This window comes from Pinus tabuliformis, chromosome 6 (genome assembly GCF_031772625.1).
Source record: "Pinus tabuliformis cultivar Carrire ecotype Pingquan chromosome 6, CPIR1, whole genome shotgun sequence".
In the NCBI taxonomy this organism is placed as follows: Eukaryota; Viridiplantae; Streptophyta; class Pinopsida; order Pinales; family Pinaceae; genus Pinus; species Pinus tabuliformis.
In genome coordinates, this window is record NC_142292.1 from 58796362 (window position 1) to 58868450 (window position 72089).

Genomic DNA, 72089 nt, shown 5'->3' on the forward strand with positions numbered 1-72089 from the left:
GTTGTTTTCAGATATGAACGACTAGAAGAACAAAGAGCTGGAGAAACACGACGAAGACTTCATCAAACGTTGGACTGAAGGTAGGTCTTCATAACACCAACTTTCTAAGGAAATTTTCTTTGGTATTGTCTGTGCAGTGACTAGACCCACTCTAGGGCTAGAGGGGTTGCCTTTTTCTACAGAGGGAAATTACCTGTGTCACAAGTTGGCGACTCCACTAGGGACTTGTCTTTTGTCTTTTGTGTTGATTGGCTTTGTTGGTTTATTGTCTTCCTTACTATTTGGGTAGCATACTTCATTCTGGAAGCATACAATAAATCGTTGCAGAGTGCTTGGTTAGGGAAGTGCGACGACTTGTTGTCGACACATGTTGCTAGTGTTTTACTTGCGACAATTCCTGTAAGTTTCAAATTTTGATGTTTGTTTGGTTGATAGGCCAGTGTTTTTTGTCCTCGGAGCTTGTTTTTCTCCTCTTTGTTGTGTCAAAAGTGTTGGTTGTCAAGATTTTTTATTTCGATTTGCAAGTCTTTTCAAATCCTCTCTCTTGAACCGTGTGACCTAAATACCCTAGGGTTTCTCCACTGCTTGGTTTGCTTGGGTCACTCATTCATTGAGATCTTTAGAATCTGCTTGGTAAAATCTCTCTCGTTGTTTGAGGCTTCTTCTATTTTGTTGTTTGTCATCCTCTTGATTGGTGTGTTTGTTTGGTCACTGAACTTCCTTGTCTTGTTCGTTCGGTGCCTTTCTTTCGCTTGGCATAAATCGCTTTGCTTCCCACTCAATGAGATAGTTTTCTAGTTTTGTAAAAAGGATTGTTTCTTTAGTGTTGAGTCTTTGATTCATTTGTGCATGTAGTTACTTATCATTTATTCAAGAAAATCAAAAAGTGCATTCATCTTGTGTTAAGATTTGAAATACGTTATTTGCATTAGTAGATTCTTGAGATTAAGACCTTGAAAAGCAAAAAATGTGTTTCTCATTCTTTCTCGTTCGAATTGCTTGCAAGTTTGAGTAGATGGTAGAAGTGTTCCTTTTTCTTTGATTGGTTTGCTTGTTTTCCATTCAGCTATTATGCATTGAACCTCTTACTCTTCCTTAGCTAGTTTTTCATCCAACAGAAATGGTCTCTTTACTCATTTAGGTTTCATTCTAGGAGTGTTAAAGATACATTCAATAGGGTTTTAAAATTGAGACTTAATTCAAGATTAACTGTTAAAATTTATTGAATGAACTTAAAAATGCATTGGAACCTAATGCTTGCATATCTAGAGGTCTAGGCTAGAGACGTGTTCTGGCGTCGTTAAACCTAGTTCCTATTGTTCTCACTAAGTTTGGGTGATTCCTCCTTTTGTGATACAATAGATGCTAGTACAGATTTGTGCTCCCCGTAGTGTCACGTATATATTGGGAGACCCCACTAGGTTATCATCCTATAATCTATAGGAAGCCGAGTCTACCTCCTTATGAGTCGTAACGCACTGAACATAGCATTCAGGAAGATCGACTATCGTACGGGAAGTCCTTGGTCATTTCTCTTTCAGTTTATTACCAAGGTGTATATGCAGTTTTATGATTTGTCTAGTAAACCTCTTGCCTAGAATTCCATAACAGTCACTTTCATTCCTTTTCGACTCTTTAAAAGTAAAAGGATCATCCGAGCACTTGTCCTTTCAAGCTCATTTCCAATCGAAAGCGATAGAGTCACCTTTCATTTCTCGACTCTTAAAACTTGAAAAGGCAAAGTTTTGTTTCAATGTTCCAAAATTAACTTCCCACAAAACATTCCTGGTGACAATTGATTTCTTTAGTGATTCTTTAGAGTCGATTCCAATGGCAACATTTCTGGAGTCTACCAGTCAATGGTTCCCCTTAGAAGGGAACCTTGGTCCTTTTCCTTCCTTCGGAAATGTTGGTGCTCCTTATATGGCGACATTGTCCCTCCCTGGGTTAACCATTGGTTTACCTGTCTGGTTATTCTCGACCTCAGTAATCCCGAGTGTCTCGACTCCAGTCCCGTTGTCGCCTTCATTTGAATAACGCCATGATGATTATAAGGTTAACCCCTCACCTTCTTCCCTTGTTTCTTCACCTTCCTCTTCTACTTCGCCTGGTGAAAGTTTCAAATCTAGTAACCATTAGGCTAAGAAGAAGAAGAAGAAGAAGAAGTCAGCTAAGTGAGGGGCCGACCGTTCGAATGTTACTCCAAATGCTACCCCTATTGGAAAACCTTCTAATCCTCTGCGGAAGGTCAAATTCCCTTGAAATTTGTGTAAGGGTGATCATCCCCTCCGAGACTGCCCTAGCATTCCCAGAGTCTTGGAGGTATGGTCTCAAAATTTGGATCAACCATCCTCATCAACCTTTGGAGATCATGTCGATGCTACGCTCTTAGCTAGCGATGGTAAGAAGAAATGGAAGATTAGGTTCCCCTGTAGGTTATGTGAAGGAGAACATCTTCTTCACCTTTGTCCTCTTATGGATACAACCTCTAAAGTTTTGGAAAACCTTACGGACTCTCACCCCCAACTTCCTGTTGGTTATCATAGGCTTTCTTCTGACCCTCCCCTGGTTGGTAAAGAGATTGACTTAGATTCATCTCTTACCTACCCTGATCTTCCCGAACCTGACTCTCTAGTGCTTGTTCTCGACCAACCATTGGTCGAAGAGAGTGTCGACTTGGTTTCACAGCCAGTTTCCCACTCTGTTCCGGAAGTGCATAATGATCATACTACTCATGTTCTTCTCATCTCTTTAGATTCTTATGAATAAAAGGATGGCCCTCCTGTCCTGGCTGCTCAATAGAGTCTTTCTTCTATTCTTACAGTGCATGGGGGCAATCATACGATACCCCCACCAAGTAGTTCGATCGTTTCCTTTGATTGGAGTCACTTGACTACTTTCCGCCTCCCATCCTATGTGCCTTTCCAAATAATTGTACATGCCTCTAATATGGCAGTACCTGGCACTCTATTGGATGAAGGTGCATCTGTTAGCCTCATGTCTTCCACTACTTGGCAAGCTTTGGGCTCCCCACAGCTTGTGCCTGTCACCTAGAATCTGTTGGCTTTCAATGGAGGAACCAGTCAACCCTTAGGGATCCTTCCGAAATTTCCTATTACTTTGGGAGGAAAAACTATCTATATAGATGTGATGGTCGTCCAAGATGCATTAGATTTCAATATTCTCCTTGGATGCAACTATATTTATGTCATGGGAGCTCGTGTTTCTTCACTTTTCTGTGTGGTTTGTTTCCGCATGACGGAAGAATTGTGACACTTGATCAATTGTCGTTCATTAGTCACCAGATACCTCCTTTGCAACCATTGTCTCCTATTGGCTCTTGTTTGCAAGCAGTACCTTCCCCGCCACATTTCAATTATGTGGCTACCCATTCTGCCTCTGCATCTATTGATAATCATGCAGATGGTCTCATACATCATGTACTAGGGGCATTGGAACCCGATCTATCATTGGTACCCAATGACATGTATTCCTCCCGGAGCATGGTTCTTCCGTCTAGTGAAGACCTCTTGGGAGCCATGTTCTCATATGGCCCATGAACAGTTTCAAGGAGTAGAGTTCCTTGTCTTGTGTCGAGCTTGTTAAAAAATGAAACAAGGGTTATGAGGAGAGTTCCTTTTTCTTGTGTCAACCTCGTTAAAAAATGAAACAAGAGACAGAGCATAGTTCCTTGTCTTGTGTCAAGCTCGTTAAAAAATGAAACAAGGGTTACGAGGATAGTTTTTTCATGTGTCAACCTCGTTAAAAAAATGAAACCACATATTTGAGGATAGTTCTTTTCCTATGTCAACCTATTTAAAAAATGAAATAACTCCCTGTTCCAAATCGAGTCTTTGATTAAGATCTCATAAAATCCTAGTCGAGTCTTCCAAGATCTCGAAAGTGAACCTTCATCTCGTCCACCTAATTGAATGAAATGAAGCTTGGGGGGCATGTACCTAGATTTGAGTCATTATGCTGGGGGGGCATGTACCTCGATTTGAGTCATTAAGCTGGGGGAGCATGCACCACCTCATCTTATGCATGAGTCTTTCGTGCATTGTTGTGTAAGCGTTTTCCACTTATTATGTCCTTTTTTTCTTCTTATGCAGATGTATGTCGCACCTTATGTCGGTTTCACTGATGGTGCATGTCGCTATTCCGTCAGAAATCCTCAAATTTTAAGGTTGTATTAGATAAACATTTGCGAAATTTATGAAAGTAAATTATTAAAGACATAATAAGTCATATAGCAAACAAAAACATAGGTATATATATATATATATATGTATATGTATATGTATATGTATATGTATATGTATATGTATATGTATATGTATATGTATATGTATATGTATATGTATATGTATATGTATATGTATATGTATGTATGTATGTATGTATGTATGTATATCAGTGTTGTACATCACAATGCTCAAAAAATATGTGTTCGATTACATCATAAGACAACATGTCTTTCAAAAATGGCAGAAATTAAACCTAGTAGTCTAATCTACGTGGTGCTCTTTGTAGCACACGACTGCCTAGACTACACGTCTAAGGAGTCGGTGAATCCTGCCTGACACCCCTGCTATATGTCGTTGGTACTGTCGAGGGACATCCTCGAATCTCGCGTAGTCTTGGATTCCCTTCGTCAATCCCTCAAGGTCTCAAGCGATCTCATCCTCTACGTCTCCACCAGGAGTAGGAATCTCAAACTCCTGCTCAACTCTCCAAGCAATCGGAGACAAGCCTGCAGGCCTTTCCAGCCCAAAATTTGCCAGATTGAAACATAGTGATTAGAACATATATAAAAATGATAAAAAAAATTACAAAATATTTAAAATTAATATTTGTTACCTTTGTGGTCTCAGTGTTCCCCAAGGGGAAGTACTAACTCTGGATCGCCTCTGAAATCTAGTCTAGAGTATGCCCAGTCCTCGACGACAACCAGCTAGTGGTCCAACCATTGGAAAAACTCAGGTATCCAGGACATATGTTGACCCCCGCCTCCTCTGGGCATCAGCAGTGCACACCAAGTCATCCGTGGTTCCTGCGGATTCAACCATGCTACAACTGCTCCTTGTCTCTGAAAGATAGGAAGGCACTCAAGGATAAATGATATCACGATGGATCCATACTCAAACTATTTTACATCCCCTCATCGGCACTTTGTTCATTATCATTTCATGTTATCAAACACGGCCTCGGCCGAGTTGAAGACAGTGGGATCCATGCAGTTAGCATCCAGCCGAAGTTGGGTTTTGGTGGCCTCATGAGGGGCATGTGAGCCAGTTGCTCTAGTAATGGTCGAGAGAAAGACAAGTCTCTAATAGTAGAAATCTTGAGCTTTCTGCCCTTGTCTGACTTCTCTGCCTTTAGACACATTCTTCCCATCATCATGTCCATAGTTTCTCCAGTGATCCGAGTTCCGGTCATATAGGGCCTTCCCCCCTCCGCGACAAACCTATCAAGAAATAGATGTCTGATGCCTCAATCTCCAACTCTTGCCCTTGAATAATGAACTTAGCCTCATTCAGATCCCACGCTCCAATCAGATATTGGAGTAAGTCTGGTTGTGCCCTCAGACTAGGCACCATGAAAAATTTTAGTAGACCACAGTTCCGGAGCACGTCCAAACAATCTTGGTCTCCCATGGCTAGTTCATCATCACCAGTATTATCTCGTTCTTTCCACTCAATCACCATTTTTCTTCTTGCACACATGCATCAAGTATTATAAATACTTTGCTTGCATTTAATATCCAAAGAAATGGCTTCAATTTTGAAGAATTGGCGCTCAACACACCTGTTTTTCAAACAGGTGCGCTGAGCCAAAATCACCCATTGAGAAAAATCGGGATCTTCGCGACTTTTCCATGTACAGTTGCGAAGACCCTGTTTTCTCCCCGTGGAAGATTTTGGGTCGTCGCGGTCCCAAGTTGGCGACTCGCGACGACTGCCACGCATATGCCAGACCTAAAACCTTCCTTGGAGGTGGCTCAAACCATCCAAAACGACATATTATCTATGAAAAAAATGCAGGAAAATGACTAAAGCTTAACTGGACTGGACAAATTTGCTGACAGGCTGTTGATCTTTCTCCAGTCAACCATTGGAATTTCGAATGCACGAGGGTAAAATTTTCGCTCTAAGGTAAAATGGTAAAAAGTAATTTGTTTTTTACCAAAAGACTCTTTTATAAGCCTTTTTGGTCAAATTAGGGTTTATAAATTAGGTTTTTTGACTATTTCGCATTTTGTATATCAAATATGGATCTTACGCTTGTTTTTGTGCAGCAATAGGTTTCGCAAACCCTGGTGACTACCCTGCGAGTTATATTTTATACTTTTTCGAACTCGGTAAAAACATGAAAAAGTCCCTCTTGGAGTCATCTTTAAGCTCTTTTCTGACTCTCGAAACGTGAAAAGATCATCGAGCTCTTGTCACTTTGAACTCGTTAAAGGCTGCGAAGCGTCATCTACCCAATATACGTTTACCCCTTTTTCGGGCTGGGATAGATTATTTACGAAAAAGGTATACGTTGATCTTTCATGGTCAATAAGTTCCCTTGGATATTATTTTCTACCTTTTCGGGTTTGAGGGACAAATTAACAAAAAGGGACCTTTGGAGTTTTCTTTTCTGTGTCTTTTTCAAACTCTCTAAACATGAAAAAGACTCCGAGTTTTACCTATGTTGGACTCGTTAAACCCTGACGACATTGAACTTGTCACCATGACAAGATCGAGCTTTTCCTTCCTAGGGCTCGTTAAAACTCACTAGGTCAGATTTGTCCGAAGGATGAACTTACATTACAAGCATATGATATCCCCTTCAAGCTTGTGTTTCAAAAATAATTGGGGTACCTGCCAGAAATGGTGGGGGAAATTTTGGAAACATTATGTTGATTACATTAGTTATTACAGTAGCTTGTCACTCTTGGACATCGACACTCTTTCTACTTTGTGTCGGGTTAGGATATCCTCACTTTATCATCAGCCTTCTGGGTTTTGGGTTATTCATTTTTCCTCATTCCATCTAATCCCTGTTGCATCGTCATGACCTTTGATCCCTTGATACCAAAATGCCGCCAAATTCCATAGTCGTGTCGCTAATATGTCCAAGAGCTTAATCCTTCTGTAGTTTGTAGCCTTACACACCTTCCTCAGATTCTCTGTCTCATTCACAATCATCTTGTTCCTCTGTCTCGCGTCGATGATGTGGGAAACATTATGGCCCTCATTCGACCAGTCGCTTCCTATCGACTTCAGCTCATTATCTAGGAAGTTGACCTAGGGACTCCTTTTCAGTACCTTGGAGCTTGCATGCCTCAATGGCAAGTTTTTTGCATTCGACGACAAGCTTGCATCATTGGTCTTTGATCGGGTGATTTCACAAGTGTTCGACTCCATATCATTTTTTCACACTTTGTGGATTGTACTAGCAGTACCTTGAGAACCATTGACATTACTAGTGGTCTCTCTCGCGCTTGTTAATGGTTCACATCATTGGCCGGTAATCAAGTGATTTTCTAGTGTGCTCGACTTCAACACATCTATTCGCATATTAGAAATTGTATAGTGGTCAGGTTGGGATTCAAGACCTTGGGCTCAGATTACACAAGTCCAGGTTGTGTGGATTGATTTATACATGACTCTTTTGATTGGATGGCTGCGACCATACCTGAGTCTTTTTTATGGTCTTTCTGATTGGATGGTTGCGTCCATACCACAGACCATTTATGTTTATCTTCTGGATGGCTGCGCCCATGCCTTATGCATATGTATTTCCTTTCACTATGTACTCATGTATCAGAGATATCAATTGTACTTGTGTCTGCAAGTTCTCCGCAAGGACGTTCTGTTTCGGTTATGGATTCGTAAAGCATTTCACCCCTCCCACTCTCTCGGCCTTCATGCTTTAGGGGGCATCTGTTACACAGTAATTTGTCACTGACTCTACATTCCCTGATCCCAGATACTGTCAGTCCATGTTACTAACATCTGTACTGTGTCATGTTGCCAATTATGTGTCATTACCTTCCTTGCAATCTCAGGAAGAGTGTCTCATTTCATCACCCCTGAAGAAGACCCTTTTTACCTAAGTTTCTAGATCGTCGCGAGTCAGAAATTATCCCCCTGGCGAAGATGGTCAAGTTAACACTAGCCCTAGCCAAGTCTTCGCTCTGTCCCTATGTTTCACCCGTGACGAGCCAAATTTGGCAAGTTTTCAACAACTCGTCGAAGTTTCTAGATGAAATTTCTTCATGGGCGGTCCTAGGGCTGGTTGTTGGGTCAATTGAGCTCACCTTTCTCCTCTGGGATAGTTGTTCCACCTTTTGTGCAACCTCCCTAAGATTAATCTCTTCCTTCCTTCTCTTATGGGACCTCTCCCTCCTATAAATATCTCCCCATGAATAACATCAACTAGCTTGGATGTAACTGGATGATAGCTAGATGTGATTTGATAGTTTCAAGTTTCTAAGAGAGGAGTAGAGGTAGAGAGTGTTATTGGAGTGTGGAAGTAGCCTCATTTGTACTTTGATTTGAGAGAGTAAAGTTGGCTTGAGAGCTTTCTAGTATCAACCCTTTTGGACAGAAGAGAGAGTCATATGTTCCCTTGGGAGACGGTTCACAAGTAAATTCTTACGGAGACATACCAACAGGACCCTTCAAGGAGGCTTACGACATCAAGGCTCGGTTGTAAGTTTTACTTTGATTTATATTAATACAAATCAATAACTTGTTTCCTATATCATGCGTTAAATTATATGTCAATAGCTTGAGGTTCCTTGACTCTTCAAGTAGATTGTTTGGTTGTTTTCTATTTGCGTTTGTGGTGTTTCTCTACATGTTGTTTTTAGGTATGAACGACTAGAAGAACAAAGAGCTGGAGCAACATGACGAGGACTTCATCGAACATCGGATTGAAGGTAGGTCTTCATAACACCAACTTTCTAAGGAAATTTGCTTTGGTATTGTCTGTGCAGTGACTAGACCCACTCTAGGGCTAGAGGGGTTGCCTCTGTCTGCAGAGGGAACTTACCTATGTCACAGGGGTTATGACACGCACGCCACAAATCTAGGAAAAGTGACACTTAGTAGTAGGTTTCTAAAATGAGCATTGCATGTAACCTCCAACTTCCAAACATAGATCCCTAAATCAAGGGTGCCTTTACATGTTGCCTTGGGAAAAGCAGTCCATGCATGCAAATCAATTTTGCTGGGTTCCAGGGGGAACCAGTCAACCTGAAGGCACATGCATCAATATGTGAGCTTGGGATGAAACTTTGCACTATTTCTGGGCTAAGCAGAGATGGCAGTCCTAGATGGATTGCGCAATTTCTGGGAGGAAGAGGTAATTGTCTCCCAAGATTGCACAATTTCTGGGCTGAGCAGCTGTCGTAGGTCAGACCTCGCAATTTTCTCAAGGAAGCTTGTTTGACTACATTACGCAATTTCTGAGCCCACGGGCTGGCTGGATAGATTTTCACAATTTCCACTAGCTGCTGGGCTAGCTGTCCTAGAGGGATTATGCAATTTATGGGAGAAATAGGAGACTAATGCCCAAAATTGTGCAATTTATGGGCTAAGTAGTTGTCCTGAGATGAGTTGCGCAAATTTTGAGAGGAAGACTGACATGAATAATTGCGCAATTCTGGAACCTAATTGGGTGTCCAGCTGGGTTTTCACAATTTCTCAAGGGAAGGTTGGTTCCCCTCCAGAATTGTGCAATTCCCAGAGGTAGCTTCTCAACCAGCAAATGAAACTAAGTCCAGAAATCATCCTGTGGAGGAGGTGGAACAAACTTGCATGCACAAGTTGATAAGACTCTATGAAATAGTTGAAGCTAATGTGCTTGATAGTGCAAGACATGCTGCTGAGGATGGTTGGTAAGGAGGCTCCAAAACGAAGCTAAGGAAAAATTTTGGAGGGTGGTTGTAGCCACTACAACACTTGGCGACACACTAGTAGAACTCCAACTCTCTGAATGGACCTTGTTCGTGAAAAGAAAGTCTAACACCTCCGGAAGTATTGTTCAGTTCTCTGTTCATCTTGGTTTCCACACTTTCTTGATTGTAAGATGTAGGAACTGCCAAGCCCTTGGTCGATCGACACACATTCCAAGCCAAGCCAAAACAGTTGTTTTGATTGGGAATGAGGGGTATATTGGTGCACAAGCCTTATGGTTGTCAGAGTTTTAGTTTCATCTTTGGTATTTCTCCACTGCCAGCAGGCTTGGACAGTACCCCAGTGGAGTCACGCAAGAACACAAGCATCGCTCCACTACTAGCGAGCCTGGTCAATAGCTCGGCAAAGTTGCTTATATCACCTCTCTGCATAGGAAACCTTTCTCTTCTTTCGCCTTCTTCATTTTTCATTTTTTTCAAATTTTTCCACATTTTCATTTTTTTCATAATTGTGCATAGCACTTATTCATTTCAGAGGCGGAAGAGGGATCTTGACTTATTGAGAGCTGAAGAGGTTGTCCTTCATAGAAGTATTTTATATATATACCTTTGACATGATTGTTAAGTTTTCCCCATCACCTTAATCTACTTGACTGATTTGACAAGGATTAACCCAAAAACAACTTACTAGAGTAGTTGATACTAGTTAGCATGCAAGTGTTATGTTTTCACCAAGCTTCACTTCGAAGAGTATGTGTTTTCCATTCATGTATCATGGACTAAAGACAACAATTTCTTACATAATAGAGCGAACAATAGATAACCAAATGTTGATAGTTATACAAGTCCTCTTGCACTTAACCCAACTTGTTTCAAGAGTCGCACATGGTCCATGCGAAACTAACCTATGAACAAAAGCAAGAAGACAAACCAAAAGCAAAGCAAAGAAGAATAAAATGTGTAAGAAAGGTGAATGAGCAAATAAACATACAAAGAACGAAGCAAACATGCATGCAAGCAAACGACTCAAAAGCACACACTAATCCTACTCCTAAGCTAACAATGCATGGGTCATCTCACGTGAAGTGATACTTCCAACACAGCCACCGGCGCATTGGTTGACCCATGTTGGTGAAGGCATGGTTCGCAAACAACACAGCTGTGTGAACCAGTAGATGTGAAAGAAAAAACAATGAAGACAGACACACTCCAAGCTTACAAGCGTCCATAGAACAAAAATGAGTGAAAGCGCATGACATGCACTCTATGGACATGTCATGGGGTTGTGTTACACTGCATGCAAATGATGATTGTATGCATTCCCTTAACCCTGACATGCAAGAAAACGTGAGAAGGATAGACCACTTATGTTGCACAAGTGTTCTTTCTGTGTAAGATTCCTCCAATGCATGAGTGATGTGATTGTGTAGTTCGAGTGAAGAAAGTGAAATTTGAGTGTTAGATTGATCTTCAATGCATACATATGAGTGATGAGGAGCCTTGCATGTTTGAACAATTCTTGATCATAAGTAAAACCAACCTGAGGATAGAAAGGGCCTGTCATAACCATCATCTCGGGCTGAAGTGCCTCTATAGTCTGCAGGGTTTTGACTTCGTTGACAGATGGATCATCGTAGACCAGTGGCTTAGACGGATTAACAACGAGTGAATCAACATTGTGATCAGATGATGAGGTAAAGAGATACAGACAACCAAGATCAGAAAACTCAGGATGTTGGTCGACATCCTCATGATTTGATGAATTGCACAAAGGGGTAGACGAAAAGAAAGAATGTTCATCCTCTGCATTTCCACAAAAGATAGATGAAAACTCAAGTGGATGTTCAAAGAATTATTGGTCCTCTCTGTTGTCAGATGATGGATTGAAATCTGGTGTGTCCTATGAATGATTAACAATGGGTGCTTCCGTAGGTGAAGATACACATGAAAAATCCTGGATGGCAGGATCACCAAGGAGGTGAGGAAAAAACATAGGAGGTACGGATAGATAGGGATGGTCCTCTGCTGCCAGTGGATGTTCAATCTCCCATTCAAACTCTTCATGAATGCCAGTGCAAGTTGGTTGTGCAACACCAATTCTGTCGATAGATCGATCCTCGTTCAAAATAGGTGTAAAGTCTGGAACAGAAGAACACAAGACGGTGCAATCCGGAGGATGATCAGAATACGAGGACGGAGGTTGAGGTACGAAATACATGTGACAACCCATGGGATTCCCAACCAAGTCTGCACAAAAATCAGAAGAATCAATGCCAGGAGGATGTGTTGGTTCAACAAATGTGTGTGTATGTTGTCCCACATCACTTTGCGTGGTGGAGTTATTTGATGAGGGGACGATGGGTAGTCACTTGTGACAGCGACCGTGCTCGTCTGTGATTATGTGGCTCCATCACCAAAGTATGCTGAGCGAGGCTTAAGCTTGAACTTCTTCTTGGGATTGACAAATTTGATAAGACAATATTCGTATCTGTCAATGAGATACTAGAATTTCATCTGGATTTTCAGAGCTTGAAACTACAAAACATGGAAGCGCTGCCAAAAATCATCAAGCGATTCTTGCGGAGCCTTCCATTGCTCTAACAATTTTTTGTCAAGAGGTTCTGGATCAAAATGATGGAAAGTAGATTCAATGAGATCACAAAACTGTTCAAGTGAGTGCATGCTACCATCCAGTAGGCTAAAGCACCACCGTAGTGGGGATACATGAAGCGTGTATGCAAGCAATAGAATAACCTCTTCTCCATAGAACTCATATGCATTCTCAAGGAATGCATAGAAGTCTTCTAAGTACTCAGGCTAGGCCACTTCACCTTCACCATCATACGTGAATTTGGTCAAGAGATCAAAAACCCCTCGTGATGTTGAAAGGTTCGGCATGCAAAAAACATCGTGGACGGGTGTGTAATAGAATCCATGATGGATGTGCAAAGCTTCAAAATAGGATGACAGGACATAGCTTGTCATCTGGCCCTCCTTCTAGCGCCAAAATGTTGACGGTGCTAGACCCACCAACATGTTAGGGGATCTCCCTGGTAAGAAGTCCCAACTAGACCTTAGACCATTTGGTGTAGGAATCCCAGCAGTGGGTCGTACAGTATCGCCTTGACCACAGTTTCACATAGAGGCCAAACCGAAGAGGCCAAACTTGTTAGAAAAGAAGAACATAAAGGAGCAGTGCTACACTATGGGAAGCTATGAAGATTAATACATAAAGTGGACCATGTTGTGGCAAGGAAGGGACCAAGATGTGTCAGAGCTTACCAATATTTTCCATACCCTTCGCACAAAGTTGGGTATCAAGGATTCAGAGTAGCATTTGGTACTCAAATACCATGGCTACCTGCACAAGTACATCCAGGAAGAAATAGAATTCCTGAACATCCCCTCGCTCGGCACGGCATACCGATATGCCGTCAAGGTCAAGCAAAAGTTTAAACAGAAGAAGCAAGACTTTGGATCTGTGAATCTGAAGCAATGGAAAGGTGCCCCAAAACTATAAAACAAAGGAAAAAGCCAAGGTAGGGTGGCCCAAGACAACCCACCAAAGCTACAAGCAAAGAACAGCATCATGGAGCTGAAAAAGGACACAAGAAAGTGGTGTGAGTTCCATAAGAGCTCCACTCACAACACAAGTGAGTGTCGGGCCAAGCAGTCATTAGTGGCCGAGCTAAAGGTTTTAGAATCATATACATGTTCCAACTCTGAGTCAAAACCTAACAAGGGGAATCACAAAGGGAAGCAGATTATGAATGCGGAGCCCAACGGCATAGTTTCCACCACGAAGATCTAGAGGAGGAGGAGGAGCGTCTCTTACACTCCCAGATGTGGGTAAAGGGCTCCCTGCTACAATTCATTGTCGACAGCGGTAGGATAAAGAACCTCATTTCGACAAAGGTCGCGAAGTGGCTGGGCTTACCAACCATAGCACATCCACAACTGTACACCATCAAGTGGCTTCACCAAGGATGGGATCTTCGCGTCAGCCAACAGTGTTGCCTTCCATACAACATCAAGCCCTTCACAGATGAGGTATTGTGTGACATTGCTCCCCTTGAAGTTTGTGATGTATTATTAGGACAACCATACTTATGGAAGCGACATGCTATGTATGAATCAAGGCCCTGTGTTGTTATTGTTACTTTGGGAAATAAGTTTTACAGGATACCAGAGGTAGCACCGCCTTCGCCATCTCTTTGGTTACTGCAAAACAATGCAGTAAGCTCATTTCCAAAACCGGGAAACTTGTTTTCCTAATGATACGCCCTCAAGGAAAGAAGAAGACAGTGGCCACGACCTCCAGACAGGGCCCCTCCGCACGACAACTACAGATGGACAAGGTCATGGAGGAGTACGAGGACATCTTCACCTCCCCCGCAAGGGTTCCTCTGCATTGTCAGGTCAAGCACTCCATTGATCAGAGCCCAGGTGCGTCGCTGCCCAATGGACCAATCTATCGGCGCTCCATTCTAGAGAACGATGAAATCAAGAGGCAGATCCAGGAGTTGTTGAAGAAAGGTCACATCCATCCGAGTTCATTGCCCTGTGGGAGCTCGATCGTGTTGGTACAGAAGAAGGATGGGACTTGGAGACTCTGTATTGACTACCAAGCGCTAAACAAGATCATTGTCTGTAATAGTACCCGATCCCACGAATTGATGACCTCCTGGACCAGCTGAAGGGGGGAAAATATTTCAGCAAGATCGATTTGAAGTCAGGATATCACCAGGTACCAATCGAACACTCTGATGTGTGGAAGACTACCTTTAAAGCCAAGGAGGGCCTTTTCGAATGGTTGGTTATGCCTTTCGGATTGACGAATGCTCCTGCAACCTTCATGAGGCTAATGGATGACATCTTGCGGCCATTCACAAACTCATTTGTAGTGGTATACTTGGATGACATCCTGATCTTCAGCCAGAGTTGGGAAGAGCACCTCCACCGCATCCAACAGGTTCTCCAAACACTACGACAACACAAGTTATGTGCCAATTTGGAGAAATGCACTTTTGGCATGACCCAGGTTCAGTATCTAGGATACATTATTGATGAACAGGGGGTGCATGTGGATCTAGCCAAGATCCAAGTCATTTGGGATTGGCCATCTCCAACCACTCTGATAGAGATCCGCAGCTTTCTAGGTCTTTCCAACTTCTACCGCAGGTTCATGTTGGGATTTTCTCATATCACTTGTCCCTTGAGTCAATTCACCAAGGGAGGAGTGAAAGAAAAATTATTTCGGTCTGAATCTCAATAGAAGGAATTCACAAAGTTGAAAGATCACCTCTGCACGGCACCAGTGCTCACATTACCAGACTTTCAACAACCATTTGAGGTCGAGACAGATGCCTCTGACAATGCTATTGGGGCAGTCCTTACTCAACAGGGGAATCCAATGGCATATCACAGTGAGACACTTTCAGACACAGTCCAGAAGTATCCCACTTATAACAAAGAGACGTATTCCATTGTGCAGGCTTGCTGACAATGGAAGAATTACATTTTGGGGAAGGAAACGGTCATCCACACAAACCACCGACCCCTGCAATTCATATAGACCCAAGGGAAATTGCAGAATGATCGCCATCAGAAGTGGTCCACATACCTGCAACAATTCCATTTGAATATAAAGTATAAGAAGGGCAACACCAATAATGTTGCAGATTTCCTCAATCGACCACCGATCATGGCGTTAACCACCATGCTCAACTCTTGTGGGCATGAGACTTCTGATTGGCCACTTCTCTACAAAAGTGACCCAGAAATTCAGCCACACATACCGACACTCTTTCAGGGTCAGCATGTTCCAAGTTTTCACCTCCAGGATGCCCTGTTATGCCACCTGGGTCACCTTTGTGTTCCTTCAAGCGAGCATTCCAAGATGATTTGGGAAGCACACTACAATCGGGCTGTTGGGAATTTTGGGGTCGAGAAAATGGTGGCAATACTGCAGAAGTATTTCTATTGGCTGAATCTTCAACAGGATGTCGGGAAGTACATCAGATCATGCACTGCCTGCACCATTGCCAAACTGACCATCAAGAAGCAAGGGCTCTATACCCCGCTGCCTACCCCTATTCGACCTTGGGAATCCATCTCCATGGATTACATGTCAGGCCTTCCTTCCACTAAGCATGGAAACGAATGTGTTTTTGTGGTCATCGACAGGTTCTCGAAGATGGCCATTATGACAGCCTGCAAGAAGAATATCACAGCAGTAGCCACTACTCAACTCTTCTTTGAACGAGTATGGGTACACTTTGGGATCCCACAGTCTATCATCTCAGATCGAGATAGTAGGTTCCTCAATACATTTTGGTCCAGTCTCTGGTCGATGTTGGACACCAAACTCACTAAGTCCACAGCCTTCCATCCTCAAACTGATGGCCACACAGAGGTTGTCAACATGATGATCGTACACATTCTGCGCATGTACAACTCAAAGAATCCACGCACATGGGATGAGAGCCTCCCCTATGTTCAACATAGCTACAACTGAGCTCTCCACAGCTCGATTGGCCACAGCCCTTTTCAAGTGGGTTTGGGATTCTAGCCACTATGTCCCATTGATGTGGCCATGCCATTTATAGCTACTCACGAAGATTCGGCTCATGTCCAGTCCGAAACAGATAAGGCAAATAGTTTCATTGAACACATCCAACATACTTGCTAGTAGGTCCATGATATTCTGGAGAAATCAAATTCCAAGTACAAGCAGCGATATGATCAACATCGGGTTCCACACAATTTTCAGGTGGGCGACAAAGTTTGATTGCATTTGCAAAAGGAACGCCTTATCGGAGCCTATCGGAAACTCAGACCACTCCAATATGGTCCTTACACCATTACCAAGGCTATGGGAGACAATGCATTTGAGCTCAGCATTCCCCCATTCCTTGGCTTGCATCCAGTGTTCAATTTGGACCTCCTTCAGTCATACTTTCCACCATTACTAGACACATCCGACATTGCAGAACTGCTCACACCCACAGAGTTAAATCCAGATTGCATGGAACAAGGTGTAACTAATTGGATCGTGAACACATAGATCAAGCACACTCACCAGCAAAATATCCAACTGTATCAAGTTGTCAAAGCAGGCCAACTCTTTCACCAGGACAAGTGGCTCACCAGGGACCAAGTTCAGCAGAAGTTTCCCCACCTCATGGAGGAACTCAACACAATGGGGACCATTACTTCCTAAGGGGGGAGGAATGATCCAGGTGGATATTGGTGGCCACTTGTCAAGTTGACTTGGACCCCCACTATTGTTTCTTTCAGCTTTTCAGTTTCCTTAATTGTAGCACAGTTTACTATTTTTAGCAGTTTTTCAGGTCCTGAACTTCCAGAGCTGTTTTGATGCCCTAAACGACATTTTTTTGGAAAACTTGGAGCAGCATGGGTTCATGGACCGATGCTGCTCTTCCCAAAGTTGTAGTTCTCATATAGATATTTTTGATGATATATTGTGGGCGTCAAATGGAGATCGTATGCCAAAGTTACAACCCCGGGAAGTTGATGTACCAATTTACCCAAACGGGGCCCACAGTTTGGCATTCTAGGGTTAGGTTTTTGAATGTTTGGGGTTTTCCATTGTTTCTCAAAAATAAATTGGCCTTCAAGCCTCATTGTAACACAGTTCATAGGCATGTAGCCGACACATCTCTTCTCAGAGATAAGCTACCAACACCCTAGCTGGTTTATTTCCATTGTTGTTTGTAAGCATATTTCAGTGTTTAACATTAATGAAATGAAGTATTATTTCTGTTGCATCTTTGTGTTTATGGTTATCTTTGTAATTTTTTGCGTTCCTATTGAAATCCAGATTAGTGGTGTCAAAGCGGTCTGCATTTTCTTTGTTTTTCTTTGCATGTCCCCAACGAGGTTGGGATATGAGTTAGGGCTTGAACCGGTCGAAACTTTGCAAGACGAGCCTCGTAAATCCAGATGGCCTCCCATGGTGGATGAAAAGAAAGATGAGGGGGCAGGAGATCCTATCAAATTATTGCTCAAAGAAACCCTCGAGTGACAAAGGAACGCGATGATGGACAGCTTTTCCCAAATCCTTCAGCGGCTACCCAAGGGTGACGCATCGACTTCCAACAGCTACTCTGGAAACGCCATACCATTGAAGGTACAAGTTAATTTTGAAATCCCCATATTCGAGGGTCAAATAGATGCAGATGCCATCGATAAATGGTTAAATCTACCAGAGGGTTATTTTTCTGTTCATGTTTTTTCTAGTCGGGAAAAGATTATTTTCACACTTCTAAAAGCACCCCCCACGTCAAGGACTCATGGGAAACCTACTGCGAGCAGAAGGATGAAAGTACAGGCTCACTATTTTTAGCCGCACCCACTTGGGATTCATTCCAAGATGCGATCAAGGAGCAGTATTACCCTGTGGGAAGCTATGAGGATCAATACATAAAGTGGAACACGCTGTAGCAGGGAAGGGACCAAGACGTGCTGGAGTTTACCAATATTTTCCATACCCGTCGCACAAAGTTGGGTATCAAGGATTCGAAGTAGCATTTGGTATTCAAATACATCTAGGAAGAAATAGAATTCCTGAACATCCCCTCGCTTGGCACAACATACCGATATGCCGTCGAGGTCAAGCAAAAGTTTAAATAGAAAAAGCGAGTCTTTGGATATGTGAATCCAAAGCAAGGGACAAAGCCAAGGTGGGGTGGTCCAAGACAACCCGCCAAAGCTGCAAGCAAATAACAACACTGTGAAGCCGAAAAAGGACAAGGGAAATTGGTGTGAGTTCCATAAGATCTCCACTCACAACACAAGTGAGTGTCAGGCCAAGCAGTCACTAGTGGTCGAGCTAAGGGTTTCAACATCAGATGCATGTTCCAACTCTGAGTCAGAACCCGATAAGGGGAATAACAAAGGGAAGCAGATTATCGATGTGGAGCCCAACACCATCGTTGCCACCATGAAGATCCAGAAGGAGGAACTCGAAGATTGAGAGGAGGAGGAGAGTCTCTTCCAGTCCCAGATGTCGACAGTGGGAGCCAAAAGAACCTCATTTTGACAAAGGTCTTGAAGCGGTTGGGCTTACCGGCCACAGCACATCCACAACCGTACACCATCAGGTGGCTTCACCAAGGACGAGATCTTCGCGTGAGCCAGCAATGTCGCCTTCCATACAACATCAAGCCCTTCACGGATGAGGTATTGTGTGACATTGCTCCCCTTGAAGTTTTTGATGTATTATTAGGACAACCATACTTGTTGAAGCAACAAGCTATATATGAATCAAGGCCCCGTGCTGTTATTGTTACTTTGGGAAATAAGTTGTACAGGATACCGGAGGTAGCACTGCCTACCGCGATCTCTTTGGTTACTGCAAAACAATGCAGTAAGCTCATATCCAAAACCAGGAAATTTGTTTTCCTGATGATACACCATCAAGGAAAGAAGAATTCAGTGGCCATGACCTCCAGACAGGGCCCCTCCGCAAGACAACTATAGATGGACAAGATAGTGGAGGAGTACAAGGACATCTTCACCTCCCCCGCAGGGGTTCCTCTGCACTGTCAGGTCAAGCACTCCATCGATCTGACCCCAGGTGCGTCGCTACCCAATGGACCAATCTATTAGTGCTCTGTTATGGAGAATAATGAAATCAAGAGGCAGATCCAGGAGATGCTGGATAAAGGTCACATCCATCCGAGTTCATCGCCCTGTGGGAGCCCGATTGTGTTGGTACAGAAGAAGGATGGGACTTGGAGACTCTATATTGACTACCGGGCACTGAACAAGATCATTGTCCATAATAGGTACCCGATCACATGGATTGATGACCTCCTCGACCAACTGAAGGGGGAAAAATATTTCAGCAAGATCAATTTGAAGTCAGGATATCACTAGGTACCAATCGAACCCTCTCACGTGTGGAAGACTACCTTCAAAGCCAAGGAGGGCCTTTTCGAATGGTTGGTTATGCCTTTCAGATTAACAAATGCTCCTGCAACCTTCATGAGACTAATTGATGACTTCTTGTTGCCATTCACCAACTCATTTGTAGTGGTATACTTGGACGACATCTTGATCTTCGGCCAAAGTTTGGAAGAGCACCTCCACCACATCCGACAGGTTCTCCAAACACTGCGGCAACACAAGTTATGTGCCAATTTGGAGAAATGCACTTTTGGCATGACCCAGGATCAGTATCTAGGATACATTATTGATGAACTGGGGGTGCCTGTGGATCCAGCCAAGATACAAGTCTTTCGGGATTGGCCATCTCCAACCACTCTGACAAAGCTCCGCAGCTTTCTAGGTCTTGCCAACTTCCACCACATGTTTGTGTTGGGATTTTCTCATATCACTTAGCCCTTTAGTCAAGTCACCAAGGGAAGAGCAAAAGAAAAATTCCTTTGGTATGAATCTCAATAGAAGGAATTCATAGAGTTGAAAGATCAACTCTGCACAGCACCAGTGCTCGCATTACCAGACTTGCAACAACCATTTGAGGTCAAGACAGATGCCTCTAACTATGCTATTGGGGCAGTCCTTACTCAACATAGGCATCCAGTGGCATATCACAATGAGACACTTTCAGACACAGTACGGAAGTATCCCACTTATGACAAAGAGATGTATTCCATTTTTCAGGCTTGCTTACAATGGAAGCATTACATTTTGGGGAAGGAAACGGTCATCCACAAAGACCACCGACCTGTGCAGTTCATACAGACCCAAGGGAAATTGTAGAATGATCGCCATCAGAAGTGGTCCACATACCTGCAACAATTCCATTTGAATATCAAGTATAAGAAGGGCAGCACCAATAATGTTGTAGATTGCCTCAGCCGACCACCAATCATGGCGTTAACCACCGTGCTCAACTCTTGTGGGCACGAGACTTCTGATTGGCCACTTCTCTACAAAAGTGACCTAGAATTCGGCCACACATAATAGACACTCTTGGAGGGTCGGCATGTTCCAGATTTTCACCTTCAGGATGCTGTGTTATGCCACCTAGGTCACCGTTTTGTTCCTTCAAGTGAGCGTGCCAAGATGATTTGGGAAGCACACTACAGTCAAGCTGTTGGACATTTCAGGGTCAAGAAAATGGTGGCAGTACTGCAGAAGTATTTCTATTGGCCGAATCTTCGACAGGATGTCAGGAAGTACATCAGATCATGCACTACGTGCGCCATTGCCAAACTAACCATCAAGAAGAAAGGGCTCTATACCCCGCTGCCTACCCCTTGTCAACCTTGGGAATCCATCTCCATGGAATACATGTCAAGCCTTCCTTTGACTAAGCATGGAAATGACTGTGTTTTTTTGGTCGTCGACAGGTTCTCGAAGATGGCCATTATGGTTGCCAACATGAAGAATATCACAGCAGAAGCCACTACTAAACCCTTCTTTCAATGAGTGTGGGTACACTTTGGGATTCCACAGTCTATCATCTCAAATCAGGACAGAAGGTTCCTCACTACATTTTGGTCTAGTCTCTGGTCGATGCTGGACACCAAACTCACTAAGTCCACAGCCTTCCATCCTCAAACTGATGGCCATACAGAGGTTGTCAACAAGATGATCGTACACATTCTGCGCATGTACAACTCAAAGCATCCACGCACATGGGACGAGAGCCTCCCCTATGTTCAACACAGCTACAACGGAGCTCTCCACAGCTCGACTGGCCACAGCCCTTTCCAGGTGGGCTTGGGATTCCAGCCACTATGTCCCATTGATGTGGCCATGCCATTTGTAGCTACTCGCGCAGATTTGGCTAATGTCCAGTCTGAAACAGATAAGACAAACAGCTTCATTGAGCACATCCAACATATTCGCCAGCAGGTCCATGACATTCTGGAGAAATCAAATGCCAAGTACAAGTAGCGACATGATCAACATTAGGTGCCACACAAGTTTCAAGTGGATGATAAAGTCTGGTTGCATTTGCAAAAGGAACGCCTTACCAGAGCCTATCGGAAACTCAGACCACTCTGATATGGTCCTTACACCATTACCAAGGCTATGGGAGACAATGAATTTGAGCTCAACATTCCCCATTCCTTGGGCTGCATCCAGTGTTTAATGTGGACCGCCTTCGACCATACTTTCCACCATTACTAGACACATCTGACATTGTAGAATAGCTCACACCCACAGAGTTAAAACCAGATTGCATGGAACAAGCTGCAACTGATCAGATCATGGACACACAGATCAAGCACACTCGCCAGCAGAATATCCAACTGTATCGACTTGTCAAAGCAAGCCAACTCCTTCACCAGGGACCAAGTTTAGCAGTAGTTTCCTCATCTCATGGAGGAACTCAACGCAATGGGGACCATTGCTTCCTAAGGGGGGAGGAATGATCTAGGTGGATATTGTTGGCCACCTTCCAAGTCCACTTAGACCCCCACCATTGTTTCTTTCAATTTTTCGGTTTCCTTAATTGTAGCACGGTTTACTATTTTTAGCAGTTTTTCGGGTCCTGAACTTTCGGGGCCGTTTTGAGGCCCTAAGCGACATTTTTTGGAAAAACTAGGAGAAACATCGGTCCATGGACCGATGTTGCTCTTCCAAAAGTTGTAGTTGTGGGATAGATCATTCTAACGAGATATTGTGTGCATCAAACGGAGATCGTATGCCAAATTTACGACCTCGAGAAGTTGATGTGCCAATTTACCCAGACGAGGCCCACAGTTTGGCGTTTCATCTTCTAGGGTTATGCTTTTAGATGTTTAGGGTTTTCCATTATTTCTCAACAATAAATTTGCCTTCAAGCCTCATTGTAAAAAAATTTAGAGGCATGTAGCCAACACATCTCTTCTCAGATATAAGCTACCATCGCCCTAGCTAGTTTATTTATGTTGTTGTTTGTAAGCATATTTCATTATTTTACATTAATGAAATGAAGTATGATTTATGCTGCATCTCTGTGTTTATGGTTATCTCTATAATTTGTTGCGTTCTTGTTTAAATCCGGATAGTGGTATCAGAGCAGTCTGCATTTTCTTTGTTTTTCTTTGCATGTCCTCAACGAGGTCGGGATATAAGGAGTTAGGGCTTGAACTGGTCAAACCTTTGTAAGACCAACCTCACAAATCCCGATGGCCTCCCATGGCAGATAAAAGAAAGACAAGGGAGCAGGAGATCCTATCAAAATCTTGCTCAAAGAAACCCTCGAGTGACAAAGGAACACGATGATGGACAGCTTTGCCCAGATCCTTCAGCGGCTACCCAGGGGTGACGCATCGGCTTCTAACAGCTACTCTGGAAACGCCACACCGTTTAAGGTACAAGTTAATTTTGAAATCACCATATTCGAGGGTTAGATAGACGCAGATGTCGTCGATTAATGGTTAAATCTGCTAGAGGGTTATTTTTTTTGTTCATTATTTTTCCAATCAGGAAAAGATTATTTTCGCTCTTCTCAAAACAGCCCCCCACGTCAAGGACTGGTGGGAAACCTACTGTGAGTAGAAGGATGAAAGTATAGGCTCACTATTTTTAGCCGCACATACTTGGGATTCATTTCGGGATGCCATCAAGGAGCAGTACTATCCTGTGGGAAGCTATGAGTATCAATACATAAAGTGGACCACCCTACAGCAGGGAAGGGACCAAGACGTGTCAGAGTTCACCAATATTTTCGATAACCTTCGGTATCAAGGATTCGGAGCAGCATTTGGTACTCGAACACTGCTGCTGCCTGCACAAGTACATGCAGGAAGAAATAGAATTCCTGAACATCCCCTCGCTTGGTACGGCATACCGATATGTTGTCAAGGTCGAGCAAAAGTTTAAATAGAAGAAGAGAGACTTTGGATCTGCGAATCCGAAGCAAGCGAAAGGTGCCCCCAAACCACAGAACAAATGACAAAGCCAAGGTGGGGCGTCCCAAGACAACCCGCAAAAGCTACAAGTAAAGAACAGTGTCGTGAAGCCGAAAAAGGACACAAGAAAGTGGTGTGAGTTCCATAAGAGCTCCACTCACAACACAAGTGAGTGTCGGGCCAAGCAGTCACTAGTGGCTGAGCTAAAGGTTTCAAAATCAGATGCATGTTCTGACTCTGATTCAAAACCCGACAAGGGGAATGACAAAGGGAAGCAGATTATCGATTTGGAGCCCAATGCCACCATTGCCACCACGAAGATCCAAAAGGAGGAACCCAAAGGTCCAGAGGAGGAGGAATGTCTCTTCCACTCCCATATCTGGGTAAAGGGATCCCCGCTACAGTTCATTGTCGATAGCAGGAGCCAAAAGAACCTCATTTCGACAGAGGTCGTGAAGTGGCTAGGCTTACTAACCACAGCACATCCACAACTGTACACCATCGAGTGGCTTCACCAAGGAGGGGATCTTTGTGTGAGCCAGCAGTGTCACCTTCCATACAACATCAAGCCCTTCACGGATGAGGTATTGTGTGACATTACTCCCCTTGAAGTTTGTGACGTATTATTAGGACAACCATACTTGTTGAAGCAACATGCTATGTATGAACCAAGGCCCCGTGTTGTTATTGTTACTTTGGGAAATAAGTTGTACACGATACCGGAGGTAGCACCGCCTACCACCATCTCTTTGGTTACTGCAAAACAATGTATTAAGCTCATTTCCAAAACCGGGAAACTTGTTTTCCTGATGATACGCCCTCAAGGAAAGAAGAATATGGTGGCCACAACCTCTAAATAGGGCCCCTCCACATGACAACTACAGATGGAAAAGTTCATGGAGGAGTACGAGGACATCTTCACCTCCCCTGCAGGGGTTCCTCTGCACTGTCAGGTCAAGCACTCCATCGATCTGACCCCAGGTGCACCGCTGCCTAATGTACCAATCTATCGGCACTTCGTTTTGGAGAACAATGAAATCAAGAGGCAGATCTAGGAGCTGCTGTAGAAAGGTCACATCCATCTGAGTTCATTGCCCTGTGGGAGCCCGATCATGTTGGTACAAAAGAAGGATGGGACTTGGAGTCTCTGTAATTACTATCGGGCACTAAACAAGATCACTGTCCATAATAGGTACCCGATCCCATGGATTAATGACCTCCTGGACCAATTGATGGGGGCGAAATATTTCAGCAAGATCAATTTGAAGTCAGGATATCACCAGGTACCAATCAAACCCTTCGATGTGTGGAAGATTGCCTTTGAAGCCAAGGAGGGCCTTTTCGAATGGTTGGTTATGACTTTCGGATTAATGAATGCTCCTGCAACCTTCATGAGGCTAATGGATGAAATCTTGCGGCCATTCACCAACTCATTTGTAGTGGTATACTTGGATGACATCCTGATCTTCAGCCAAACTTGGGAAGAGCACCTCCCCCACATCCAACAAGTTCTCCAAACACTATAGCAACACAAGTTATGTGCCAATTTGGAGAAATGCACTTTTGGCATGACCCAGGTTCAGTATCTGGGATACATTATTGATGAACAGGGGGTGCGTGTGGATCCAGCCAAGATCCAAGTTATTCAGGATTGGCTACCTCCAACCACTCTGACAGAGCTCTGTAGCTTTCTAGGTCTTTCCAACTTCTACCGCAGGTTCGTGTTGGGATTTTCTCATATCACTTGGCCCTTGAGTTAAGTCACCAAGGGAGGAGTTAAGTGTCTCTGACTATGTTATTGGGGCAATCCTTACTCAACATGGGCATCTAGTGGCATACCACAATGAGACACTTTCAGACACAGTCTGGAAGTATCCCACTTATGACAAAGAGATGTATTCCATTGTGTAGGCTTGCCTAAAATGGAAGCATTACATTTTGTTGAAGGAAAAGTTCTTCCACACAGACCACCAACCTCTGTAGTTCATACCGACCCAAGGGAAATTGCAGAATGGTCGCCATCAGAAGTGGTCCATATACCTGCAACAGCTCCATTTGAATATCAAGTATAAGAAGGGCAGCACCAATAATGTTGCAGATTGCCTCAGTCAACCACCGTTCATGGAGTTAACCACCATGCTCAACTCTTGTGGACACGAGACTTCTGATTGGCCACTTCTCAAAAAAAGTGACCCAGAATTTGGCAACACATACCAGACACTCTTGGAGGGTCAAAATGTTCCAGGTTTTCACCTCCAGGATTCCCTGTTATGCCAACTGGGTCATCTTTGTGTTCCTTCAAGCGAGAGTGCCAAGATGATTTGGGAAGCACACTACGGTCAGGCTGTTGAGCATTTCAGGGTCGAGAAAATGGTGGCAGTACAGCAGAAGTATTTCTATTGGCCAAATATTCAACAGTATGTCGGGAAGTACATCAGATCATGCACTGTCTGCGCCATTGCCAAACCGACCATCAAGAAGCAAGGGTTCTATACCCCGCTGCCTACCCCTAGTCGACCTTGGGAATCCATCTCCATGGATTACATGTTAAGCTTTCCTTCCACTAAGGGTGGAAACAACTGTGTTTTTGTGGTTGTCGGTAGGTTCTCGAAGATGGCCATTATGGTGGCCTGCAAGAAGAATATCACAGTAAAAGCCACTACTAAACTCTTCTTTGAACGAGTGTGGGTACACTTTGGGATCCCATAGTCTATCATCTCAAATCAGGATAGTAGGTTCCTCAGTACATTTTGGTCTAGTCTTTGGTCGATGCTGGACACTGAACTCACTAATTCCACAACCCTCCATCCTCAAACTGATGGCCAGATAGAGGTTGTCAACAGGATGATCGTACACACACTGTGCATGTAAAACTAAAATCATCCACGCACATGGGACGAGAGCCTCCCATATGTTCAACACAGCTACAATCGGGCTCTCCACAGCTCGATTTGCCACATCTCTTTTCAGGTGGGCTTGGGATTCTAGCCACTGGGTCCCATTGATGTGGCCATGCCATTTGTAGCTACTCATGCAGATTCAACTCATGTCCAGTCCGAAACAGATAAGGCAAACAGCTTCATTAAGCACATCCAACATATTCGCCAACAGGTCCATGACATTCTAGAGAAATCAAATGCCAAGTACAAGTAGTGACATGATCAACATCGAGTGCCACACAAGTTCCAAGTGGGCAACAAAGTCTGCTTGCATGTGCAAAAGGAACACCTTACCGGAGCCTATCGGAAACTCAGACCACTCTGATATGGTCCTTACACCATTACCAAGGTTGTGGGAGACAATGCATTTGAGTTCAAAATTCCCCCATTCGTTGGCCTGCATCCATTGTTCAATGTGGACCGCCTTCGGCCATACTTTCCACCATTACTAGACACATCCGACATTGCAGGACAGCTCACACCCACAGAGTTAAATCCAAATTGCATGGAACAAGTTGCAACTGATCGGATCATGGACACACAAATCAAGCACAGTCGCTAGCATAATATCCAACTGTATCGAGTTGTCGAAGCAGGCCAACTCCTTCACCAAGGCAAGTGGCTCACCAGGGACCAAGTTCATCAGAAGTTTCCTCATCTCATGGAGGAACTCAACGCAATGGGGACCATTGCTTCCTAAGGGGGGAGGAATGATCCAGGTGGATATTGGTGGCCACCTTCCAAGTCCACTTAGACACCCACCATTGTTTCTTTCAGCTTTTTAGTTTCCTTAATTGTAGCACAGTTTACTATTTTTAGCAGTTTTTCGGGTCCTAAACTTTCGGAGTCGTTTTGAGGCCTTAAACGACGTTTTTTGGGAAAATTGGGAGCAACATGGGACCATGGATTGAACTATCTCTTCCCAAAGTTGTATTTCTTGGATATATCTTTCTAACAAGATATTTTGCGCATCAAACGGAGATCGTATGCCAAAGTTACGACTCCAGGAAGTTGATGTACCAATTTACCCAAACAGGGCCCACAGTTTGGCATTCTAGGGTTAGGTTTTTGGATGTATAGGGTTTTCCATTGTTTCTCAACAATAAATAAGCCTTCAAACCTCATTGTAACACAGTTCAGAGGCATGTAGCTGACACATATCTTCTCAAAGATAAGCTACCATTGCCCTAATTGGTTTATTTCCATTGTTGTTTGTAAGCATATTTCAGTATTTTACATTAATGAAATGAAGTATTATTTCCGTTGCATCTCTGTGTTTATGGTTATCTCTATAATTTGTTGCGTTCCTATTTAAATCCGGATCAGTGGTATCAGATCGGTCTGCATTTTCTCTGTATTTCTTTGCATGTCCCCAACGAGGTCGGGATATAATGAGTTAGACCTTGAACTGGTCGAACCTTTGCAAGACCAGCCTCTCAAATCCTGACGGGCTCCCATGGCGGATGAAAAGAAAGATGAGGGGGCAGGAGATCCTATCAAAGTCTTGCTCGGTAAAGCCCTCGAGTGACAAAGGAACGTGATATGGGCAGCTTTGCCCAGATCCTTCAGGTGCTACCCAGGGGCAAAGCATCGGCTTCCAACAGTTACTCTAGAAATGCCACACCATTTAAGGTACAAGTTAATTTTGAAATCCCCGTGTTCGAGGGTCAGATAGACTCATATTCTGTCGATAAATGGTTAAATCTTCTAGAGGGTTATTTTTTTGTTCATGATTTTTCCAGTGGGGAAAATATTATTTTCACTCTTCTCAAAGCAGCCCCCCACGTCAAGGACTGGTGGGAAACCTACTGCGAGTAGAAGGACGAAACCATAGGCTCACTATTTTTGGCCACACCCACTTGGGATTCATTCTAGGATGCCATCAAGGAGTAGTACTGCCCTGTGGGAAGCTATGAGGATCAATACATAAAGTGGACCACGCTGCGGCAGGGAAGGGACCAGGACGTGCTAGAGTTTACCAATATTTTCCATACCCTTCGCACAAAGTTGGGTATCAAGGATTTAGAGTAGCATTTGGTACTCAAATATCGCGGCTGCCTGCACAAGTACATCCAGGAAGAAATAGAATTCCTTAACATCTCCTCGCTCAGTACGGCATACCGATATGCCGTCAAGGTTGAGCAAAAGTTTAAACAGAAGAAGCGAGACTAAAGCAAGGGAAAGGTGCCCTCAAACCGCAAAACAAAGGACAAAGCCAAGGTGGGGTGGCCCAAGACAACCCGCCAAAGCTGCAAGAAAAGAACATTTCCATGAAGCCGAAAAAGGACACAGGAAAGTGGTGTGAGTTCCATATGAGCTCCACTCACAACACAAGTGAGTGTCGGGCCAAGCAGTCACTAGTGGCTGAGCTAAAGGTTTCAGAATCATATGCATGTTCTGACTCTGAGTCAGAACCCAACAAGGGGAATGACAAAGGGAATCAGATTATCGATGTAGAGCCCAATGCCACCGTTGCCACCACGAAGATCTAGAAGGAGGAACCCGAAGATCTAGAGGAGGAGGAGCAATTCTTCCACTCCCAGACATGGGTAAAGGGCTCCACGCTACAGTTCATTTTCGATAGCGGGAGCCAAAAGAACCTCATTTCGATAGAGGTCTTGAAGCGGCTGGGCTTACCAACCATAGCACATCCACAAACGTACACCATCGGGTGGCTTCACAAAGGACGGTATCTTCGCATGAGCCAGCAGTGTCACCTTCCATACAACATCAAGCCCTTCACGGATGAGGTATTTTGTGACATTGCTCCCCTTGAAGTTTCTAATGTATTATTAGGACAACCATACTTATGGAAGCGACATGATGTATATGAATCAAGGCCCCGTGTTGTTATTGTTGCTTTGGGAAATAAGTTGTACAGGATACTAGAGGTAGCACCACCTACCAACATCTCTTTGGTTACTATAAAACAATGTAGTAAGCTCATTTCCAAAACTGGGAAATTTGTTTTCCTGGTGATATTCCCTCAAGGAAAGAAGAAGATAGTGGCCACGACCTCTAGACAGGGCCCCTTCGCACGACAACTACAGATGGGCAAGGTCATGGAGCAGTACGAGTACATCTTCACCTCCCCCATAGGGGTTCCTCTGCATTTTCAGGTCAAGCACTCTATTGATTTGACCCCAGGTGCACCGCTACCCAATGGACCAATCTATCGACACTCTGTTCTGGAGAACGATGAAATCAAGAGGTAGATCTAGGAGCTGCTGTAGAAAGGTCACATCCATCCAAGTTCATCGCCCTGTGGGAGCCTGATCGTGTTGGTACAGAAAAAGGATGGGACTTGGAGACTCTGTATTGACTACCGAGCACTAAACAAGATCACTATCCATAATAGGTACCCGCTCCCACGGATTGATGACCTCCTGGACCAACTGAAGGGGACAAAATATTTCAGCAAGATCGATTTGAATTCAGGATATCACCAAGTACCAATCAAACCCTCCGATGTGTGGAAGACTTCCTTCAAAGCCAAGGAGTGCCTTTTCAAATGGTCGATTATGCCTTTCAGATTAACGAATGCTCCTGCAACCTTCATGAGGCTAATGGATGACATCTTACGGCCATTCACCAACTCATTTGTAGTGGTATACTTGGATGACATCATGATTTTCAGCTAGACTTGGGAAGAGCACCTCCACCACATCTGATAGGTTCTCCAAACACTGCGGCAACACAAGTTATGTGCCAATTTGGAGAAATGCACTTTTGGAATGACCCAGGGTGAGTATCTAGGATACTTTATTGATGAACGGGGAGTGCATGTGGATCTAGCCAGGATCCAAGTCATTTGGGATTGGCCATCTCCAACCACTCTGACAGAACTCCGCAGCTTTCTAGGTCTTGCCAACTTCTACCGTAGGTTCGTGTTGGGATTTTCTCATATCACTTGGCCCTTGAGTCAAGTCACCAAGGGAGGAGCGAAAGAAAAATTCTTTTGGTCTGAATCTCAACAGAAGGCATTCACAGAGTTGAAAGGTTGACTCTGCACGGCACCAGTGCTCGCATTACCAGACTTGCAATAACCATTTGAGGTCGGGACAAATGCCTATGACTATGCTATTGGGGCAGTCCTTACTCAACACGAGCATCTAGTGGCATATCACAGTGGGACACTTTCAGACACAGTCCAGAAGTATCCCAATTATGACAAAGAGATGTATTCCATTATGCAGGCTTGCCGACAAAGGAATCATTACATTTTGGGGAAGGAAACAGTCATCCACACAGACCACCGACCCCTGTAGTTCATACAGACCCAAGGGAAATTGCAGAATGATCGCCATTAGAAGTGGTCCAAATACCTACAACAGTTCCATTTGAATATCAAGTATAAGAAGGGCAACACTAATAATGTTGCATATTGCCTTAGTCGACCACCAATCACGGCGTTAACCACTGTGCTCAACTCTTGTGGGCATGAGACTTTTGATTGGCCACTTCTCTACAAAAGTGACCCAGAATTCGGCCACACATACCAAACACTCTTGAAGGGTCAGCATGTTCCAGATTTTCACCTCCAGGATGCCCTATTATGCCACCTAGGTCACCTTTGTGTTCCTTCAAGTGAGCGTGCCAAGATGATTTTGGAAGCACACTACAGTTGGGTTGTTGGGGATTTCGAGGTCGAGAAAATGGTGGTAATATTGTAGAAGTATTTCTATTGGCCGAATCTTCAACAAGATGTCGGGAAGTACATCAGATCATGCACTGTCTGCACCATTGCCAAACCGACCATCAAGAAGCAAGGTCTCTATACCCGACTTCCTACCCCTAGTTGACCTTGGTAATCCATCTCCATGGATTACATGTCAAGCCTTCCTTCCACGAAGCATGGAAACCACTGTGTTTTTATGGTCGTCGATAGGTTCTCGAAGATGGCCATTATGGCAACCTACAAGAAGAATATCTCAATAGAATCCATTGCTAAAATCTTCTTTGAATGAGTGCGGGTACACTTTGGGATCCCATAGTCTATCATCTCATATTGGGATAGTTTCCTCAGTATAATTTGGTCCAATATCTGGTCGATGCTGGACACCAAACTCAATAAGTCCAAAACCTTCCTTCCTCAAACTAATGGCCAGATAGAGGTTGTCAACAGGATGATCGTACACATTATGTGCATGTACAACTCAAATCATCCACGCACATGGGACTAGAGCCTCCCCTATGTTCAACACAGCTACAACTGGGCTCTCCACAGCTCGACTGGCCACAGCCCTTTTCAGGTGGGCTTGGGATTCCAGCCACAATGTCCCATTGATGTGGCCATGACATTTGTAGCTACTCACGAAGATTCGACTCATGTCCAGTCTGAAACAGATAAGACAAGCAACTTCATTGAGCACATCCAACATGTTTGACAGCAGGTCCATGACATTCTGGAGAAATCAAATGCCAAGTACAAGTAGCAACATGATCAACATCGGGTGCCACACAAGTTTCAAGTGGGCGACAAAGTCTGGTTGCATTTGCAAAAGGAATGCCTTACCGAAGCCTATAGGAAACTCAAACCACTCTGATATGGTCCTTACACCATTACCAAGGCTATGGGAGACAATGCATTTCAGCTCAGCATTCCCCGATTCCTTGGCCTGCATCTAGTGTTCAATGTGGACCGTCTTCGGCCATACTTTCCACCATTACTAGACACATCCGACATTGCAGAAGAGCGCACACCCACAAAGTTAATTCCAGATTGCATGGAACAAGATGCAACTGATTGGATCATGGATACACAGATCAAGCACGCTTGCCAACAGAATATCCAACTGTACCGAGTTGTCAAAGCAGGCCAACTCCTTCACCAGGGCAAGTGGCTCACCAAGGACCAAGTTTAGCAGAAGTTTCCTCATCTCATGGAGGAACACAACGCAATGGGGACCATTGCTTCTTAAGGGGGGAGGAATGATCTGGTGGATATTGGTGGCCACCTACCAAGTCCACTTGGACCCCCACCATTGTTTCTTTCAGCTTTTCAGTTTCCTTAATTGTATCACAGTTTACTATTTTTAGCAGTTTTTTGGGTCCTGAACTTCTAGAGCCGTTTTGAGGCCCTAAACGACGTTTTTTGGGAAAACTAAGAGCAACATGGGTCCATGGACCGATGTTGCTCTTCCCAAAGTTGTATTTCTCATATACATCTTTCTAACGAGATATTGTGTGTGTCAAACGGAGATCATATGCCAAAGTTACGACCCCGGGAAGTTGATGTACCAATTTACCCAAATGGGGCCCACAATTTGGCGTTTCATCTTCTAGGTTAGGTTCTTGGATGTTTAGGGTTTTCCATTATTTCTCAACATTAAATAGGCCTTCAAGCCTCATTGTAACACAGTTCAAAGGCATGTAGCCGACACATCTCTTCTCAGAGATAAGCTACCGTCGCCCTAGCTGGTTTATTTCCATTGTTGTTTGTAAGCATATTTCACTATTCTACATTAATGAATTGAAGTATTATTCCCACTGCATCTCTGTGTTTATGGTTATCTCTGTAATTTGTTGCGTTTCTGTTTACATCTGGATCAGTGGTATTAGAGCAATCTTCATTTTCTCTATTTTTCTTTGCATGTCCCTAACGAGGTCGGGATATAAGGAGATAGGGCTTGAACTAGTCAAACCTTTGGAAGACCAACCTCGCAAATCCTGACGGCCTCCCATGGCGGATGAAAAGAAATACAAAGGGGTAGAAGATCCTATCAAAATCTTGCTCGAAGAAGCCCTCGAGTGACAAAAGAACACGATGATGGAAAACTTTTCACAGATCCTTCAGCAGCTACCCAGGGGTGACGCATCGACTTCTAATAGCTACTCTGGAAACACCACATCGTTTAAGGTACAAGTTAATTTGAAATCCCCATATTTGAGGGTTAGATAGACACAGATGCCATCGATAAATGGTTAAATCTGCTAGAGGGTTATTTTTCTGTTCATGATTTTTCCAGTGGGGAAAAGATTATTTCGCTCTTCTCAAAGCAGCCCCCCACGTCAAGGACTGGTGGGTAACCTACTTCGAGTAAAAGGATGAAAGTGCAGGCTCACTATTTTCAGTCGCACCAACTTGGGATTCATTCTGGGATGCCATCAAGGAGCAGTACTACCCTATGGGAAGCTATGAGGATCAATACATAAAGTGGACCACGATGCGGTAGGGAAGGGCCCAAGACGTGCCAGAGTTTACCAATATTTTCCATACCCTTCGCACAAAGTTGGGTATCAAGGATTTGGAGCAGCATTTGGTACTCAAATACCACGGCTGCCTGCACAAGTACATCTAGGAAGAAATATAATTCCTGAACATTCCCTAGATCGGCACGTTATACCGATATGCCATCAAGGTCGAGAAAAAGTTTAAACAGAAGAAGAGAGACTTTGGATCTGCGAATCTGAAGCAAGGTAAAGGTGCGCCCAAACCACAGAACAAAGGAAAAAGCCAAGGTGGGGTGGCCCAAGAAAACCTGCCAAAGCTACAAGCAAAGAACAGCGACGTGAAGCCAAAAAAGGACAACGGAAAGTGGTGTGAGTTCCATAAGAGCTCCACTCACAACACAAGTGAGTGTCGAGCCAAGCAGTCACTAGTGGCCAAGCTAAAGGTTTCAAAATCAAATGCATGTTCTAACTCTGAGTCAAAACCCGACAAGGGGAATGACAAAGGGAAGCAAATTGTTGATGCAGAGCCCAACGCCACCATTTCCACCACAAAGATCCAGAAGGAGGAACCCAAAGATCCATAGGAGGAGGAGTGTCTTTTCCACTCCGAGATGTGGGTAAAGGGCTCCCCGCTATGATTCATTGTCGACAGTGGGAGCTAGAAGAACCTCATTTCAGCAGATGTCGTGAAGCGACTGGGCTTACTAACCACAGCACATCCACAACCGTACACCATCTGGTGGCTTCACCAAGGAAGGGATCTTTGCATGAGCCAGTAGTGTCGCCTTCCATATAACATCAAGCCCTTCACAGATGAGGTTTTGTGTGACATTGCTCCCCTTGAAGTTTGTGATGTATTATTAGGACAACCATACTTGTGGAAGCGACATGTTGTGTATGAATCAAGGCCCCATGTTGTTATTGTTACTTTGGGAAATAAGTTGTACAGGATACTGGAGGTAGCACCACCTACCACCATCTCTTTGGTTATTGCAAAACAATACAGAATGCTCATTTCCAAAACCAGGAAATTTGTTTTCCTAATGATATGCCCTCAAGGAAAGAATAAGACAGTGGCCACAACCTCCAGACAGGGCCCCTCCACACGACAACTACAGATGGACAAGGTCGTGGAGGAGTACGAGGACATCTTCACCTCCCCTGCAGGGGTTCCTCTGCACTATCAGGTCAAGCACTCCATCGATCTGACCCCAGGTGCATCGCTACCCAATGGACCAATCTATTAGCACTCCATTCTGGAGAACGATGAAATCAAGAGGCAAATCCAGGAGATGCTGCAGAAAGGTCACATCCGTCCAAGTTCATCTCCCTATGGGAGCCCGATTGTGTTGGTACAGAAGAAGGATGGGACTTGGAGACTCTATATTGACTACCAGGCACTGAACAAGATCATTGTCTGTAATAGGTACCTGATCCCATGGATTGATGACCTCCTGGACCAACTGAAGGGGGGAAAATATTTCAGCAATATCGATTTGAAGTTAGGATATCACTAGGTACCAATCGAACCCTCCGATGTGTGGAAGACTACATTCAAATCCAAGGAGGGCCTTTTAGAATGGTTGGTTATGCCTTTCGGATTAACAAATGCTCCTGCAACCTTCATGAGACTAATGGATGACTTCTTACGACCATTCACCAACTCATTTGTAGTGGTATACTTGGATGACATCCTGATCTTCAGCCAAAGTTTGGAAGAGCACCTCCACCACATCCGACAGGTTCTCCAAACACTGCGGCAACACAAGTTATGTGCCAATTTGGAGAAATGAACTTTTTGCATGACCCAAGTTCAGTATCTGGGATACATTATTGATGAATAGGGGGTGCATGTGGATCCATCCAAGATCCAAGTCATTCGGGATTGGCCATCTCCAACCACTCTGACAGAGCTCCGCAGCTTTCTAGGTCTTGCCAACTTTTACCGCAGGTTCATGTTGGGATTTTCTCATATCACTTGGCCCTTGAGTCAAGTCACCAAGGGAGGAGCGAAGGCAAAATTCTTTTGGTCTGAATCTCAACAGAAGGCATTCACAAAGTTGAAATATTGCCTCTACACGGCACTAGTGTTCGCATTACCAGACTTGCAACAACCATTTGATGTCGAGACAGATGCCTCTGACTATGCTATTGGGGCAGTCCTTACTCAACACGAGCATCCAGTGTCATATCATAGTAACACACTTTCAGACACAGTTCGGAAGTATCCCACTTGCCACAAAGAGATGTATTATGTTGTGCAAGCTTGCCGACAATGGAAGCATTACATTTTGGGGAAGGAAACGGTCATCCACAAAGACCACCAACCCCTACAGTTCATACAGACCCAAGGGAAATTGCAGAATGATCGCCATCAGAAGTGGTCCACATACCTGCAACAGTTCCATTTGAATATCAAGTATAAAAAGGGCAACACCAATATTGTTTCATATTGCCTCAGTCGACCACCGATCATGGCATTAACAACCGTGCTCAAATCTTGTGGGCACGATACTTTTGATTGGCCACTTCTCTACAAAAGTGACCTAGAATTTAGCTACACATACCAGACACTCTTGGAGAGTTAGCATGTTCCAGATTTTCACATCCAGGATGCCCTGATATGCCCCCTGGGTCACCTTTGTGTTCCTTCAAGTGAGCGTGCCAAGATGATTTGGGAAGCACACTACAGTCGAGTTGTTTTTCATTTCGGCGACGAGAAAATGGTGGCAATATTGCAGAAGTATTTCTATTGGCCGAATCTTCGACAAGATGTCATGAAGTACATAAAATCAAGCATTGCCTGCTCCATTGCCAAACTGACCATCAAGAAGCAAGGGCTCTATACCCCGCTAGCTACACCTAATCGACCTTGGGAATCCATCTGCATGGATTACATGTCAGGCCTTCCTTCCACTGATCATGGAAATGACTTTTTTTTTGTGGTCATCGACAGGTTCTCGAATATGGCCATTATGGCAGCCTGCAAGAAGAATATCACAGCAGAAGCCACTGCTAAACTCTTCTTTGAACGAGTGTGGGTGCACTTTGGGATCCCACAGCCTATCATCTCAAATCGGGACAACAGGTTCCTAAGTTCATTTTGGTCCAGTCTCTGGTCGATGCTGGACACCAAACTCACTAAGTCCACAGCCTTCCATCCTCAAATTAATGGCCAAACAGAGATTGTCAACAAGATGATCGTACACATTCTGCACATGTACAACTCAAAGCATCCACGCACATGGGATGAGAGCCTCCCCTATGTTCAACACAGCTACAACCGGGCTCTCCACAACTCGACTGGCCACAACCCTTTTCAAGTGGGCTTGGGATTACAGCCACTATGTCCCATTGATGTGGCCATGCCATTTGTAGCTACTCACACAGATTCGGCTCATGTCTAGTCTAAAACAAATAACGCAAACAAATTCATTGAGCACATCCAACATATTCGCTAGTAGGTCCATGACATTCTAGAGAAATCAAATGCCAAGTACAAGCAACGACATGATCAACTTCAGGTGCCACACAAGTTTCAGGTGGGCGACAAAGTCTGGTTGCATTTGCAAAAGGAACGCCTTACCAAAGCCTATCGAAAACTCAGACCACTCTGATATGGTCCTTACACCATTACCAAGGCTATGGGAGACAATGCATTTGAGCTCAGCATTCTCCTTGACATACATCCAGTGTTCAATGTGGACCGCCTTCGGCCATACTTTCCACCATTACTAGATACATCCAACATTGTAGAGCAGCTCACACCCACAGAGTTAAATCCAGATTGCATGAAACATTTTGCAACTGTATCGAGTTGTCAAAGCAGACCAACTCCTTCACCAAGGCAAGTGGCTCACCAGGGACCAAGTTCAGCAGATGTTTCCTCATCTCATGGAGGAACTCAACGCAATGGGGACCATTGCTTCTTAAGGGGGGAGGAATGATCCAGATGGATATTGGTGGCCACCTACCAAGTCCACTTGGATCCCCACCACTGTTTCTTTCAGCTTTTTAGTTTCCTTAATTGTAGCACAATTTACTATTTTTAGCAGTTTTTCGGGTCCTGAACTTCCGGAGCCGTTTTTTGGGAAAACTAGGAGCAACATGGGTACATGGACCGATGTTTCTCTTCCCAAAGTTGTAGCTCTAGGATAGATGTTTCTAACAAGATATTATGCGCGTTAAATGGAGATCGTATGCCAAAGTTACGACCCCGGGAAATTGATGTACCAATTTACCCAAACGGGGCCCAAAGTTTGGCGTTTCATCTTCTAAGGTTAGGTTTTTGGATGTTTAGGGTTTTCCATTATTTCTCAACAACAAATAGGCCTTTGAGCCTCATTGTAACATAGTTCAGAGGCATGTAGCCGACACATCTCTTCTCATAGATAAGCTACCATCGCCCTAGCTAGTTTATTTCCATTATTGTTTGTAAGAATATTTCAGTATTTTACATGAATGAAATGAAGTATTATTTTCACTGCATCTCTGTGTTTATGGTTATCTCTGTAATTTTTTGCATTCCTATTTAAATCTGGATCAGTTAAGAAGGGAACACACGAGCTAATATGCATCACAAACTGGAAGGCAAGTGAGCTAGAAATCCAAAGTGATGGTGAAACCAACAACACATTTCAATAATATTCATACATACATATACAAAAAATAGCTAAATGTGCATGCGCAAGCAAACAGATACATATATCATTTAGAGTAAACAAGATAGTTGAAATACAATACGAAATATGCATGAAACGTGTTGGCTCTGTTATATTAAGAAGCGTAAGTTCCAGTCATATAATACAACCATGACCAACAACTAGTTCCGAAAGCAGAACATTACAGTCACTGCCGCCTACTCTTCAAAAGAGATATACTAGCTTTGCACAGTGGAGAAGCCAAGGCTCGTTACAATACTCTCCCAGCTTTCTCTAAGATACTCCTATCGGAAGCTTGGCTAACCAAAATCCTTTCCAATGAGTTATGAGGGACTATTTGTATCAAAGGGTGGGGTTACCCTTGACATTCCCCTTTGTGACCATTCATCTATCCTCATGACTCTTAGACTACTCTATGACTGTTTGTTAGGCCCCTATACTAATTTTTGTGAGCTTGTTCCATAACACTATCACATTCAACTATCGACACTTGAACTTCCAGTTGACAAGATGCTATATACAATCTGCACATGTACCCATGTGAGACAAAATGGCTTGAGCAAGCCATCGAAGACATCACTAACACGCGAACTATTGTGGTGAGACTAGCTCTTCGATATCCTCATGATGGTCGACGGTGATGAACTAATGCCAAGCTTGGTCATCCGTGATGGTGTCAGTGCGCTCAATGGTGACATCCTACTGAAAGATAACTCTTGCCTCCGTTGCATCCGGGTACACTGATATGGCTCCTCCGTCCAACCCGTCTGATAGCATGTGCATGGTTGTCCTGGGTGCAACCGCACCACCAACATGTTGTTGCATAGTGTCTAAGCTAATCTCCAAGCATGTTTTGGTGGTCGTGCGCATCAACTTGTTAGAATACATATTCGGCTCCAGTCGGATTTGCTTCTTGTCTTTGCTTTGGTGAGTGTGTCAAATAGGTTGGATCGCATGCGTGTGCACAATGACATGCATGCTGCTGAATACCCTTACATGTGATCAGGATCACTTCTCACCTTGTCTGCTTTGTGCCACCTGCTGGGATGGATCTATAACTTGTACGGGCATAGTTTCATTCATCTGTGCATGTTGTGCCCCTTGTTGTGTTTGTTCCCACTGCAACTCCTTCTCTTGTATGTGCACCTCTTGTTCTTCCTTGAGTTGTCACTTGAGCTCCTACAAATCCTTCTCTGTTTCTCTCTCTTTGCCTTCGTGCGATCCTCTTGGTGCATCGTCGCCTCATAGCCTCAGTCTCTAAAGTTGCTTTCATCACAAGTGGATCTGCTTGAGCTTGTGACTTTGTTCTGCCTATGTGTTGTCAACAACCTTCCTCTTGCATTCATTGCGTGCAGGTGTGTTTCCTTCTGCTACTTTTGATGGTGTTTCACGTTGTGATGTTGTTGCCATTCATCTTGATATCCTTTTCCATGAACAACTTGATGCCTTCGTGGATAGGCAAGTTCATAGACACTTGCTTGACTGCATCCCCAAGTGTGCTCTGAACGATGTCTTCGACTCTACTCTCCTGGAAGTCATTGTACCTATGTTGCTGAGAGGCAGAAGAACACTTGTGATACTTAGAGACATAGAAACACTCATGACAAGCAATCTGTCGATGGAAAACCAAAACAAACTAGAGGACTGACATGCAACATACCTATGTGACTGTCTGTGAAGATTACGCAATTTTCACCGGGAGGCTAGGAGACTGACTACCAAAACTACACGAGGCATAGTCTAGGTTGTTGGGAGGCTGACTAACTATTGGAGCTACGTAATGCATAGTCCAGCTTTGCCTGTTCAGGACTAAAACTACACAATGTGCAATTTCAATCAGTAGTGACATGCAACCAGCAAACTGCATTGCGTAGTTTCTGGGGCCAACAGGACACTGCCTCCAAGAATTGTGCAATGCAAGCCTGGAGGTCAGTGTTGGGCCATAATTGCACAATTTCTGGATGGAAGGTAGAGCCTTCGCTTCCGAAAATGCACAATGCTAATCGGGAAAGGCACGATCTGAGCCAAGACAGCCCAGACCGGCCAACGGGCGACTGAAAACATGAGAAGTCTGAATGCATGATGAGATGAGTGCAAACAAGAGTGAATGATCATACATGCAAACAATAAGTGTAGGATTCAGAAAATGGGAAAGCATGCATGTGTGTGAAGCAAGTCGCTGCAACAGTGACCGTTTGTGCAAAAACAGTGTCATGCATGCGACAACAGCGAGATGCAAACGAAAACTAAAACAGTGCTTCTACAACCTAACATACATTGAAACGACAAAAAATGCTCATTGAAACCAAGCAAACAATACTCACAAAAATAAAAACACAAAAAGCGACAGAAACATCACACAAGACATGAAAAGCGAGCTTACTCCAAAACAGCTGAGTTGAATGAGCCGATGACTCCTAGATGCAATCTGGGATGTCAGAGATGCAAGGTCGATGTGAGGAATGAGCTCTGTAGTGTCCAGTTGATAAGTGTTGATAAAATCGAGGTTATGACACGCGTGCCACAAATCTAGGAAAAGCGACACTTGGCTGGACATTTCTAAAATGAGCATTTCATGTAACCTCCAACTGCCAAACATAGATCCCTAAATCAAGGGATTTCTTTGCATGTTGCCTTGGGAAAAGCAATCCATGCCTGCAAATTAGTTTTTCTCAGTCCCAGAGGGAACCGGTCAACCTGAAGGCACATGCATCAGTCTGCGAGCCTGGGATGAAATTCTATGTAGTTTCTGGGTTGAGAAGAGATGGCAGACCAAGAGGGATTGCACAATTTCTGGGAGGAGCAGGTGATTTTCTCCTAGGATTGCGCAATTTTTGGGCTGAGCACCTGTCCTAGGTCAGACCTTGCAATTTTCTCAAGGAATCTTATCTGACTACATTGTGCAATTTCTAAGCCCAACAGGCTGCCTAGATAGATTTGTGCAATTTTTGATAGTTGTTGGGCTGGATGTCCTAGAGGGTGTGCGCAATTTCTAGGAGCAGCAGGTGACTGCTGCCCAGAATTGGCCAATTTCTGGGCTAAGTAGTTGTCCTAGGATGAATTACGCAATTTTTTAGAGGAAGATTGATAGGAAGAATTTCAAAATTCTGGAGCCGAGATAGGTGTCCAACTTGGTTTGCGCAATTTCTAGAGGGAAGGCCGGTTCCCCTCCAGAATTGCAGAATTCCCAGAGGGAGCTGCTCAACCAGAAACTAACACTAAGTTTGGAAATCAACCTATGAAGGAGGTGGAACAAACTTGCATGCACAGGTTAACAAGACTCTATGAAACAGCTGAAGTTTATGTGCTTGATAGTGCAAGACATGATGTTGAAGATGGTTGGTAGGGAGGCTCCAAAATGAAGCTAAGGCAAAATTTTGGAAGGTGGTTGTAGCCGCTACAACAACACCCCAAGTATGCTCTCAACTCGTTGGCCAAAACGAGGAGTGGTATTGCCATCAAGCTGGCATGCTTGAGGGTATGATTTCAATTGGGGTATACTTGTTACATCTCAATTTATCTCCATGACACTTGATCAGTTTATGGATATTTTTACCATCCGTGAACATGTTTGAACCAGATCCCTCAAAAGTCAAACAAACCAAAATATGTTGATGTACATGATAAATTTAAGTCAAATAGTTGTCACACCGTGTTAAGTTCCACCTGCGTTGTTTTCTCTAGATTTTCTCGCGCATGCGTTGAAATTGACTCTGAGAACAACGTAGATTTGTGTTATGTGTGCCACTATAAACCCACGCAGGTGAATTCTAGAAAATAAAAATAAAAAGTACATTCTAGAAACATAGTTGGTTGAATATTTCCCAACTAAAAGCTTCCAAGTGATGATTATTCGAACTATAACCCTCAAAAGATGCATCTCCATCCCTTTTCTCATTGTAACCTAATCCCTCAATAAAGGAGTCTCATCCTCCTCTCATGGATCTGAAACTTCCTCCTCTTTGCCTATAAAATGACTAGAGGGTAGAGGGATTAAGGAGGTCATAATTCAGAGAAAAAAACTTATGTTGTTGGTTTGAGATTGGAAAACTTGTCATCTAAGGAGGAGATTGAAGGCATCTGGGAGGGCTCTCTAAGGAGCTTATGTATCTTGCCTCACAACTCGCCATGCTAGCAACATCATGATCAACCTTGATCATGCTATGGACCTCTCATCCAAGATATCATAGCAGATCTCATGCTAAAGAAGTATCTGACTGTGCATAGAAGCAATAATCTCAAATATCAATAATACACATATCACAGGAGAAATATCACATTCTCAAAATAGAACACCTCACGTTGATATTTCAAAGCATGCTCGGTGGAAACTCTATGTGGGCGAAGCAACTCACTCATGAATTCATTATGCACATCATACAAATACAAATGGATGTTCAAAATGGACATCAACGCTTCAACTGTTAGATGCCATGTCAAGTTCAACAACATCTTGAACTTCAAATCAAAGTATCCAAGGATTTTCATTTTCATAACATTTTCCAATAGCCTTGCAATATGGAATTTCTTTCCCAAATTACATAAATCGATTCATCATGCCATGACACATTGTTTCGAGCTTCATACCATCTCCCTCTGATTAGATCATCAGAGGCTTATCTCCTGTCACAAGTAGACCATCAAGATATAAAATCAAAACCATAATAAGTATCAAAGCCATTCCTTAGAACTCATCATTCTGACTTCATCAAATAACTGTCAAATCTAGACATATCTAGATTATGATGCTCTAAGCATAATGCCAACATAAACATCCTTACATAACTCAATGTTGTACCATTAACAACGAAGTCAACTCATCGGAGTTTAGAATCCAGATCAAGACCATTATCAAAGTCATCATTATCATAGTATTAATACTTTCAACCAGGAGACAGGTGTAGCTCATATCAAATAATGACTTCATCATGCCAACAAGTCATGCATTATCAATTTGTAATTTATCAAATCATTCTCATAAGCATAATATAAGTCATCTTGTCACTAGGTGTAAATGCATACATCAAGGATGAGTCATGCAGGTTCCATTTTTCATGCCAAATCACAACTATCATTATTTCAATTGTTGTGCTAAGAATGAGGAGGCCAATAAGTCATCATGCCCACATAGTATCGATATCAGGGAAAATCAACAATTGTCAAATCAGATCACTAGACATCAAGTCAAGTCCAAATCCTATTGAAGAGATCACATCTCAATATTCAATTCAAAATTATTTTTAGGCATCATGGAAAAACACTTTTCATGTATACCAGTAATGTCGAATCATTCCAACCTCTTGTAGCACAGATATAGTGACCTATCTATCTATATGTTGTAGAGCCTCCAACCTACACCTAGTTACCTATCATTTCAACAGCTTTTCCTCACTTGTTTCTCTCTTTTACCCCTATTTTCCTCATCAACCTGTCCAGATCATTACATTGCATGTCTTTTAGCATGATTAGTTAACTATGCTAATGTTTGACTGTTTGTCTAGATTTTTGGCATATGTACAGTGATTCCGCAGCCATTCAGCAATTCCGCAGCCATTCAACAATTCCGCAGTTGTCTAGCAATTCCGCAGCCTTTTTATTGTTCGACATGTTCCACGTGTCTTCTTGAGAAACGGGCCACATGGGCACGTGGGAATGGAGGTGCTAATGGTTCATATGCTATCGGTTGGATCAGCAACGCCACGTACACCCTCGGTCAACGCGGATCCATTCTCGGTCAACCAGTCAGCTCAAACGGTGCTGCGTGAGCTAAAAGGACACGGCACTCCAGGTGGCACTTCCTCCACGCCACGAAGGTTATGGGAGACAGGATCCAACCTTGGATTCAACCTCCATGACGACCGTACCCTCCAGATAACACACGGACCTGTTTACGTGTTGCTGTACCATTTAATTAGTATGTTGTTAGTTAATTTCCAGTTACTTAGTTTGCGCAGTGGGCAGTTGTCCCTATGCCTATAAATCCAGCGTCTGCGTACGCTTGAGGATTAGTTTTTTTAGCTACTCAGATCATGTATTTGCTGTAATTTTGTTTGACATATAAACTCTGTTTTAAGACTGCTTTTCCAGCACTTTTTCACTGTAATTTCTGCATGATGAATTAATAGAAGACTGCTGTTTTGCCCATCGTCAAGTAGCTGATCTTTCTCTGGTTTAGTGGATGGAGGGCCCCCATTCATGACAACCTCTGTACAGTAATATTTACATTTATTTTCCTGCACTTTCTTTATTTGAATTCAGCACTTTTTCATTTTCTTTATGCATGTACAGTTTGCTTTATGTCTTTAAATTCTGTCATTTCATTTCCAGCATTTCTATGACTGATCAGCCTTGTTTTCTGCAGGTGTGTTAACCCGGGATAGTGTGTCTTTATTGTTTTTCTTTACCTCTGATGGTATTTTAAGTTGTCATGTCTATAGCTGCTGATTTTACTTTGCTTTTCTAGTTTAATTTCTAGCTTAGTTTATCAAGTTTCTAACAAGTTGTGTACTAATCTGTTGATGATCTCTTTATCATAATTGACCAATCTTTAGGAGATCAGAATATCACTGAGTAGCAGCTTGCTTTGAAGCAGCTTTTTGGACTCATATCACTAACTCCTTCTTAACTGTGTTTCACATTACAATGTATGTTAGAGACAGAATGTTGAGGAAAGACAAGGTGTTATGATTTGTCATTTTAGGATTTGATTACTTTTTAGACTCATATATCTAACTCCTTCTTAATCGTGTTTCACATAATACTGTATGTTAGAAGCAGAGTGTTAAGAAACGATGAGGCATTATGATTTGTCTTTAAAGTAGTGTTTTTTTTCACTTTTCATTGCAGCAGCATAGATAGTGACTAGTGCCATTAGTTAGCTGTTTTAATGCTTTGCTTTCAGTTTCATTTCAAGTTATTTTTCAAGCTCTTTCTTTACAAGTTCCAAAAGTAGTTAGAAGCCACCATTTACACACACTCACTCATTTAGAAACCACCATACACACACAAATCACTCATTTGTTTATAAAATCATCACTCCATCTTAGGAAGTTAAATTGACCACAACACCCCCAAACGACAAAAAGATCTAAGAGGTTACTTAAGTATATACTGTACACCTTCACTTCATCAGCTTACGAGCCCCGGGTTGACAATTTATGATAGCAATTTAGACAACACTAAATTGACTAAACATATGTCTTGATCACCTGCAAACACAAGTTCAGTCTGCACATTCATGTTATGGGAAACATTCAACCTTTTCTTATTAGCAGATCTTTCTTTTATTTGCAATACATGTTTGGTCCTGATATCTTTCAAGTGACCATCTGATTTCAAGCACAATACTTCATTATATGATCAACAATTTAACTCAACAGCTTTAGAAATCAGTTAACAGTGGCAAAATATGTCAAGGACATCATCATTCAAAGTTCAGTCAGCTTCAGATGATGATCAACAACAGTCAAACCTCTAGTCGATCTCTTCTTGTTACCATGGGAGCAACTTTAGTTGCCTGGATGTTGTCTAGGCCTTAGCATGAGTGCGACCAGGGATGAGATATCCTAGATCTGTGGTTGCGAATAGGGATGAGATCTCCTAGATCTGTGACTATGACCAGAGCAGAAACCCTAATTTATATATGGGATTCATATCTTCAGCAACATAGAATACAAATAGTAATAAGGGTAAGGATCTTGAGAAGCAATTCTCCCTCTGATTGGGGATCTGCATCATTCATCTTCATTCATGTAAGCAGCCTGTCACGACTAGAGTCATGCAACAACAGATCTTTTAAATCTTAAACATATGGCTATCATCATCATGACATCAATCAAAGGTTTAAACTCAAAGCAGCAAATAGATGCAACATCATATATGAAATATTATGAACACAATAGCATTTTTTATCAAGTCACTCCATCAAGTTATTGCATCTTGTTTAACCATATTCCATCAAGACAAGACCAAAGGTAGTAAGAAATTTGGAATATCAATCTTACACTTATACCTCTCCCATCAAAGTTATCGTGCTCTTCATGACCAATGAGTTAAAATTAGGTCATTCAATAAAGCTTTATCAAAACAACAAGAGTGTCAATCACTCCTTCCATATGATTTCATCATGATTATCGCAAGCATTACCAGCAGATTCATGTATATGAGTTAATGAGCTATCCTTCTATATGAATTCCATCATGCCAAGTATCATTTTCTAGAGCCAAGGTGCTAGACTTCTTGATAGGATCAAGATATCTAACAAATAGATCATAGGTGTTAGCCAACATCAAGTGTATCAATGTATCAACATTAGATAGCCTCATATAATTCAATAAGATCAAAGTGTTCAATACCAAGTGTATCTTTTCATCATAGGAAACATATATCCAAGTCACTTTCATATGCATGTATGAGCCAATAAAGAAAGAGGCATTCTCATCCAACCTTAGGGCTTACCGAGCCCATAGTTGAAACACATCATACCATGCATACCTTGTAGTATTAAAATATCTGAGCATCTATTCATTAGTCATATGTTTCTTGAAGTACTTTGTCATATTTTCATCAAGTAACTCTTTACCTCTTTCTAGATATACATCTCAAAAGGATCCTCAAGAAGGACCTACTCATCACATCTCATCATGGAGGTTAGAAACATCCATATACTCAAATACATATGTAACAATAAACATAATCATCAGATCTATAAGTAAGAAGCATCATAAGTCAAGAAATACTTATCTTCAATGAGAGGTGATCCTCTCCCTCTTGAACCAATCTTCAAGAGCCATCAATGTCCATGGTCCATATACCAATGTTGTCTTCAAGTATCCAACTAGATCTTCTAAAAATTATCTTGCCTAGGACTTCATCAAATCTTCATCGAGTCCTTGAGAATATTCACATAGATCATGCTAGAGTTTCATACATCAAATATCAATACTTTGCCATCAAATCCTAATCATCAATATGCCTAGGGTTTTCTTCAAACCCTACAATTATTTTAGGTCTCCACCATCCTACTCTTGCTTTTATCAATGTTGTCATCCTCGGGGTGATCTCCATGGCTTTTCTTCATCCTAGCTCTGATACCATGTTAATTTTCTTAGGGCTACATTGTTCTTTACTATTATAATTGCATTTCTTCATAAATACATTAAGTTCAACCCATATCATCATTACATTATTCTGATCTACACCATTATATATCATTGTGGTAGAACATAAAAGGAACAGTAGAAGAAAGCATGCACACATATAGAGCCACCATCATTGGTCTGCGACTAGGGAAAAAGCCACTATGGGAAAACCCTTACAAATCTTCTTCTTCTTAGATCATCATAAAAAGTTACAGCAGTGAGTACAATGAGCTCAATATATAAGATCAGCAGCAGGTAAAAATAAACCAGATCTACAAATCTGTTATAACAACAAAGAAACTTAGATCTACCAATCTGTAGCAGAGAAACTTAGATCCACAGATCATTGATGTCGAGATGCCAAAACCCCATATCTGAACTATGTCTCTCTCGTCAATATTGTCTGTGAGAGACTGAAAACCTCGAAGTCGCACTCACGAAGACAATATCTGAGCGATTGTAACAACAAAGTCACTCCAAGGAGGTCTCAACTATGGACCTGAATAGAAAAGAACCAAAGTCACTCTCTTGTTGGGTTGTCTAAGTGACCATCAAGTCAAAATCACACCTTTGCAGTGCTATTCGAGTGACTGTAATGGAAGATTATCTCCTTGGGCTACCTAAATTGAGCAACCGGGGATGAGAACCTTCTGATCTACCTCTGAACCCATAGTCGCTCCCTATGAACTGCCTCTGAGTGACCAGGGTGTTAAAGTCTCTCCTTTGCCCACTTTTTGCCTATGCCTGAGGACGAAAAACCTCAAATCTGTTCCAGCGACCGAGATCCAAGATACCCTAACCCAGAGCGAACCTTTCGCCTGTGATCTCGAACCCAATGAGGAATTCCACTGATGAACCTATGCGATTCAAAACAAAGTAAAAGAATAGAAACATAACTTGAGTGTGTGTCCAAATGAGCTTGAAATAGCTTCCTTTTATAGGTCGTCTTGAGGGTTTAATTGGGGTTAAGAATGACCCAAGCAGTTACCCAAGTGGTTAGGGCCGACCCATTCCATAATGAATGAATTAATAAAATAATTTAAAACATAACTTCCTCTTAATCAAATTGGGTGATCTTTAGATAGATTTTGGTCCTCCCGAAAAGAGGGATCTAATGAAATGATCATCTTGGTCATTTGACTTGTCTAAGGTGGAATTTTATCGTAGTTACAAAAATCAACAGAGTAGAGTTTGAGTAGATTGTTTTCTAGCTGGTGTGAATATTTTGTGTGAAGTTTTGGATGGAACTTTGTGTTGTAAATTTGTTATTGGATTGAGATTTCATGTTATGTTGTTGCAGTTCTCATGTTGAGCAAGTTTTAGGAGTCCAAGCTAAAAATATATGAAATTAGGCTCGCATGGAGGAATGAAGGCATGGAGGCTTTGAGCATTTAATGAATGGTGGATTCAGTAGAAGGAAGATTTTTCTTCGTCCAATTGTGGTTGTATAGTTTGGTAGAAACTGGGTGAGGCTCATTGGTCATGATAGTACCAGCAGATCAGAGTCTGTAGAGTCGTTTTTTAGTTCAGGAGTAATCAGGCAAGGATCGTTGATCGTGGTGGCCTTCAACGGATGGTAGTCCGTAGATCCGTGAGAGAAACAATTTCTTGTATGATAGTGCCAGCATACTATGAAAGAAGTCAAGTCTTCCGGCTCATAGGAGTGAGCTGATCCATGTATAATTTGTTCAGAAGATAATAAAATATTGAGCAGCACAATAGTAGTAGGGTGGTTTTTTTCCCTGGATGGGTTTTCCACCAAAAACACTTGTGTCCATTGTGTTGATTGATTTTATAGTTACATTTTTATTTTTATGCTCTGATCTATGGTATTGTGTTTCAATTTGTGCATGGATTAAAAGATTAAATATTTGCAAAAAAAAAAGTTTAAAAGTTCCACACTATTGATGCACCCCCCCCCCCCCCCCCCCCCCCCAACGTCGCCTTAGTAGTGATCTAGTTTACAACAATTGGTATTAGAGTGGGGCTCTCAATTGTAGCTCGATCTCTAGAGAGTGGATCTTGGAGATTTTGGTAGAATTTTTGCAAATTTCTGAAATGGATTGGCAAAGTATTCCATTACTTCTTGAAGGTAAATTTGGATTCATATTTTTTATCCATTGATGAAGATATTTTGTTCTCAGCTAGGTATGGAATTAAAGATGAATCTAACGATTTGGATAGAAATATTATTTTGAATAGTATTTCAAAATTTTATAGCAAGTTTGTGAAGCATTATGAGGCTACCAAAGAAATGTTGAAAAGTTTGCAGAATTTGTATCTTAGAGGAAACTTGCATTTTTCAGAAATAGAGAAAAATGCAAAGGATTCTACTTTTATTGCAGTAACTAATCAATCCTCCTCACAAGATGAAGATGAAGGCACTAGTGTTTGTATTGATAGATCGAGAAGCAGTAGAAAAAATGATGAGCAATCCAAGATAATGGCACTTGAAGCATAAATTCAGAGATTGGAGAATGAATTAATTTATGCAAGAAAAGAAATAGAGAGGCTTAAATCTAGTGCTCAAGCATTGTTGGGTAAATTTACTAGGTAAACTAACACAAGTATTTACTTATCAATTTGGGTTTGTAAATTTGGAAGCATATCCAAAATATATGGATTCAGTTGTAGTCAATTTTAGAAGACAAAATATTGAAATTGAAAGAAATGTGTATTACAAATATAAAATCTAACTAAGTAATTTCTGATTCGATATGCAGTAGGTGAGGGAAGAGGTTCCTAACTTAGGAGATCCAGTTTATCCTTCCCTACAGAATTATTTTCATGAAGAGAAACCCAAATAACTTATTAACAATAGTTTATGATGTATAAAATGTAGGAGAAGAGACTTGATCTGAAAATATCATAAACTAAAAACTGAAGTAGAATTGATTAACCATTAATGATTTGAATGTTAGCTGAAAGCACGCAAATCAAGGGAAAACTAGTTGATAAGAACACTTTACGACAGCTGATTAAACATAAAATTGATGCATAACAGAAGTAAAACTAGAAAAAACACAACGATACCAGATAGAAAAATTGATGACGGAGTTCATCCCTAATGGACTATGTCTCCAGGTCCGCTTTCAAGATGGGCAACCATTTTTATTAGGAATGAGAAGAAGGTGGTGATTACACAAAGAAAATACCAGACTGAATGTGCGCATAGGAACTTCTGATCACTGTCATCAGATAGTTCTCTGAACCAACTTTCCAACGCTTCTTACGGTTTCCAAAACCGACCCCAGATGCTCTCGTAACACTGAAAACAAAACTGCCTATGTCCTCTAGAATCTGCATACAAAAGTCAAAACCAATCTAATGTCTTTCAATGGAAAAATATGCCTTAAAAAGGCCTACAGGTGCATGATATCCTCCATGGGCTGATTACAGGATGAATTGGTTTCTTCATGTTGAGTTTACAAACTCGGTCTAGTTTCAATTTGCCACATAGCCTAGGTTTAATGACCATCGCATTAGTTGTTTAACAAAATTCTAACAAATAACCCAAAAATACATTATATTAATCATATAACCGCTGGTGGTTAGATGACCGGGCGGAGGAGACTGCCAACTCATGTGACTGTCATTACAAACTGCAATTAGGGTTCCGACGCAGCTAACCGCTGCGATTTGGGACTGTATTAATGTTTTATAATTTTTTTAACACATTAACATATGCCGAGAGTTATATGTCATAGTTTTAGAACTAAGGGATTAGGTTTATTGCCTTAGCATTAGGGTTTAGGTTTTAGGCTTAGGGTTTAGCACTTAGACTTTAAGGTTTTTAGCATAAGTTTTGTATTAGGATATGGTTTAGGATTAATGTGGTAGGTTAGGCCTAAGTTTAAATATATATTTTGAATCATATTTTCATACCATAGCTCATGTCCCTTTAAATGAACCACATCAAAAACCAATTTGTCACAATGTGACATTTTCACCCTAAAGCCTTATCGATGAACCATATCGATCCTTTGCAGCTGAAGATACTCATGTCGACATCAAAAACCTGCGAAGACGAACGACAAGACACATGTCGTCAACTAATCCTAGTGAAACTGTCGATGATCATAAGTCGAAAACCAGGCGCTAAACCATCTCCACTGAATGCCATGAAAACCTATTACTTGAACAACCTAATCCATAACCAACACTGTCAAACTGTCGAAGCTGAACTGGAGTGATGACGATACTGAACACTGATGACGACTTGAAACACTGTACAATTGAATCAATGGAATCCTCCTGGATCAAGGCTCCTAACTAAGGAGGTCCAAATTGTCCTTTACAATTCTATTCCATCATTGTTACCATTACATTAAAACTATAAATTCAGAAATAACTCAAACAAGGAAAAGAGGATGAATTTCAGTTATTGTTCGTTATCAGATAGAAGTAGAATTTAACTTAAGTTCTTGTTTGTCCCTTCATATACATATTAGAATCATCCAGCAAGCATAATAAATCTTCACACATCTAAACAACTGAATAAATCTAAAGCAAAACTAGTTCATGAAAATTATGCTAATTTAACCAAAAAGTGTACTTAGCTTAGTGTGGGGGCCCACCACCCTTGCCTTGCACACTTGAACAAATTCTCAGCAACCGAAAATTCAATCAATCATCCAAGCATGAACAGCAAATAGAAGGTGGAACTGGTCCATCGGATTATCTCAAATTATTCAAAAGTCTCAATATAAAATTATACAAATTCTCCATGCTTGAATGGTTCATAAGCTTGGTTTAAATAGGAAAATGAAAAACAAACTAAGCTATAATATCTCTAATAGTATTATCCATCTATTCCCATCCATCTAAGTAGAACTCATCCATTTAGTCTCACGGAATCTGGAAAATCTCAAAAAATACTAATTTTGTCCCTTTTTCCTAGGGATTTCTGAAAAACAGGGCATGTTTGATCAGCGTTGACTGGGCATGTTTTAGCTTAGTTTGAACGAACCAATAGATGATTTTCCATCCTTGGTTCCAAGGCTTTTTGAATCTATGCCCATCTCACACCCAAGTGTCCTACACATATGACTTTAATGGAGATATTACAGGAATTTCCAGTTCTGTCCAAAAATACTCTTAATACCCAATTTTTCCAAAAATATCTAAAAATTGGAAAACATAATTTATCTAATTGAATATGCATTATAAGGTAAAAATAAGGCATATATGGATGATGTAAGGTGGAATATGATGGAAATTAATTGGATTTTTAATAAGAAAAACTGACAAAAATTGAGGGCCAACAAGCATCTTCAAACAAATAAAAAATTGTTGGAGCACCTAGTTGCAGCAAAAGTAATGAGATCCATGAGCCATGCAAGAAGCAGCAAAAGAGAAGAAGTCGTCCAAAGAAGAAAAATAGAATTGGCAAGTGTTTTAAGTGTAGAGTTCGTGGACACATAGCAACAAATTGTGGCAATGGAGAGATCAAACTCTCTCATCAAAAGGAGTAGCCAATGGAGAAGCAATATCAAGCAAGCATGCAAAGAAAATCTCCATTTATCAGGTGTAATAGTCCTTTTTATTGTTATTGTTTCTCATGCAATGATTTTGGCCATAGGGCTATTAACTGCAATGCACATGCAAGGAATAAAAATAAAATCCACAAAAGATATCAGGTTATTCCTCAATTCCTTGGTTACATTAGATATTTTATGTGTGACAATGATGGATATAAGGCCAAGGATTGAAAACTTCCCATGTGTTATAGGAGATTCATTTAGAAGCAGTAGAATATGCAAGGCCATCTGCATAAGAAGGAGAAGGATCAATAGAGGAAGTTTGGAGTACAAAAGAGCAGTAAGGTACTCCCACCAAAAATTGAGGCCTGCATGGTCTCAGGGGAGCATATGGTTGCATTATGAGTTGTATGCAAATTATTTATAATGTAGCCATAGGGGTAGGTGTATAAGAAGAAAAATCTTCACTTTTAGAGATGCATGTGTTCATGAGGTGAAGTGTATTTTTATGTTTGTTCTATTTCTTCTGTTTTGTTTTAGTTGGAGCAGCTATATGTTTTCGTTTATGTTGATGCTAATGACGATATGACAGCCATCTATTGTTAGGTGTGATGAGGGGCCACACATTCAAGGGGTCCATTTGTGCTTCCAAATGGATTTGGAATGTGTTGGAATTGTGTTTAGGAAGTTTTTTGTAGTTGTTTCCACACATTGCATGTTGAATGAGATAGTATGGTTTACATGACATAGTTAGTATTTTGATGATGATCTTACTGTTAGATCATACTTATGTCATATGTTTTCATGCATATATTGGTGCCATGGAGATCAGATGTTGTGTTGGAGATAGTCCATCTAGAGTGTTCACTTTATTGCCCATATTTACTACTCTAGATGTATCATGGTGTTGCTCATGTGTTTTTGGATGGATAAGACACGAGTAAGATGATTGTTGTTACTCATGATAGTTTGTTGCATGTTGATGGATGAGATATTGTGTACTCATGGTGATTTATATTTTGTTTCTCATATATGGAATATAGATGTTTTGTTTCTCACTGATTTGTTGCTTATGCTTCATTGATTATATGTTGCTAACCTATAATAAGGACAAGTATTTGTTGTTGCTTATGAGGGTTTGTTCCGATGGATGTTGTTGCTTGGTTTTACTCTCATGGGGAGAGAGAATGTGATGATGTGGATGTATTTTCTGCTACTTCTATGACATATTCCTATGTTGTTGCTATTAGTTGACTTTCTATTTGATGCACATGTGGAGTATGATGGTGATGGCCAAGTTGTTTAGTGGCCATGTAGTAGCACATGATATTGGTAGTTCTTTTATTTGTTGCTGCTACATATGGAGATTATATTGTCACTCATGGAGGGCTAGTATATTGAAGTTGATGCCATGTATTGCATTGTATTATTCCTGCCAGGTGGAGCATATATCATTGCTCATTTTGGACATGTATCTCATGTTATTTCGTGTTTTGGGCATGTATTGATGAGAGCACATTTATGTGAAAATGTAGAAGTCATGTACTATGATTATATCATCTTTTGGACACACTGCTCATGGAGAGACCCATGGTGTCTAGTATGGATTGATCATTAGTTATGTATAGGTCAATGGATGTCCAAGTCATGTATTACTTTGTATATCTTTGATGTAGCCCCACTCCATTAGGTGCATGACATAAAACTTGGGTCCATAGAGTCATGGTTGGTGATAGGTGTAGAGGATTCATATGTCAGTCATGTGTATATGTCACAACCATGTATTTTCTCCATGAAGCATATGTTGTAATGTATTGTATATCATGTCCAAAGTCAGTTAGAGTCATGGTCCATGAGGAGTAGTCTCTTGCACTTGGAAAGAAGGCTTATTGCATCCAGCAGATGTGTTGCTTCAGTAGGCAGAGTATTAATTGAATCTCCATTACATGCTTAAGGGGAGCATGTAATGGAATTGCATTGGCTAGTGGTTTGGCAGTCAGTTTCCTTGTTTTCATGCTTATCTTCTAGGAAATACTTTATGGGTTGCATCAACATGGTGTTGTGCATGAAAGAGGGAGCTGACATTATTGGGATTGTTCTTCAGTGTTGATATGGCCCTTTTCCATTGATGTCAAAGCGGGAGAGATTTCAGATTGTTGAGTCAACCTCACATGTTGTATTGAGGTTGAAACCAATGCCAAAGGGGCAGTTTGTTGGCATTGTTGTCAATAAGCTCTTGGTGCTATATGTGTCTCTACATGTCTTGGAGACATTGGATTGTTGCTAAATGTGATGAGATGTGATTGCTTATGTTGGAGGTGCTTCTACCAGTGTTGGAGGCAGTTGTATGACTTTATGTTGTTGCTACAGGAGTTGGTCTTGGTGCTACAGTTGGAAGAATAGGTCTATCATGTAACCAACTTGTTCTTGGACTATTTAATCAGTTGCATACCTGTTGTAGAGGCTTTGAGGAATGTTCAAACACTAGAGAAGATGGTCCCACAGGTGGCAAAGGTTTTGGGTTCAAGGACTTATGTTGTTATTGAGTTTTATCCCATTCACATGCATGATGTGTCAAGGGAGTGGTTGGAGAGCTCCAGTCACATGTAGGCATACCCAAGGGAGCGGTTATAGCTCTAGTCACTTGTAGGACAGTGTTAAGGGAGTGATCAAGGATTTTCGTGAGAATTGCACTACATTCCTCACGTTGTTGAGATAATTTTTGTGTTTTGGCGACTTCCTTGATCAAAAAAATTCGGCATATGGTCGGAAAAGTTCGTGGGAACTCCAAAAGTTGATCAAAGTTGAAAATATCAATTAGGATAGTGGAGTTAGTGGTTGGTTGGGTAAATGAGCTAAATCTGGATCTAATCTAGCATATGAACAGAGTTGTGAAGCCCAATAGTTCTGAGTAATTATTGAGTTGAGCACATGAGTTCATCTACATATTGGAGAAATCTCATTATGGTTATGGTTGATTACACTAGTGTGTGGAGTGAGTGTGAGGTAGGAGAAGACCCCGCAAACAGTGTGAGCTATATTATGCAGAATTTTTGAAGTTGCTTGCAGTTGTAGTAGCAGTGAGCTAAAGTATATTTCAACCATGAGATTATGCAATGATTCAGTTGTTGATGTGTGGATTAAGTAGAGTTTGAGGAGATTGTTTTTGAGCTGGTGTGAAGATTTTGTGTGGAGTTCTTGATGGCATCTTGTGCTGCAAATTTGATACTTAATTGAGCTTTGATGTTATGTTGTTGCAGTGATCATGTTGAGCAATTTTTAAGAGTCCAATCTGAAAATATATGAAACGAGACTCACATGGAGGAAGTGAAGGCATGGAGGCTTTGAGTATTTAGTGATTGGTTGATTCAGTAGAAGGAAGAGTTTTCTCCATCCAATGGTGGTTGGATAGTTCAGTAGAAACTGAGCGAGGCTCACTGGTTATGATAGTACTGACAGATCAGAGTCTGTAGAGTCTTTTGTGAGTTCAAGAGTAATTGGGTGAGGATCATTGATCGTGGTGGCCTTCAGCGGATGATATTCCATAGATCTGTGAGAGAAACAATTTCCTGTTTGATAATGTCAGCATATTGTGAAAGAAGTTTAGTCTTCCGGCTCATAGGAGTGATTTGATCCATGTATAATTTGTTCAGAGGATAATAAAATATTGAGCAGCACAACAACAACAGGGTGGTTTTTTTCCCAGGATGGGTTTTCCACCAAAAACACTTATGTCCATTGTGTTGATTGATTTTATGGTTGCATGTTTATTTTGATGCTCTGATCTATGGTTTTTTGTTTTAGTTTGTGCATGGAATAAAAGATTAAATATTTTCACAAAAAGTTTTAAAGTGCCACACTACTGATTCACCCCCCCAATAGTGATCTAGCTTGCAACAATTGGTATCAGAGTGAGGCTCTAGATTGCAGCTTGATCACTGGAGAGTGGATCTTGGAAATTTTCATAGAATTTTTGCAAATTTTCTGAAATGGATCAACAAAGTATTCCATTACTACTTGAAGGTAAATTTTCAACTTGGAGAGTAAATTTGGATTCCTATTTTTTATCCATTAATGAAGATATTTCATTGTCATTTGAGTATGGAATTAAAGATGAATCTAACCATTTGGCTTGAAAGATTATTTTGAATAGTATTTCAAAATATGATAGCAATTTTTTGAAGCATTATGAAACTGCCAAAGAAATATTGGAAAGGTTGCAGAATTTGTATATTGGAGGAAAATTGCATTTTTTTTAAATGGAGAAAAATGAAAAGGATTCTACATTTATTGCAGTAACTATTCAATCTTCCTCACAAGATGAAGATGAAGGCACTATTGTTTGCAGTGATAGATCGAGAAGCAATAGCAAAAATGATGAGCAATCCAAGATAATGGCACTTGAAGTAGAAATTTAGAGATTGAAGGATGAATTAATTTTTGCAAGAAAAGAAATAAAGAGGCTCAAATCTACTGCTCAAGCATCTTCAGGAAAATAAAAAATTGTTGCAGCACCTAGTTGAAGCAAAAGTAACGAGATTCATGAGCCATGTAATAAGTAGCAAAAGAAAAGGAGTCCAAAGAAGAAAAATAGAACTGGAAAGTATTTTAAGTGTAGAGTTTGTGGACACATAGCAGAAAATTGCATCAAAGGAGAGATCAAACTCTCTCATCAAAAGGAGCAACCAATGGAGAAGAAATATCAAGCATGCATGCAAAGGAAATTTCCATTTATAAGGTATAATAGTCCTTTTTATGGTTATTGTTTCTCATGCAATGATTCTGGCCATAGGGCTATTGACTGCAAGGCACATGCAAGGAATAAAAATCAAATCAAAAGAAGATATTAAGTTATTTCTCAATTCCTTGGTCACATTAGATGTTTTATATGTGGCAATCTTCGCCATAAGGCCAAGGATTGCAAACTTCCCAAATTGTTACAGGAGGTCCATTCAGAAAGAGGAGTATACGCAAGGCCAACCACATAAGAAGAAGAAGGATCAACATATGAAAGTTTGGAGGAGAAAAGAGCAACAACGTACTCCCACCAAAAATTGAGGCTTGCATGGTTTGAGAGGGAGCATATGGTTGCATTATGAGTTGCATGCAAATTTTTTATTATGTAGCCATATGGGTAAGTGTATGAGAAGACAAATCTGCATTTTTAGAGATGCATGTGTTCAGGGGGAGTACATGAGGTGAAGTATATTTTTATGTTTGATCTATTTATTTCATTTTATTTTCGTTGGAGCAGGTTTATGTTTTGGTTTATGTTGATGCTAATGATGATATGGAAGCCATGCATTGTTAGGTGTGATGAGGGCTTAGAGATTCAAGAGGACCATTTTTTCTTCCAAAGGGATTTGGAATCTGTTGCCATTGTGTTTAGGAAGATTTTTGTTGTTGTTGCCACACATTGCATGTTGAATGAGATAATATGGTTTGCATGACATAGTTAGTATTTTGATGATGATCTTACTGCTAGATCATACTTATGTCATATGTTGTCATGCATGTATTGGTGCCATGGAGATCAGATGTTGTGTTGGAGATAGTTCATCTAAAGTATGCACTTTATTACTCATATTTACTATTATAGATGTATCATGGTGTTGTTAATATGTTTTTGGATGGATAAGACACGAGGAAGATGATTGTTGCTGCTCATGATAGTTTTATGCATGCTGATGGATGAGATATTGTGTAGTCATGGTGATTTATATTTTTTTGCTCATATATGGAGTATACATGTTTTGTTGCTCATTGATTTACTACTTATGCCTCAGTGATGATATTTTGCTAACCTATGATAAGGATAAGTATTTATTTTTTCTTATGAGGGTTTGTTACGATGGATGTCGCTGTTGGTTTTACTTATATGGGGAGAAAGAAAGTGATGATGGGATGTATTGGTTGTTTCTTCTATGACATATTCCTATGTTGTTGCTATTAGTTAACTTTATATTTGATGCACATGTGGAGTATGATGGTGATGGCCAAGGAGTTTAGTGGCCATGTACTAGCACAAGATATTGCTAGTTCTTTGATTTGCAATTTCTACATGTGGAGATTATATTCTCGCTCATGGAGAGCTAGTATCTTGATGCTCATGCCATGTATTTCATTGTATTTTTGCTGCCAGATTATATTGTTGATGCCATATGGAGCATATATCATTTCTTGTTTTGGACATGTAACTCATGTTATTTCTTGTTTTTATCATGTATCTACGAGAGCACATTTATGTGCATATGTAAAAGTCATTTTCTATCATTGTATCATCTTTTGGGCACATTTCTCATGGAGAGACCCATGGTGTCTAGTATGGATTGATCATTAGTTATGTATGGGTCAATTGAAGTCCAAGTCATGTGTTACTTTGTATATATTTGATGTAGCCCCACTACATTGGGTGCATGATGTAAAACTTGGGTCCATAAAGTCATGGTTGGTGATAGGTGTAGAGGATTCATATGTCACTCTTGTTTATTTTTCACAACCATGTATTTTGTCCTTGAAGAATTATGTTGTAATGTATTGTATATAATGTCCAAACTAATTAGAGAAAAATTCCACGAGGAGTAGTCTCTTGCACTTGGAAAGAAGGCTTATTGCAGTCGGAAAATGTGTTGCTTCAGTAGGCAGAGTATTGATTGCAGTTCCATTACATGCTTAAGTGGAGAATGTTTCAGTCTTCAATGATGGAACTACATTGGCTAGTGGTTTGGCAGTCAGTTTCCTTGTTTCGATGCTTATCTTCGAGGAGATACTTCATGGGTTGCTTCAACATGGTGTTGTGTGTGACAGAGGGAGACCTGCTCTCATTCGACATTATTGGCATTTCTCTTCAATGTTGATATGGACCATTTTCATTGATGTGAAAGGGGGAGAGATTTTGGATTGTTTAGTTCGCCTTACATGTTGTATTAAGGTTGAAACTAAAGCCAAAGGATGAGTTTTTTGGCATTGTAGTGTTGGCATTGTAGTGTTGGCATTGACATCAACAAGCTCTTGGTGTTGCATATGTCTCTACGTGTCTTGGAGACATTGGATTGCTCCGACATGTGATGAGATGTGGTTGCTTATGTTGGAGGTGCTTCTACCAGTGTTGGAGGAAATTGTATGCCTTGATGTTGTTGTTGTAGGAGCTTTTCTTGGTGCTACACTTGGTAGAATAGGTATAGCGTGTCACCGACTTGTTCTTGGCCTATTTCATCAATTTCATACTTGTTATAGAGGCTTGGAGGAATGCTCAAAATCTGGAGAAGATGGTCCAATAGGTGGCAAAGGTTCTGGGCTAAAGGAATTATGATTTTACTCAGTTTTAGCCCCAATCGCATGCATGATGGGTCAAGGGAGTGGTTGGATAGCTCCAGTATCATGGAGGTAGGCCAAAGGGAGTGGTTTCATCTCCAGTCACTTGTAGGATAGTGCTAAGGGTGCGACTAGCGATTTTCACGAGAATTTCTCTACATTCCTCACGTTGTTGAGATAATTTTTTTGTTTTGGTGACTTCCTTTATCATAACTTTTAAACATATGGTCGGAAAAGTTCGTGGGACCTCCAAAAGTTTATCAAGGTTGAAAATATCAATTAGGCTAGTGGAGTGAGTGGTTGATTGGGTCAATGAGTTGAATCTGGATCTAATCTAGGATATGAACATAGTTGTGAAGCCCAATAGTTCTGAGTAAATATTGAGTTTATCACTTGAGTTCATATACATATTAGAGAAATCTCATTGTGAGTATGGTTGATTACACTAGTGTGTGGAGTGAGTGTGAGCTTGGAGAAGACCCCACAAACTGTGTGAGCTTTATTATGCAGAATTTCTGAAGCAGTTTGTAGTTGTAGCAATAGTGAGTTGAAGTATGTTTCAGCCATGAGATTATGCAGTGAGTGATTTGTTCGTGTGGGGATTAGAGTAGAGTTTGAGGAGATTGTTTTCTAGCTGGTGTGAAGATTTGTGTGGAGTTTTTAGTGGTAGCTTGTGCTGCAAATTTTATACTTGATTGAGCTTTGATGCTATGTTGTTGCAGTGCTCATGTTGATCCAGCTTTAGGAGTCTAGTCTGAAAATTTATGAAATGAGGCTCACATGGAGGAAGTGAAGGCATGGAGGCTTTGAGTATTCAGTGATTGGATAATTCATTAGAAAGAAGAGTTTTCTTCATCCAATGGTGGTTGGATGGTTTGGTAGAAACTTTGTGAGGCTCATTGGTCATGATAGTACCAATAGATCAGAGTTCATACAATCATTTATGAGTTTGGGAGTAATCGGGCAACGATCATTAATCATGGTGGCTTTAGTAGATGGTACTCCATAGATCTGTGAGAGAGAAAATTTCATGTCTGATAGTGCTAGTATACTATGAAATAAGTCGAGTCTTTTGGTTTGTAGGAGTGAGATGATCCATGTATAATTGGTTTGGAAGATAATAAAATATTGAGCAACGCAACAGCAGTAGGGTGGTTTTTTTCCCTTGATGGGTTTTCCACCAGAAACATTTGTATCCATTGTGTTGATTGATTTTATGGTTGCATGTTTATTTTGATGCTCTGGTCTATGGTTTTGTGTTTCAATTTGTGCATGGATTGAAAGATTAAATATTTGCAGAAAAAAGTTTAAAAGTTCCACCCTACTAATTCACCCCCACCCCAGTAGTTATCTAATTTCCATCAAGTCAACCACCTCTTGTCCCAGAACCAATAGAAAACCTTGTTAGAGAAACATAAGTTAGCGTTTATAAGAGAAGGTCAAAAAGACAACAAAGACAAGCACAGGAGGCTGAAGAATCAGAACACATTGAGGTAGAAAGAAAGAAAGGAAAGCGTCCTAGCAAAAAAATAGAGTACTTTAGAAAACCACGCACTAGGCTTTAAAACAAGTTAAGATTGGATTTTAAGGCTAAGTTTAACCCAAAATTGAAGGAGCCCATAATTATTGATGAGGACAAAATACCTTCTAAGATGAAGAAGAATTCTATAGGGAAAATGAAAATAAAGTGTTCTAGAAAGGTGAAGAAAGAAACCCTAACAACTGACAACACCTTTCAGAAGAGAAGCAATAGGATCACAAGATAAATGGTTAATCAAGATAACTTAAGTATGCTTTCCTAAGCAACAGAAGCCAATGAGAACTGAACATGCCTAAAACATATTTTTTGCAGACACTGCAACATTTTTGGAAACAAGGAATGTTCACAGTTTTGTCAACCTTAATGTCTTGTTGATGAAAAATATCATAAAATACATCGATGGGGGGATTTTGTGTTGTTCAAGGTTGTCATTGATGTCAATATGGAATTGTTTGCGATGGAAAATTCTTGTGATGCATGATGTTTCCCTAGATGCCCATTAATCATAATACCTTAGTGATGCAAGCCCTATAACTAACCTTGTTGTCAGAATATGAAGATATCCTAACCTAATGCATTTAATGAATCAAGGTCACTTGAAGCCCCAATGAATAAGCCCTAATATGATATCCTTCCTCTTGATGAAGAAGCCCTAATATGATATCCTTGCTCTTGATGAAGAAGCCCTAAACTTTGTCCTAAAAATTTAACAAGATGATGACACACTTGATGATATGGACTTGAGGATATGATATAAAATTACCCTAACCCTCATTCTAGTCCCATTGACCTTATACATGAAAAATTCAAATAACCACAAGGACTGTACTAAAAGTTTTAAACATTCATAAAGAAAATTACTTTTTTGAACTCTTAAAGACATCATTTTACAATGATTCCTTGACTATCTTGTAGAGGACTTCTTCCTCTTTCCAACGAGCTATTATTTGTCTCCTAACTCCTTCTATATTGGGATAAATTGAATTTTTAAGTTAAGAAAATTATTACTTCTAGTGAGCCGACTTGTGTAGGCTCATACCCCTTCACCCAACAGACGTGTATATTCATCATAAGTCAAAACCCATATAAATATGACGTCCAAAACTCCATTTTCATCATCAATTCAGTGATTAATTGAGAGGAGCACAGAAAAAGGAAGGAGGTTGAAGAGGACAGAGAATTATTGTTTGGGCACAATTCTTGTGTTAAGGTTTATTCTCCAAAGTTAAGGACAGTCACCAAGGAGTAGAATATCACAGTTTTGGGATTTGCAATGATAAAAATATTTTTGAGGCTTAAATTTGTTGGGTATGTCAAGTAAAATTTAGAACTGCTGGACAATATCATTGGAGAGCTCGATTACGCAAACAGTGTCTTGTTCAGCCTCATTACTAAACACATTGTTACCTAAATCTCGGTCTATACTCCTGTAGCAACTTGGACAGGTGTAAGATTCGGACCTATGGAAATCTTCTAAATAGACCACAACTAGGAAAATCATGTGATTACAAAGCTCAGACCTTAGCAAGCATCCTGTGGTTGTAGTCTAGATCGGATTGACAAACTTGTGGATACATGGAGGCTCAAATCTAATAGATCAGTGGAGAGGTTACAAACCTTTGACAAGTTTTTTCATAGCTTGAACTTGACAATTGAAAGGGTCAGAATTGTATTATACTGAAGCTCAGACATGTGTCTATTTGAGGAAAGTCCTATGGAACACTACAACTCGGACTTGTGGAAGCAACAAACCTCACAACTATGAACAAACTTCAGCTTTGTGGTACAACAAAACATCGACCTCAACCTAGTCATTGGATCTATGGCATAAAGATTTGACCTGTGATACTTGTGTTGTTCAGATTTGTGATAGACTTGTATCCATTCTTCACACAGCCTTGCAAATGAACAGAATTTGTTGAAGACAGTGTTTTGTATTTAGGCATCTTTTGAGGCATATTATTGGACTCATTTGAAGTTGTTTGTAACCCTCTCTTCCAACCTCTTTAGAGCAGACTTGGAGCAGTTTGTTGGAGACCTATAGGTGTGAACCTTGGAGGCTTGTGCAAGTTGAAGAACTTGAAGACCTTGAACAGTGGAACATTTGTGGATTTACATAAGAGAAGTATTGGATCATGAAGAACTCCTTGGAGAAGCCCATTGAAGACTCTCTTAAAGAAGCCCATTAAAGACATTCTTGGAGAAGCTCATTGAAGTCACTCTTGGAAAATATTATTGAAGCCATCATGAGGTGACCTTGAAGTTTTTTTTTGGGTACCATGAAGAGTTATGGAGACACCTTCATGAGATGAGCTATGTGCCTTGGAGATCAATTGAGGGCATTTTTAGCAAAGATATTGTGAAGGCTTATTGCAGAGGATATTGGGAGTCTTGAAGAACTGTTGAACTTATATTGACGAATAGAAGCAGTGTGTTGGAGCCCTAGAGGATAGGATTCCTCAATAATACCAGGTTGGAGCTTGTATGAGAGATAGGGTTGGAACCCTAGAGGTTGGTGGCTCAAAGTGACAAGGTTGGAGCCCTTGGAATTCCAAGTTGGTGCTTGGAAAAATACAAGTTGGAGCATGGGAGATTGAAGATTGGCATCTTCATCTAGGGTTGGAGCCCTACACATTATTGTATTAGATTTAATGTAAAGAAGAGATTAATAAAATTATTTATTCTCATTGTTCATTTTTTGTTCTAATTATAAGTGATCTAATTGGTAAAAAATAGCAATTGAAAAGAAATATTGGTTCACCCCCACTCTTAGAATTTCCAATAATTGGATTCAGAGCCAGTACCTTCACTCAAATCCTAACAGCTTGAAGGTTGATCCTTAGAACACAAATGGCAAAGCCAAGGAATAAATCCTCTAATCCTTCTAAATATGTCTCTTCCTCATCCGTGTAAATTGAAGACAATCAAATTAGGAAAGTTCCATTGTTCAATGGAAACTTTGATATATGGAAGGTGAGAATGAGGAATTTCCTAATGGATCAAGACGTTGAAGTCTGGGAATCAGTGATTACTGAAAGAATGATGGAAGAAAAATCTAAGGAATATAATGCAAGAGCAATTAAATTAATCTTGAGTGGGCTACCATATCCTATAAATGCCAAAATGGAGAAATGTTGATTGGCAAAAGGTATGTGGGACAAACTTCAAGATCTTCACTCAAAAGGAGCATTGACCATGACTGTTAGTCAAGAAGATGATGAAAAGCAAGAAGGAAATCTAGAACCCATTAAGGAAGCTGAAAACAAGAGTGAAGACATCAAGGCCAAGGAAGACCTAGAAGATGAAGAAAATAAAGAAGACTTCGAAGAAAATCTCATGGAAAAACTTGCAACTTCCCTAGAAGAGATAAGCAGTTTGAAAAAAGAAAATGAAGAGCTTAAGAAACAATTACAAGATGGTGATCATAATCTTGACAAGACAAGGAAGGAATTTGGCCTATTTAAGCTTCGGGTACAAGAAGAGATAAGGACCACACCAAGCTAAAGGTGGATTGTCATCAAAACAAGAAAAGACATCATGAAGAAGTCATATCCACTTTTAATCAATTGGATAAAAGAAAGAAAAAGGGAGATACTTTGTCAATCCACCATCAACAAAGACACAAGGACTTGAACAAACTTGAAGTGGAAATTGGTTAGTAAAAGGAAGAGGTCTCATCCCTTAGATCTCAACTAGAAGAAGCAAATAAACAAGTACAAGGAGCTTAAAAGGTGATGGAAGCTTTGCCACTCCTAGAAGGAGAAGTCGATGAAGCAGAAAAGGAAAGAAATGTCGTGACATGCCAACTAGAAGAAAAGGATGAAGAGATCTTCAAATTAAAATCATATATCACCTCACTTAAGGCCCAATCATGTGAAGCAACGAGAATGGAGGATGAAATGAAGAATCATCTAGCAAAGAAGGATGAAGAATGCAATATGATTAAAGAAGAAATTGATCTCCTCAGGAAATAATTTGATCATCTAAACAAGAGTCTAAAAATCTCTCAAAACGTAGATGACATCCTAAGTCATCAAAGGTCTCATCCTGATAAAACACGTCTTGGTTATGCAAGTGAACCCTCAAAAAAAATGATGCAAACCCTAATGCTTCAAACAAAACGGATGTGGAAAAGCTTGGAAGAAATATTGATGCCCCCAATTCCATCAAAATCAAGGAGAAGAGTCAAGATGACATTGGAAGAAACCATACTCTAAGGAGATATGCAGATGGTGTCAAGAATTCAAGAGGCAATAAATTTGATCAAAGAATCCCAAGACAGAATGACTTTGGAAGTACATCAAGGCAATCTCCATCCTCCAGGTACCAAAGTATACTTTCTATTTATTTATATTGTTGTACAAACTTTGGGCACATGGCAAAGGATTGTAGGGCATACCATAAGGACAAATATAATGGTCCATATCAGTTTCCTAGAAGCAACTTTGCAGGAGGAAATTATACTTCCTCATTTATGTATGAAACTGAAAGCTACAAATGTCATAATATTGATCATATGGCTCAGAATTGTAACTTAAATTAGGTCCCTAAACAAGATAAAACCATGACTACCAAGCATGAAAGTGTTAGATAATTATATATTACGGAGCAATGGAACACATAAAATATTGCAGAAATATAAACACAGAGAACGCACAAAACAAGAGAGACACAGATATACGTGGTTCACCCAGTTTGGGCTACGACCACCTCGAACAGCCAGTCCTTCCTTTCTATTATCCAGCAAAATGAAGAGACACAACCTACAGCAAATCCGCTGTAATATCCTCTGTTTTCTCTCATAGTCTCACCTCTCTGTTTCTCGCTCACAGAATACACATCTATGACACAGCCTCAAATACAATGCCCTCATACAAAGAGAGGGGTTGCCTTCTAGGGCAAAAAACCCTAAACTAAACATAAGTTCTACCGTCAGATCATTCGCCTAATGAACGGCCCAGATTGACTAGAAATTACTATACTTTTACAAGACCCCCCCTGCAGCGAATATTTTACGGGCGGCGTTGCCGCCCCCATTTCGAACTGGGGTCCTATGTGGCGATACCTTTGAATATAGAAGATAATCAGGCTCCACACCCAACAAAAAGGAAAGTTACACAAGTATGGAGAAGGAAGCAAATTGGATCAGAACATGTCTTGAACACTCAATCCATCAACCAATGTTATTGATCTGATAAGTACATCTTTGGCAAGTTTTGATGATGAAGTTCTGCCAAAAAGGAGACCATGCATATTGTTAGGGGGAGCTTGTGATTCTTGACTATTCTTTCAGAAGCTATCCATGAAGAGCCCTATGAAATCCTTGATGAGTCACACATGAACAATATTGAAATATCATCTCTCAGGAGAAACTCCATTGAAGAAAATGATCCTTTACCCATTCGATGGACCATTGTTGAAGATGTCCTCCACTTGATCACAAGGATGCAATCTTTCTTGTCTAAAGCAAAAAGAAGAGATAAAGGAGTTTATGCATGCAAGGGGAGATGGTTGATCATATACCTCATCCATTTGCATGAAGGCATGTAAAGGCTTAGGAGTATCAAGTACATTAAAGAAGAGCACTATGGCAGGGGGAGCAACATATCTATCATGAAGAAAATACGATGGAGTAGCATGTCGAGAAGCAGCTTGATAGGGGGAGTACTTGGGCATCCCATTTTCCATTGATGTCAAAAGGGGAGAGAATGTTGAAAGGGAAAGAATATTTCCATGAATGACAAAGGGGGAGATTGTTGGTCAAGCTTGTCATTGATGTCAATATGGCATTGTTTGTGATGTCAAATTCTTGTGATGCATGATGTTGCCCTAGATTCCCATTAATCATAATACCATAGTGATGCAAGCCCTAGAACTAACCTTGTTTTTGGAATATTAAGATGCCATAATCTCATGCATATTATGAATCAAGATCACTTTAAGCCCTAATATGATATCCTTTCTCTTGATGAAAAATCCCTAATAAGATATCCTTGCTCTTGATGAAGAAGCCCTAAACTCTGTCCTAGACATTTAACAAGATGATGACATGAATGATTACACACTTGATGATATGGACTTGATGATATGAATGATGGTTAGATACCACTCCTGAAGTCCTAATAAAATTACCCCAACTCTCATTCTAGTCCCATTGACCTTATAAATGAAAAATCCAAATAACCCCGGGGACTGTACTAAAAATTCCAAACAATCATAAATAAACTTACTTTTTTGACCTCTTAAAGACATCATTTTATAATTATTCCTTGACTATATTGTATAGGACTTCTTCCTCTTTCCAATGAGCTATTTTTTGTCTTCTAATTCCTTCTAGATTGGGAGAAATTGAATTTCTAAGTTAAGAAAATTATTACTTCTAGTGAGCCGACTTGTGTAGGCTCATACCCCTTCACCCAACAGACATGTCTATTCGTGATAAGTCAAAACCTGTATAAATATGACGTCCAACACTCCATTTTTCATCATTAATTCGGTGATCAATTAAGAGAAGGAGCACAAAAATAGGAAGGAGGTCGAAGAGGACTTAGAATTATTGTTTGGGAAATATTCTTTTGTTAAGGTTTATTCTTCATAGTCAAGGATAGTCATTGAGGAGTAGAAGATCATAATTTTGGGGTTTGTAGTGATAAAAATATCTATGGGGCTCAAATTTGTTGGAAAGGTTAAGTAAAATTTAGAACTGCTGGACAGTCACCTTGGAGGGCTCGGTTAGGCAACTAGTCCCTTCTTTATCCTTATTACTAAACACCTTGCTGCCTAAATCTTGGTCTATACTCATGTAGCAGCTCGGACATGTGTAAGATTCAGATATATGGCACTCTTCCAAATAGACCACAACTCGGACAAAACTGTGATTACAAAGCTCGAACCTTGGCAAGTATCCTGTGGTTGTAGTCTAGATCGGATTGACAGACTTGTGGATACCTTGAGTCTCAAAGCTAACAACTTGGTGGAGAAGTTACAAAACTTAGACAATTTTTGTCATAGCTTAAACCTGAAATTTGAAAGGGTCAGAATTGTAATCTACTGAAGCTCGAACATGTGTCTATTTGAGGATAGTCACGTGGAACACTGCAACTCGGATTTGTGGAAGCAACAAACCTCTCAACTATGAACAAACTTCATCTTTGTGGTACAACAAAATTTCAACCTTAGCCTAGTCTGTGAATTTGTAGCATAAATATTCAACCTGTGATACCTGTTATGTTCAAATTTATGACAGCCTTGTAGCCCTTCTTCACACAGCCTTGCAAAAGAACAGAATTTGTTTAATATGGTGTTTTGAATTTAGGCTTCTTTTGAGGTAGATTATTGGACTCTTTTGAAGTTGTTTGTAACCCTCTCTTCTAGCCTTTTTAGAGCAGACTTGGAGTAATTTGTTGGAGACCTATAGTTGTGAAACTTGGAGGCTTGTGAAAGTTGAATAACTTTAAGACCTTGAACAATGGAACATTTGGGAATTTGGACAAGAGAAGTATTGGATCTTGAAGAACTCCTTAGAGAAGCCATTGAAGACTCTCTTGAAGAAGCCCATTAAAGACACTCTTGGAGAAGCCCGTTGAAGTCACTCTTGGAAAATCTTATTGAAGCCATCATGAGGTGACCTTGAAGTTTTTGTTTGGGTACCATGAAGAGTTTTGGAGACACCTTCATGAGAAGACGAAGTTTTCATTGATGAGCTAAGTGTCTTGGAGATCAATTGAGGACAATGTTAGCAAAGATATTGTGAAGGCTTATTACAAAGGATATTAGGAGCCTTGAAGAACCGTTGAACTTATCTTGATGAATAGAAGTAGTGGGTTGGAGTCCTAGAGGATAAGAGTCCTCAAGAAGACCAGGTTGGAGCTTGTACCAGAGATAGGGTTGGAGCTCTAGAGGTTGGTGACTCAGAGTGACAAGGTTGGAGCCTTGGGAAGTCCAAGTTGGTGCTTGGAAAATATAGGTTTGAGCCTGGGAGATTGAAGATTGGTGTCTTCATCTATGGTTGGAGCCATACACATTATTGTATTGGATTTATTGTAAAGAAGAGATTAATAAAAGTATTTATTCTTATTGTTCATTTTGTGTTCTAATTATAAGTGCTCTAACTCGTAAAAAAAACAATTGAAAAGAAATATTGATTCACTCCCCCAGTATTTCCAACATTTTGATGGTTTCAAAAGTTTAGAAAGATGATAGAGATACTACACTTTTTTATAACTCCAATCATGCAGATGGGTGACTCAAACAAGATAAAGGTGTCTTTAAAGATGGAAATTAGGTTGAATAGCTAGAGATAATTTTTCCAAGTTCAATGTATGTCAGTTGTTAGAGGAGATGAAGGAATGCGTCCCCCAATGATAGTGCATACTAGCCTAAACTCCAGCGATGTTATGAAACCAGCTCACAAAAAGATAGAAAATATAGATCAACGCCTTAAAATTCAGCCTCTTCGAGGGGGCAACCTCCTTTACATTATATAAATGAACAATTCTTGGATGATTCAAATGACAAAACCTCCTTTCTATATATAGGAGCCTAAGGGGTCACAATATAACCAAGCCGACCTAACAATAATAATATAAGGGCACAAAAATAACAATAGAGGGATTCTATGGGGCACAGTAATAACAATATAGGGACAATAGGGGCACAACAATATTAATAAGGGATACAACTACAATATTAATGGGGGCATCACTAGTATTATAGGGACCTAACATGCCCTCTCCTTCAAAAAAGTGTTGTCCTCAATGCTTGAGTAGTTCTGGATGCTTCTGTATAAAATTCTCATCCTCCCATGTGGAATCTTCAGTGGATAAGTTCTTCCACTTGATGAGATACTCTGAAATGGATCGATTTCGTAGTTGTCAAGCTCTTATTTCTATGACTGCTTCCGATTCCAATATAATTTTTCCTTCCTCGTCAATTTCTGGAAATATTATTTGAAATGGGAGCTTGTCGCCTATGACCTTCTTTAAACATGAAACATGGAAAACTGGGTGCACTCGAGAAGCTGCAGGAAGCTCCAATTTGTATGCCATAGTACCAATCTTTTGCAACACCTTGTACGAACAATAATACTTTGGTGAAAATTTTTTATCCTTCTTAACTTGCTTGAGGTACATTTGTTTATATGGTTATAGCCATAGGAATACCCAATCACCTACATCAAAACTTCTTTCACTGCAATGTTGATCTACCTGTTGTTTCATTCTATTCTGCGCCAACACGTGGTTATCCTTTAAGAGTTGGAGAACTTGTTGTTGATGCTCGATGTGATGTTCCACTGCTTGAACCTTAGAATTTTCTCTTAAATATGATGTGATGGATGGTGGCTGATATCCATAAAGTGCCATAAATGGGGTCATTTTTGTTGCATTATGGAAGGAAGTGTTATACCACCATTTAGCCAAAGGCAACCATTTGACCCATTGTGTCTGTTTATTAGATACAAAGCAACGAAGATATCCTTCCAAACATTTGTTTACTATCTCCGTTTGCCCATCAGATTGAGGATGATAAGATGAGCTATGATCTAACTGAGTACCAAGACAAGAAAATAATTATGTCCAAGAATTTCCTTTAAAAATGGGATCTCTGTCACTTACAATAATTTTTGGGTTTCCATGTAGCTTTTGAATTTTTTCCATAAATGCCATAGAAACTGTACTGGCTTTAAATGGATTTGATAATGCACAAAAGTGTGCATATTTGGTAAGTATGTCAACTACCACCATGATGACACTCTTTCCCTCAGACTTGGGTAAACCTGTGATAAAATCCATTGAAACCTCCTCCCAACGTTGGCTTGGAATGGATAAAGGTTGTAATAGACCTGGTGTCTTAATTGTTTCAGCTTTATTTTGTTGGCATACCAAACATTCCGCCACAAACTTTTGAATATCCAATTTAAGGCCATCCCAAAAAAATTCCTTCTTAACCCTGTGGTAAGTTTTTAAAAATCCTGAGTGCCCTCCTAAGGGAGAAGCGTGCAATTCCAGAAGAATCTTTTGTTTGAGTTGGGAATTCTTACAGAGGTATAAGCGATCTTTGTACCATAACGAATCATTTTTCCAGCTAAATGTATC